This window comes from Procambarus clarkii, chromosome 11, assembly GCF_040958095.1.
Source record: "Procambarus clarkii isolate CNS0578487 chromosome 11, FALCON_Pclarkii_2.0, whole genome shotgun sequence".
NCBI lineage: Eukaryota > Metazoa > Arthropoda > Malacostraca > Decapoda > Cambaridae > Procambarus > Procambarus clarkii.
The window spans coordinates 28,828,881-28,900,969 of NC_091160.1; the positions used below are offsets into that span (position 1 = coordinate 28,828,881).

The window sequence follows — 72,089 nt, forward strand, 5'->3', positions numbered from 1 at the left end:
TGGAGCCGCATCCCCCTAAATGTGTGACGCTGAGCCCCTCTCCAAGAGCAAGAGGCGTACAGGGTGATTTCCTGATCAAAGAACAACCACTCAACGATTTTCGGTTGGTTGTCCGGGAGGGACACCCTCGACCGACCACAACATAACATTAGTTAGTAACAGTTGATTGACAGTTGAGAGACGGGCCGAAAGATCAAAGCTCAACCTCCGCAAGCACCACTAGGTAAATACAACTAGGTGAGCACACACACACGCGCGTGCCTCATACGCTTAGCCATACTGGCTTAGCCCTTTTAAAGTGCATGAAGTTGTTCCATAAATATTTTATCTTCTTTTTAAAGTAAAGGCAAAGACAGTTTTTATAATTTATGTTGGATGGTGATCACTGAACTTGAAAATCAGGTATATTAATATAGCATGCATGCAACTATGAGAAATTAACAAAGTGGTTCGTTAATTATATTTCCCCATTTCGAGCTACAAGAAAGTAAAATGATTAATAATTTATCGATCAACGATGTCTACAGGTGGATGACGCAGATGACATCAAAGAAGCAACATCTAGATGAAATATTTAGCAATATTTATGTCAAAGAAGCTAAGCTTTACCAAACATCGAACTACATAGGATATCATTTAACCCAGCTTAATGATGAGATGATGAGTCTAGAGGAGCTAGAATATGAGCAGGTTGATATAACTATGCCCAATGAATACAGGGTTAGTGTGTTATACTGCTGAAAAGACTTGCTAGAGAGTCTGAGTCTTGTAAGTCCAGAGAATGTGTCAGCTTACAGGAGTCATGAATCTACAGGAGTTTCTGTATTTAGTGTGTGGCCTTTTTCTCCTACGAGTCGGTACGGAAGAGACTAATTCTGACTCCGGTTAGCAGGCGTAGATCTTTCTTACACTGACGATTTTTCCATATTTGTTTAATTTTTATTTTTATATTCGTCTACTCATATCGCCAAGGTTTTCCCAGAGCCAGTGTAAACTTGGCTCTAGAATACGGAATTGGATTACGGCCTGAGCAGACGAGTATTCAACCAATTAATATAATACTGGAAAACACTCTGAATGTCTCACTAGAAGTGAACCACTTTAGGCAAGTAAATTGGGATTCTGGAACTAATAACTATGAGTGTATTAGAGGAATTCCCTTCTAGTGCGAACTGAGAGAGCACTGACGGCAAGCAGAAGGGAACCAAACCTAACTGAGTTTAAATTGCAGAAAATGGAACTAATTTAATACAGACTGCATGAAGGTGATGACTGGAGTACTAAGAGGATAATAATAAATCACCTTTAGTTCAAATAGTTCACCATTAAATCACCATTAATTCACCATTAGTTTACCATTAGCATTGTTTTTCTACTCAGTCCCTCGTTCCCAGCTCCATTCCCTTCACGTATCCCTTTGCAAGTTCTATACACATACTGTAAAAGCGTTTTCTCCTCATAGATGACTTCCCTTTTGCAAGATTTAAAAAGTGAAAATATAATGTGTCTGCCAAAACCAACGTTAATGTCTCCAGGCGAGTCTGAAGCAACTTTAAGTAATTAAACCATTACCTGCAAATGATTCTTATATGAGATTCAAGGGGTATTAACTGCTAATAAGTATCAATAGAGGTACCAAGCCTCAAAGTCCATTTAACGAATTATCGGTAAGCCCACATTTCCGAAGATGAGAATTCAAGTCTTATTACACGTGTTGATGACTGTCAAGACTGCGAGAGGAGAGATCGAGGAAATTAGTAGATTAATTAAAACCAAAAACGGAATGTAACTTTGTTAATATATTTAAGTACTCGCTTTGTTTCAGATTTTAATTACACCATGCTTCTATAACACTCGTAATCCTAATTACTATAAATTACTAATTTCAATGGTTTGAATTCATTTAGTCTGTTTGATAGACGTAAATCTTTTATATACAGACTGCCTCAGATCTCATAATACTTATGGTGCAATCAACAATGTTGAGTGATATAGTTCAGTGTTGGTATTGATACATATATCGATATAGTTCAATGTTGAGTTCAGTATTGGACTGCTTTCTTGACTGCCTAGGTTCGAGTCCTTGAGGGTTGAGAGTTATAATCAGGCTAAAGTAACAAATCTAAAGTTTATATATATATATATATATATATATATATATATATATATATATATATATATATATATATATATATATATATATATGTATATATATATATATATATATATATATATATATATATATATATATATATATGTATATATATATATATATATATATATATATATATATATATATATATATATATATATATATATATATATATATATATATATATATATATATATAGAGGGTTTGTGAGGGTACCACCTCTGGTGCCAATGTGGGGACCCATAGCCTCGGAGAAGAAAATAAAAAGTATTCAGAGGAGACCTTGTGGTTTCTCACTGAACACTAATATTATCTTCTCCTACCACCCCCATTCTTTTGTATATATATATATATATATATATATATATATATATATTATATATATATATATATATATATATATATATATATATATATATATATATAAATATATATATATAATATATATATATAATATATATAAATATATTTTCTCTAATTTCTTTCTTATGAAATGATAAAGGCTACCCATTTCATTATGTATGAGGTCAATTTTTTTTATTGGAGTTAAAATTAACGTAGATATAGATATATGACCGAACATAACCAACCCTACCTAACCTAACCTAACCTATCTTCATAGGTTAGGTTAGGTTAGGTAGCGGAAAAAATTAGGTTAGGTTAGGTTAGGTAAGTTAGGTTGTCGAAAAAACATTAATTCATGAAAACTTGGCTTATTAGGCAAATCGGGCCTTGCATAGTAGGCTGATAAGTGCGTTCTGGCTACTAGGTACGACATATATATATATATATATATATATATATATATATATATATATATATATATATATATATATATATATATATATATATATATACAATAGAGACAAACTATGTCTGTATGAAGATAAACAAACTATATGACAAGCATTTTCAAGCTCCAAGTGTGAGGGGATTCTACAATACTCTAATCTTTATTTTTATTGCCAGTCTAGAGATAACTATGATAATGACTCGGGATTCAAACTGCTTTTCAAGAAATATTAATTATTTAATAGTGTGCTAGAATGTGGATATTAGCAAATCCCTTTTAAGGAAGTTTTTATGTATGCATTACATTCATGGATAATAGATACATTTTTTTCAACATATTTCCTATCTATTACCTGGTGTGTGTGTGTGTGTGTGTGTACTCACCTAGATGTGCTCGCAGGGTTGAGCTAGCCTCCTAGCCCAGCCTTCAGAAGATTCTTAGATTAATGCAGTGACTCATTTCTCAAACTTTTTTCATATTTACATTTGAAGCTTTGAATCGAATTAGCCTCAACGGTTTCTACGTCTAATCTGTTTCACTTATTAACAGTTCTAACATTGATAAAACCTTTGTCAGACGTCTCTAATTTGATAATTAGTCTCTGATTTTCATCTGTAACCTGGAAACTTGAAACAAAAAGTTGTTCTGCAGTTCTGCTGTTCCTACCTTTAAACAATGTTTCTTTGTCTACTTTGTCAGTTCCCCTTAGGATCGTATATGTTATCATGTTCCTCTATCCTTTCCTCTGGTGTGATACGGTCAATTACTTTCAGTCTTTCCTCATATCTTAATCTCCTCAATTCAGAAACAAGTCTCGTTACATATCTTTGGACCTTTTCTAGTTTATCCTTGTCGTTTTTCAGACAGGCTTTCGATGCTGGGGATACATATACAAGATTAGGTCTCACCTTCACTGTATATATGGCCCGGAAAGCCCCATTGTCCAAGTTTCTGAGTGATTCATGGATATTGGTCAGTATGCCATGTGCAGCGTAAACTTCCTTTTTGGAGGCTTACGTCCCAAAAGCCCCAACCCCCTCAAGGCAGAACACGTTTGTTCTCAGTTTGATCAAGTCTATTGTCATGGTCCTTTGCAGTCATTCTCCTCCTAATATGAGTATAGAACAGTTCTGGCCGGGACTTAACCTTGAATGCAATGTATATCAGTTTCGTATTACCTGTTCTCTACTCTTCAAGTTTCAGTGAGCTCATTTCTGGCCTCTCTGTATGCATTATGAATTTCTTCTGTTCAGTGTTAACTATATTTCGGCCATACTCTTTTGTTTCACTTTGCTCCCAGATACTGTTGGACCGTGGGGTAATGCTCGGGAGTGTACTCACCTATTTGTACTCACCTATTTGTGCTCTGGATCTTTGGTCCCGCATGTTAACTGTCAATTAACTGGTGTACATGTTCCTGAGCCGACTGGGGTCTATCATATCTAAACTTGAAACTGTGTATGGAGTCAGCCTCCACCACTTCACTTCCTAATGCATTCCATTTGTCAACAACTCTGACACTGAAAAAGTTCTATCTAATATCTATGTGGCTCATTTGGGCACTAAATTTCAACCAGTGTCCCTTTGTGTGTGTGTGCCTCTTTTGTTAAATAGCCTGTCTTTATCTACACTATCAATTCCTTTGAGAATCTTGTATATGGTGACCATGTCTACTTGTTCTAATAATCTTCATTGTAAACATTTCCCCCGTTTCTACCTTGTCAATCCCTCTAAATATTGTATACGTCTCTATCATATTCCCCCATCTTCCTCCTTTCTAACGTTGTCAGGCTTAGATCCTTCAGTCTGTCTTCGTACCTCATCCCTTGCAGCTCTGGGACGAGTCTCGTTGCTGACTTCTGCACCTTTTCGAGTTTCCTTATGATTTTGTAAGAAGGAGGTTGCAGGATGGGTCCGCATACTGTAAAACTAGTCTCACATAGGCGGTATAAAGTGATATAAAAGCCTTTTTATTCAAGTTCCTGAAGGATGTTCTAACTTTTGCCAGGGTAGAGTAAGCGGCGGACGTTATTCTGTTTATATGATCCTCTGCAGTTAGGTTTAGTGTTATGTCTTCTCCCAGATCTTTTCCTCTAGTTGTTATCGGGAGGTAGTTTCCCTTCATAGTAGATTGGCCTTTTGGTCTCCTGGCTCCTAATTCTGCTTCCATCACCTTGCACTAGTTAGTGTTGAACTCTAGCAGCCATTTCTCGGACCTGCTCTGCAACCTGTTCAAGTCATTCTGGAGAATGTTGCAGTTCTCATCTGTCTCAACCCTCATTAGTTTTGCATCATCTGTAAACATGGACATAAAGGACTCAACCCCGGTTCCAATAGCAACAGGTGGACCCATTGTGCGATAAACACCATCAATACATTCGACATAACAAACAAAATCACTGAGAAGGGTGTCGACGAAATACATGCAGACATTGTTATGCAAGCCCCTTGGGAATCTCCGCCAGCAGACTTTAAGATTACGGTTATTGAAGGAAAAAAGAACCAGACAAATCCTCATCTGCTCCGTCACTTTGCACAGATGCATATAGAAGCAAACTTGGCATCCGACAGCTTCACTTACTTCACGGATGGGTCAGTAGACCAGCAGGGACAAGAAACCGGAGCTGCAGTTAAAGCCAGAAACTCTGTAAATAGTTGGAGGCTCTCAAATGAGTGTTCGACTTTACAAACAGAGATGCTAGCTATTCAAAAGGCTTTGGAACATGCTCTTTCTGCACACTGACTACATGTTATCATACATACAGATTCGAGAACCGCCATTGAAACCTTGTAACAAGAACACATATGTGATAACATACATCTGATCACAAATGTCATATCATTAATGCAAACACTCAAACGACAAGGCCGACGAGTACTTATCAACTGGGTGCCAAGTCATGTGGGAATAATAGGAAATGACATTGCAGACGAAGCTGCAAAACTTGCAATTAAGAGAAGAAGTGTAGACATTTACATACCATAGAGTCTATCACAGATTAAGAAAGTAATTTGAAACAGAGCAATGCAGAAGATGTACAGTGACCACAACACAGCAGTTGCAACATCAGGATCTGCGGGTAGGTAAAATAATTCAACCAACTACGAACCACTTAGTTTGATGAAAGGGAGCAGTAGAGCAACAGCAGTACACTTACATCGCATCAGGCTTGGATAACCAGGTGCATGGGAAATAGGCTTACAGGTTCCGGAAGATGAGAGGAAATGTCAGCAGTGTGGAGAAATGCCCGACAGACCACTGGAACATTATCTAACACAGTGCACAGTTACAAACCCATTAAGATTTCAACTTAGATTCGACAGAGCAGAAGTTGTTAAACATATATGGCAAAATCTTACTGAAGCGACCATACGAGTCATAAATACTCATACTCTGCCCAAGTAAAACAGAAACAAGCAACACTTAGTGCGCCAGCCAGAAGCTTAGGCCCCCGGCAGGAATATCCCTTAAAAAAAAAATGAACCCCGGTAGTCAAGTCATTTACATAAATGAGGAATAGAATGGGTCCCAGCACAGTAGCTTTTAGGCATCCCGCTTGTTACTCTGCCCCAGTCCGACTCCTCACCCCTCACTGTCACTCTCTGATACCTGTCTGTTAGGTAATTCCTTACTCATGATGGTGTGTGTGTGTGTGTGTGTGTGTGTATACTCACCTATTTGTACTCACCTATTTGTGCTTGCGGGGGTTGAGCTCTGGCTCTTTGGTCCCGCCTCTCAACTGTCAATCAACTGGTGTACAGGTTCCTGAGCCTATTGGGCTCTATCATATCTACACTTGAAACTGTGTATGGAGTCAGCCAACACCACATCACTTCCTAATGCATTCCATTTGTCAACCACTCTGACACAAAAAAATCTTTCTAATATCTCTGTGGCTCATTTGGGCTCTCAATTTCCACCTGTGTCCCCTAGTACGAATACCCCTTGTGTTATATAGTCTGTCGTTATCTACCCTGTCAATTCCTCTGAGAATCTTGTAAGTGGTGATCATGTCCCTCTAACTCTTCTGTCTTCCAGCGACGTGAGGTTTAATTCCTGTAGTCGCTCCTCGTAGCTCATACCTCTCAGCTCGGGTACTAGTCTGGTGGCAAACCTTTGAACCTTTTCCAGTTTTGTCTTATGCTTGATTAGATATGGACTCCATGCTGGGGCTGCATACACCAAGATTGGTTTGACATAGGTGGTGTACAAAGTTCTGAATGATTCCTTACACAAGTGTCTAAAGGCCGTTCTTATGTTAGTCAACCTGGCATATGCTGCTGATGTTAACCTCTAGATATGGGCTTCAAGGGACAGGTCTGGCGTGATATCAATCCCCAATTGTTTCTCTCTCTCTGGCTCTTGAAGAATTTTCTCTCCCAAATGATATCTTGCAACTGGCCTCCTGCTCCCTACACCTATCTTCATTATATTACATTTGCTTTGGTTAAACTCTAACAACCATTTATCGACCATTCATTCAGTTTATCTAGGTCTTCTTGAAGCCTCAAGCATTCCTCCTCTGTCTTAATCCTTCTCATAATTTTGGTATCGTCAGCAAACATTCAGAGGAATGTGTCTATTCCCACAGGGAGATAGTTACGTATATCAGAAACAGGATTTCACCGAGTAGAGAGCCCTGTGGGACTCCACTGGTGACTTCACACTAATCTGTGGTTTCACACCTCACTGTAACTCTTTACTTCCTATTGCTTAGATATTCCCATATCCACTGGAGCACCTTACCAGTTACGCCTGCCTGTCTCTCCAGCTTATGTACCAGCCTCATATAGGGGACTGTGTCAAAGGCTTTCCGACAGTCCAAAAAAAATGCAGGCCTCCAGCCTTCTCTTTCTTATTTAATCTTTGTCACCTGGTCGTAGAATTCTATTAAGCCAGTCAGACAAGATTTACTCTCCCTGAACCCATGTTGGCGATTTGTCAGGAAGTCCCTTCTCTCCAGATGTACTACTAGATTTTTTCTCACGATCTTCTCCATCACCTTGCATGGTATACAAGTTAAGGACACTGGCCTGTAGTTCAGTGTCTGTCACGCTTTTTGTATATTGGGACCACGTTAGTCTTCTTCCATATATATGGAAGGTCTCCCGACTCCAGTGACCTACTATACACTTTGGAGAGTGGCAAGTAGAGTGCCTCTACACACTTTTTCAGTACCCATGGTGAGATCCCGTCTGGACCAACAACCTTTCTCACTACCGAGATCCTTCAGTTGTCTCTTGACCTCACCTCTCGTAATTTCGAACCCTTCCAAGGCCTCCTGGTTTACTGCCCCCTCTAATAACGCAGTGACCTCACCTTGTTCTATTGTGAAGACCTCCTGGAAACTCTTGTTGAGTTCTTCACACACCTCTTTGTCATTCTCTGTATACCTGTCCTCGACTGTTCTAAGTTTCACTACCTGTTCTTACACTGTTGTTTTCCTCCTGATTTGACTGTGGAGTTGCTTTGGTTCGGTCTTGTCTTTGCTTGCTATATAATTTCTGGTTCTCTGGTATCTCTCTCTGCTTTCTGGTGTTCTGTTATTTCGGAAGTTCCTCCACACCCATTTGTTCAGTTCCTTTGCTTACATACATGCCTTATTAAACCATGGATTCTTCTTTTGCTTCTCGGAATTTTCCTTTTGAGCCGGAACAAACCTGCTTACTGTCTCCTGACACTTTTGGGTGACATAGTCCATCATGTCTTGTACAGACTTAGCTCTGAGTCCCATGGTATATCCCTTAGGATACTTCTCATCCTCTCACAATATACCTTTCTGTATTCCAACCTTTTGTTTCCTAGTTTTTTTTTTTTGGGGGGGGGGGGAGAAGTCCTAGCTCTATCAGGTACTCAAAAATCAATACACTATGATCACTCATTCCCAAAGGTGCTTCTAACTTAACTTCCCTAATATCCCACTCATTGAGGGTAAATATCAGATCAAGCATTGCTGGTTTATCTTCTCCTTTCATTCTTGTCGGTCCCTTGGTGTGTTGACTTAGAAAGTTTCTTGTTTCCGCGTCCAGCAGCTTAGCTCTCCATGTATCTGGTCTTCCATATGGATTTCTGTTCTCCCAATCTATCTTCCCGTGGTTAAAGTCCCTCATGATTAGTAATCCAGATCCATTCCTACTAGCGAGAGAAGCTGCTCTCTTTATTATGTTAATGGTGGATATGTTATTTCTATCATATTCCTGTCTGGGTCTTGTGTCATTTGGTGGTGGATTATATATGACTCGACTATAATTTTTTGTCCTCCAGTTGCTATGGTACCTGCTATGTACTCACTGAAACCTTTACAGCCCTGAATAACCATCTCCTCAAAATCTCAGCCTATTCTTACCAGCAGAGCTACACCACCACCGCCTTTTCCTTCTCCCCCTTTCCTCTCAACACAGTAGCCCTGTGGAAACACTGCATTTGTTATGGTTTTCTTTAGCTTTGTGTCTTTGAGTGCTATTATGTTTGGGTTTTCTTCAAGTACCCATTCTCCAAGTTCGTTTGTTTTATTTGTAATCCCGTCTATGTTAGTGTACATTGCCTTCAGACTCACTTTCTTCTGTCCCTTCACATGTTCCCTTCTTGGTGAGCGTTCTGCTGATGGTGGAAGCTGTTCTATGGGCGTGAAGTTTTGTGGGGTGGATAACGGGGTCTCAGAGGATACTGGAGTGAGGGATGGGGGTCAAATGAAGGGGGGATTGAGGGGCAGGGAGGGTATGGGATGAAGGGGTGAGGGAAAACAGTGGGGGAAATGGGGGGAGGGGGACATGGCAGGAGTACAGGTGGGTAAGTAGGATGAGAGTGGGATGAGGGGGCAGGGATAGTTGGCTGAACATTTGAGTGGGGCAGGGAGGGGTTCAGGGTAGGGGGGGCTTTCTAAGCAGAGGAGCGTGGTGGAGTTTCCCTGCCCTCTGGTGTTACAGTTGCTGGTTGTGGGTTCCCCCCTCACTACTGGGGATGTTGTGTTGGGAGCTGTGTTTTCCTTGTTTTCTCCTCTCGTCCTGCACTTCTTCGTTCTGCAGCCATAGCTCTCTTCTCCCTCGTCATGTCCTCTGGTGGAATACTTTTCTAAATTCTCCCGTGTGTTGCAGGTGGCTCTTCCTTGTTAGAATCTTCTCCTTTATTCTCTCGTTTCACACTATTTTTAATACACGGTCTCTGTCCTTGTTCTGTGTTTTTGTTGTTGAGTGTCCATTGTAGTTTCAGATCTTTGGTCCTGCTTCTCAACAGTCACTCAACTGGTTTACAGGTTCTTGAAACTTTTGGGCTCTATCATATCTAAACTATAATCTGTGTATATAGTCAGCCTCCACCACGTCACTGCCTAATGCATTCCATTTATTAACTACTCTGACACACACAATTCTTTCTAATGTTTCATTCACCTGGGCTATAGTGGACTCGAACCCTGGATCCCACGTGTGTTCCACGGAAGTGTGCATTACAATTTATGCACACGTGTGCATAAATTGTCAACTGTCATACACATAAATTGTCAATTTATGTGCATGACAATTTATGCATTTATTCCAGCGATCTAAATGCCTCCTTATATAGGTTTCTGAATGATGGTCTGACTTTTGCTCCAGTAGAGAAGGCTGTTGATGTTAACCTATTGCTACGAGCTTCCGGAGTTAGGTTTGGTGTTATGTCCGCTCCCAGGCCTTTTTCTCAACCATTTACAGGAAGGTAGTTTCCCTACTTCGTGTACTTTCCTTTATGTCTTCTGGCATCTGTTCTCCTTTCCCTCACATTGCACTAGCTGGTGCTGACCTCCAATAGCCATTTCTCAAACCATCTCTAAAGCCTGGTTAAGATATCTTCCAGAATCTTACAACCGTCATCTTTATCAGCTGTACTCGCTGGTCCTGCACCGTCTGCAAACATCGATAAGTAACACAACTCCTGTTTATCAGTCACTTAAATAAATGTGTGTGTTTGTTGGGTTTATTTGCTATCTGTGTTTACTCCTTGTGCGTGGAGGGTAAAGCTATTAGAGCTTAGAGTGAGGGAGGCCTTTTTAACTGGCAATTTTCTCTCTCCTGAGGGAAAGAGAAAGAAAGTGAAAGGGTGAGTGATAGATGTATGAAGAGAGGGGAGAGAGGGAGGGAGGGACCAAAGGAGAAAGGGGAGAGAAGGAGATAGAGTGAAAAGGGGTAAGAGTGATACACAGAGGGAGAAAGAAGGAGGATGGGAGGTAGAAAGAGAGGGAGGGATAGAGAGAGAGAGAGAGATACATAGACAGGCGCATACAGATGAACTTACACACGCTACACCCCCCCTCCCACTGTTGTCAGCAACCTGCCACTCTTCCATCAAGCCACTGCTTTGTCCCCTCCCCCTCCCCCTCCCCCTCCCCCCCCCTCCCCATCACCCCTCCCCATCCCATCCCCTCCCCCTCCCCCTCCCCCTCCCCCTCCCCCTCCCCCCTCCTCCTTCAAACCGGTGCTTCAGCCCTCATACATCGCTGCATATATTATCAACTTTTGTCCACCTGACTGTACGCGCAACGAGCTCCGTATTGTCTACACAGACAATTGAGTAATTACGGGGATTAAATGATCAACTGGGAGAGTATTTATGAGTTGCACAGAGACAGTGTAAGGAACGGTGCGAGAGACAGTGTAAGGAACGGTGCCAGAGACAGTGTAAGGAACGGTGCCAGAGACAGTGTAAGGAACGGTGCCAGAGACAGTGTAAGGAACGGTGCCAGAGACAGTGTAAGGAACGGTGCCAGAGACAGTGTAAGGAACGGTGCGGGAGACAGTATAAGGAACGGTGCCAGAGACAGTATAAGGAACGGTGCCAGAGACAGTGTAAGGAACGGTGCCAGAGACAGTGTAAGGAACGGTGCGAGGGACAGTGTAAGGAACGGTGCGAGGGACAGTGTAAGGAACGGTGCGAGGGACAGTGTAAGGAACGGTGCGAGGGACAGTGTAAGGAACGGTGCCAGAGACAGTGTAAGGAACGGTGCGAGGGACAGTGTAAGGAACGGTGCCAGAGACAGTGTAAGGAACGGTGCGAGGGACAGTGTAAGGAACGGTGCGAGGGACAGTGTAAGGAACGGTGCGAGAGACAGTATAAGGAACGGTGCCAGAGACAGTGTAAGGAACGGTGCGAGGGACAGTGTAAGGAACGGTGCCAGAGACTGTGTAAGGAACGGTGCCAGAGACAGTGTAAAGAACGGTGCGAGGGACAGTGTAAAGAACGGTGCGAGGGACAGTGTAAAGAACGGTGCGAGGGACAGTGTAAGGAACAGTGCCAGAGACTGTGCAAGGAACGGTGCCAGAGACAGTGTAAGGAACGGTGCCAGAGACAGTGTAAAGAACGGTGTGAGGGACAGTGTAAAGAACGGTGCGAGGGACAGTGTAAGGAACAGTGCCAGAGACTGTGTAAGGAACGGTGCCAGAGACAGTGTAAGGAACGGTGCCAGAGACAGTGTAAAGAGCGGTGCCAGAAACAGTGTAAGGAACGGTGCGAGGGACAGTGTAAGGAACGGTGCCAGAGACAGTGTAAGGAACGGTGCCAGAGACAGTGTAAGGAACGGTGCCAGAGACTGTCGAAATAATGATGACAATGACCGAAGAATGAAGTAGACCACTAACCAAAGACGGAGGAATGAAGTAGACCCCTAACCAAGGACCGAGGAATGAAGTAGACCCCTAACCAAGGACCGAGGAATGACGTAGACCACTAACCAAGGACCGAGGAATGACGTAGACCACTAACCAAGGACCAAGGGAAGTAACAGGACACTTCATCTTGCCAATACCACTGACAGATGTGTAGTGCTTGCCTACTTATATTATGTTTAAAGGTGCATGTGCGGCTCGGCTGTACATAAAGCCGCCCTGCCTCTCCCACCCCGCGGAGAACCAGAAAATAAAGTGAACACAGATCACCCACGAGGAGAGGAAATGGGTGATAATGTTGGCTATGCTCAGAGAAGTCACACTAACGTAATGAATCCATGAAAAGAAATCAGGAGGAGCCGTGAAGGAGGATTCGAACTTATGCTCTGCGGTAGTCCCAAGGAAACGCCTTGGCGTGGTAAGATTCTTTGTGCATTGAAGAGAATCCTTGGAGGTGGACTACATCTAGATCACAAAATCAGAGACGGAATTATCAGGGGAAGGGGCCAAGCCAATAAAATTATATAGCACCTGGAAGGGATCAGGATAAGGATTTGGGATGGGACGGGGGGAAGGAATGGTGGGCAAAAACTTGGACGATTGGAGATTGAACGCCGACCTGCATGAAGCGAGACTATCGCTCTATCGTCCAGCCCAAGTGGTTAGACTAAGCAAGTTGTGTGAAAATCTGGTTCGGCTTCAGTAGAAGGCTCATGAACCCTAGAGGATTAAGTTGATTCCCAGCCTGCAATTATTTTACTAGTTCGTGGTGTAGTGGTCATAAACGTAAGCTTGGGAGTACCCAAAACAAAAGTTCGAATCCTCCTCACAGCTCCTACTGACTATCTCATTATATGATATCTCGATGGTACGAGAAATAATGAGAAACCGAATTGGCTCTCTAGTTTGTGATATGCAACATAAATATTTCTTCTGGACTTCTGGATTTCTTCTGAAATATTTCTTATCCGGGGGGAAAACAATGGAAGAAGCCACTGAGAAGCACAACAGTGTTGAAAGAAAAAATGATAAAGTATGGTGAAGATAACAAAGGCTGAGAAAAAGATGTTAAGGGAGGGAGTAGAGACGAGAGAACGTGATACGTGAGGTTCAATCAAGTTAATGTTTTGGTTTATGTCGTCAGGCAAAAGTCACAATTTCACTAAAGTGAAATTATATCTTTTCCTCAAAGCATACATGTCATAACAGATGGGGAGAGTTACAAAGGAGACTCCCCCCGGATCATAAGGATTATTCAAAATAATACTGGAATTTGATAAGAGCGCAAAAACACAAAAAGGAAGGAAGAAAGACACCGACTGGCAGAAAATCAATTGTATTTTGAAAGCAGCCAGACCAAGAAGGAAAAGTTGATCAACATTTTTTTGATAGTATAAATAAAATAAAATTTAACAAGAATTTGAAAGGATTCATTTTCTTTAACTGGGATTAGAACTAAGATAGGGCTTCCCATGTTCTTAAAACGGGAAGCAACAGTGAAGCTGCATTAACGTGAGAGTTTTGGACTTGAAGAACTTGACTTCAACTTGACTTTAACACGATTATTTCCACCTGGAATCTTTATCTTCATTCACAAATTAAACATATCCTCGTCTGCAACACTGCTATCTTTAAAACTGTGTCACAAGCCATATAATATTCACCTCCTCCCACCTACTTTCTGTTGCCTCTATGTCACCCCCGTTCTTACCAACTCCCCATACACCCTAGCACTGTTGCCCCTATGGGTTGATATAAATAGGAGCTGCCTCGTATGGGACAATAGGCCTTCTGCAGTTTCCTTGGTTCGTATGTTCTTCAAATTGTTTTACAATATCAGGTAGCAACTTATTATTGACTTACTCTGCAAAAATCTTGTTAGAACATCCAACGAATTTTTAGATTAATAATGAACTCAAACAGTCAAGAAATATATATTTTGTTTTTGAAACAAAGACAAATGAAAAGGGTTGTTTATAACCCATTTATTATTCAAGAAGTGAGTGAAAGAGAGCAAAATTGCATTAAGGTGATGTAATGGCACAAATCAGTAGAATGCAGCGGTTTTAGAAAATGAAATTCTGGCGGATTGCAATGCCGTTTTCTGTCATTACGTTACTCAGCCATCAGTGACAATCATGCTCATCACATGGCTAACATGAATTAAGGGCTGCAACGAAAGATTTTATGCATATATTTATGACTAGAGTTTGTCATTGGGTCTTATGTAAGCTTTTATATAGTATTTTGGTAAAAAAGAAAAGTTGCTCTGGCTAGAGGTCTGACTACATTTCACTCCACGGCGTTTTAAAGGTCACGTGACTTTATATACCTATAATAGCAAACTTTGGACATCCCGCATCAGGACGTCTGATCGTGGTTGAGCCATAGAACATCAATTGGATCATTGACTTCATGGGGTATTAACACTGTGTGTGCAGCCCGTCCTCATAAACAAAGTCCAAAGTCCATTCTATTCACCCGCCATACATCCCTGTTTATGAAGGAAAAACGGTTTACACACGATTCACAACTGATGACGTCCGAAAACTTCCGGAACAACAATTCATCAGCAGTCATCAACTGATGATTACTTTTCTTCGAACCACAACGCTGTAAATGCTTCACCCACGTACTACAAATACAAAAAAGCGCCAACAGAACCTAAACACCTAACCTAAACAATGTCTAAATATACACAGTATGCTAATAAATAATAATATTAATTTATATTTGAGAAAATTCCTGTTTTGTATGAACAGCATGTTAAAATTGATGAATGCGTCTTTGGGGTCAATCGCTGGATGGAATGGACTTGGTCTAAGGACTGGTTGGTGTGTGTCCTGCTCACATTTGAGTCTTCATCTATTTAGGTCTTCGAAAGCAAAGATTTCAGTACAAACGATATAAAAATCTGGCTTAAAGACCCAGTGATCGACATTCATAATATTGAGTTAGACTTCAGGAAAGTAGATGTATTGTTTCATTCTCCTTTATTTAATAAAAAAAAACGTGAATTTACTATTTGATGTGAATTAATATTTTCAAGCTGGGATGCTTCATATAAACAGAAGTAATATACTTATATTGTATTACTCCCAAAAAAGTACCAAAATAGAATTTTTTATTGAAGTTGGGCAAAAAATAAACATTGTTCAAACATTGTTTATGACTGTTTTGGAAAATAATGATTAAGTTTTCAATTATCTAGCACGCTTATTTATTTTCACTACTTTCCTTTTGTGGTTATAATTTTATTTGTGCACGTATATACTGAGGCAATGAGATTGTGTTAATATTAATATTTTCACGACCGAGTGCATTTAATTAATATTATTATATTCCAGCATATAGTTCATATGCCAATTTTGCAATTATATGTGCTTAATGTTGCATGCACGAGTTAAGTAAACTTATCATACTCTATATTATTTGTCGATATATCAAACTTATTATATTCATATATTCTATTATTGGTTCTATGATAGAAGACTTGACTGAATGTATTGTGATATGTTCATACACATTGTACTTTAACTGGTTTATTTTGTACAGATTCCCTAACACAGATGAGATGTAGCTCATCTGTGTATATATTGAACAAATATGATTATATTTCAAATTGATTCCCCCCATTTAGCGTGTTTGCAACTCCTGCCTTTAGGAATACATTATGAATGAGACGTTGCAATATGTAACAGTAATAAAGGTTCGCTCTACACAATCAGACCAATTTCGAAGCTATTGTCACCCGAAATATGAACAATTATTTTGTAAGTAGTCTGGCAACTAAAACATATTGATAAAATAACACTGAAAATGAATTTTTATTAATTCACAATAGAATTCAAAGTATTGAATGCCCACATTGTTGCATATAACTGATCAGAAAAAAATAGTTCTTGCTTTCAAAAACTCAATTTCACACACACACACACACACACACACACACACACACACACACACACACACACACACACACACTCATACTCACACACACACACACACACACACACACACACTCATACTCACACACACACACACACACACACACACACACACACACACACACACACACACACACACACACACACACACACACACACACACACATGTCCGGAACCCCCCGGACATCCCCCAGATCCTCCCCGTCCCCAGTCATCCCCCAGACACCCCCCAGATCCCCCAGGTCCCCCTGCCTCCAGTCACCCCTCAGACACCCCCCAAATCCCCCCCAGACCCCCAGAGAAAGGGAAAACTCTGGTACAAGAGTTTCCATGAAGAATCTCAAGGTTTGGTACACCAATGCTGATGGGGTATCTAATAAAGCAGAAGAGATAAAAGAAAGAGTGAGTGAAGCAGATCCTGACATAGTTGCAATTGTGGAAACTAAAATTAATGACATGATCTCAGATGCAATCTTTCCGGAAGGGTACCAGGTGATACGAAAAGAGAGGACACAGAGACAGGGAGGGGGAGTGGCACTCCTAATAAAGCGGGAATGGAAGTTTGAAGACCTGGGAAATTGGGTTACCAATGAGTGCACAAGCTTCATACATGGAACTCTGATAGTAGATGGGAGGAAGATTGTGATCTTGGTAATCTACAATCCTCCACCTTATAGTAGAAGACCCAGGCAGCAGTATGATGACAACAACAAGGCATGTATAGATGAACTGCAGAAGGCAGCAACACTAGCCCACAGAATGAGAGCGAAGCTGCTGATCATGGGGGACCTAAATCAAGGAGAGATAAATTGGGAATCAAGGAATCCCCATGGAGGGGACGAAACGTGGGGAGCAAAATTAGTAGATGTTATAGACAGGAATTTCCTAACACAACATGTGAAGGAAGACACAAGGGAAAGAGGAATAGATGCACCGAGCCTATTAGACCTGATTTTCACCCAGAACGTAGTAGATATCGAGAATTTAGAGCATGAAATACCTCTAGGGGCCAGTGACCATTGTGTCCTAGTCTTTGACTACATGATGGAATTCAAACTTATGACCATGGGACAAGAGATCTGGGAAAGGAGAGTTGACTATAGGAAAGGGGACTATAAGAGGATAAGGGACTATCTGGGTGAAGTGCAGTGGGAGGAAGAATTAGAGGAAAAACAGTCCAAGATATGATGGACCTAGTCATACAGAAATGCCAGGAGGCCGAAGAGAGATTTATACCAACAATAAAGGGAAAAAATAAGAAGGAATTTAATAACCCATGGTTTAATAGACAGTGTCAGGAAGCAAAAATGGCCAGCAGGCGGGAGTGGAGGAAGTACAGAAGACAAAGGACAGAGGACAACAGGATCAGATACAACAGAGCTAGGAACGATTACATTAACATAAGACGAACATCGGAAAGGGACTATGAGATCGATATTGCAATCAAAGCGAAAAAAAAACAACCTAAGTTACTACACAGTCATATAAGAAGAAAAATGTCGGTGAACGACCAAGTGACAGGACTAAGGAAGACAGAGGGGGCATATACAGAAAGTGACAAGGAAATCTGCGAGGCACTGAATGCCAGTTTCCATGGAGTGTTCACTACCGAGCCTGAGCAGCTCCCATTGTTGGAAGGGGTTACCCTAGATGAAAGACTATCAGATATAGAGGTGACAGCAGAGGAGGTAATGAAACAGTTGAAAACTCTAGATGCAACTAAAGCAGTTGGACCAGACAAAGTATCACCGTGGATACTAAAAAAAGCAGCGCAGGCCCTCAGCGAGCCTCTGGCAATGATCTTTAATGAGTCACTTACGTCGGGAGAATTGCCCAGTTGCTGGAAGAAGGCAAATGTCGTGCCGATCTTCAAGAAAGGTGATAGGGAGGAGGCACTTAACTATAGACCTGTATCACTCACAAGCATCTGTAAAATACTGGAAAGAATAATTAGGCTACGACTGGTTGCACACCAGGAGAACATTAGGTTTGTGAACAAACATCAACATGGGTTCTGGACAGGGAAATCGTGCCTAACAAACCTTCTGGAATTCTATGATAAAATAACGAGGATAAGACAGGACAGAGATGGTTAGGCAGACTGCATATTTCTGGACTGCCAAAAAGCCTTTGATACAGTACCGCACTTGAGACTGCTGTTCAAGCTCGAGAGGCAGGCGGGGATGGGGGGAAAGGTCCTAGCATGGATAAGGAACTACCTAACAGGAAGGAACCAAAAAGTTATGGTAAGAGGCGAGAAGTCGGACTGGCGAACAGTAACAAGTAGAGTACCACAAGGATCGGTGCTGGGACCAATTCTATTTCTTGTATATGTTAACGACATGTTTACAGGCGTAGAGTCCTACATGTCGATGTTTGCGGATGACGCAAAGTTGATGAGAAGAGTTGTGACAGATGAGGATTGCAAGATCCTCCAAGAGGACCTGAACAGGTTGCAGAGATGGTCAGAGAAATGGCTACTGGAATTCAACACGAACAAATGTAAAGTTATGGAAATGGGACTAGGAGATAGGAGACCAAAGAGACAGTACACAATGAAGGGGAACAACCTACCTGTGACGACGCGCGAGAGAGACCTGGGTGTGGATGTAACACCTAATCTATCTCCTGAGGCACATATAAATAGGATAACGACAGCAGCGTACTCTACACTGGCAAAAGTTAGAACATCATTCAGAAACCTAAGTAAGGAGGCATTTAGGGCGCTTTACCCTGCCTACGTGAGTCCAGTCTTAGAGAATGCCGCCTCATCATGGAGTCCCCATTTGAAGAAGCATATAATGAAACTGGAAAAGGTTCAGAGGTTTGCAACGAGACTCGTCCCAGAGCTACGAGGGATGGGGTATGAGGAGCGCCTGAGGGAACTGTGCCTTACGACACTAGAAAGAAGAAGGGAGAGGGGGGACATGATAGAAACGTATAAAATACTCAGAGGGATTGACAGAGTGGACATAGACGAAATGTTCAAACGGAATAGTAACAGAACGAGGGTACATGGATGGAAGCTTGAAACTCAGACGAGTCACAGATATGTTAGGAAGTTTTCTTTTAGCGTGAGAGTAGTGGGAAAATGGAATGCATTTCAGGAACAGTTTGTGGAAGCAAATACTATTCATAATTTTACATAGAGACCAGGTATTTTAAAACCAGGTATGATAGGGAAATGGGACAGGAGTCATTGCTGTAAACAACCGATGCTCGAAAGGCGGGATCCAAGAGTCAATGCTCGATCCTGCAGACACAACTAGGTGAGTACACACACACACACACACACACACACACACACACACACACACACACACACACACACACACACACACACATATATATATATATATTTATATATATGTCGTACCTAGTAGCCAGAACGCAGTTCTTGGCCTACTAGGCCAAGAACCTCGGAGAAGAAAATAAATAGCCTCGGAGAAGAAAATAAAAAGTATTCAGAGGAGACCTTGTGGTTTCTCACTGAACACTAATAATATCTTCTCCTACCACCCCCATTCTTTTGTATGTACACATATATATTTACTTTATTTGAACTTTGTTACAAAAAAGGAGTTACATATGGGTTACAAAGATAGTTATCATAGGTTGTCGAGTTCCTCCAGCTCCTCAGATGGCGGGCAGGAACCCTGGATGCAGTGCGCATTTCCCCTCTGTATCGCCACACTGAGGCGCTGGAAAAGAAAGCTTGCAGCTCTTGGGTCCCTTGTCGTTTCAATGAGCCTAGAACCCAGTTCCTTCAAAAAACTGGTAGCACTTTTACCCCAGGCGCCGAGTGTCTCAGAAGCAATGGGGATAAAATTGTAGAGGTGAATCAGTTCTCTATACTTACGGGATTTGGCTGCTTCCCTGTGGGTGGCAGCGCCACCTGGTTTTGCAACACTGAGGTTAATGTAGGTGTTAGCCAGGGTTGATACGCACGTGTAGTCCCATACCAACTGCTTGCCATTCTTCCAGGGGTTCACTGTGATACCATCCGGGCGACCAATAAGAGCATCAGAGTTACGGGGCGTTAGGTAACGGGGCTCTCTTTCAGCTGGGCATCCAGCTGTGGTGAGGCTCCTCTTGATGATGTCGTTAACTTCAATGAGCCTCGAGTGCCATCCCCCTGTGCATTGGCAGAGTAGGCCATGGTGGCCGTACCTGTCAGCCACCACCTCGCCGCAAATACACCTATATCTGGTGTGGATTGGGGCAGCAAGGCGGAGGGCCACAGCAATTCGGAGTAATAAATATATATATATATATATATATATATATGTATATATATATATATATATATATATATATATATATATATATATATATATATATATATATATATATATATATATATATATATAAATAGTGGCCCGGATGGGCACATGTATAAGCAAGTAGATGGGGTCGCCATGGGTTCTCCCTTAGGTGTCCTGTTTGCAAACTTCTACATGGGTACCATCGAGCAAAAAGTCTTAGTCGACATGAACTTGAAACCGGCCATATACTGCAGGTATGTTGACGACATTTTTACACAGGTACCTGATGTCAGACATCTGCAGGAGCTGAAGGAGGTTTTTGAGGAGAATTCTGTGTTGCGTTTCACTTACGAGATGGAGAAGGATGGAAAGCTGCCCTTTCCAGATGTAACAGTCATGGAAAGGAGTGGAGGTTTCCACACTACAGTCTACACTAAGGAAACGAACATAGGAATGTGCCTGAATGCCAACAGTGACTGCCCAGACCGATACAAGAGGAGTGTTCATAACGCTTATGTCGACCGTGCTCTCAGCCACAGCTCAGAATGGAAGCAAGTCGGCGAAGAACTCTGTAGGGTAAGGCAGGTCCTAGTCAACAACGGCTTCTCTAATAGTTTCGTGGAAGACATCATAAGAAGGAAAGTGAAACGCTATGCAACCTCTGAAGAGACAACTAACACAACACCTATACCCCCTAATAGACTATTTTACAGGAACTTCTTTTCCACAGCTCATAAAACGGAGGAAAGGGTCCTGAAAGATATTATTAATAGAAACGTTATCCCTACAGACAAAAATCAGAGGATACAACTGACGATTTACTATAAAACCAGAAAAACGGCCAGCCTACTCATGAGAAATTCTCCAGACACAAAGCAGAACGCTTTAAAAGAGACCAACGTCGTCTATGCCTTCAAATGCCCACTTGGGGACTGTAAGCTCCAAAAAACCCAGTAAATAGGCAAGACAACAACATCTCTTTCTAGGCGTTTAACGATGCATAAGCAACAGGGCTCCATTAAGGAACATATAATCTCTTCCCACAACCAAACCATCGCCAGAGAAATCCTAGTAAACAACACAGAAATCATCGATAGATACAGCGATAGCAGACGGCTTGACGTTTGCGAGGCACTGCACATTAAGAAGTCAACACCAGCAATCAACAGCCAATTAATGCACGACTATATTCTACCCACCTCAAGACTCCGCTCCAATATAGAAGCATCAAGAAATATGGACCAATAGGCTTTCTACAATCACTTCCATTTTAATACCCTATTAAATACCACCTCACCCCATCCACCTCACTCAAATGTAGATATAAACAAATCGGAGATATGTAAGTTCTATTCAGATATGTAAGTTCTATTCAGTTGTGTATGTGTAAAGTCTTTGAAAATGTAATAAGTTTTACGAAACGCGCTCAAGTGTCGCGTCAGACTAGAAATAAAAATGAATTTTGGAGAATTGATTTTTGAATTACCTCCAACAGTGAAAAGAAATGTACGAAAAATTGAGAAAATTCGCGTTAGAATTATTAATCTTACTTTTTCGGTCATATTTAATAATATATGTCTACAGGAAAGACTGCTACCAAAATATACTATTATATATATATATATATATATATATATATATATATATATATATATATATATATATATATATATATATATTGTGAGGGTACCACCTCTGGTGCCAATGTGGGGACCCATAGCCTCGGAGAAGAAAATAAAAAGTATTCAGAGGAGACCTTGTAGTTTCTCAATGAACACTAATATTATCTTCTCCTACCACCCCCATTCTTTTGTATGTACACATATATATTTACTTTATTTGAACTTTGTTACAAAAAAGGAGTTATATATATATATATATATATATATATATATATATATATATATATATATATATATATATATATATATATTTGCAGAAAATGCATAGAGAAATGGAAAAGAAAGATGAACGTTTTGGCTGATCTCGGCCTTTGTCAACACCGGACTGAAAGAAATCACAAAGGAAGAGTGGAGGCAGACACTAGATCCTGACCACCATCTTCTGGGAAAAGAATTAACCAGAAAAAGGTATAGATTAGCTTAGAGTGGTCAGAAGAATTTAAACGGTAAGAATAAAAGATTAAAGAAAAAGCCTCATTGAACACACATAAAATATATTAATATAATACTGTTATGAGACAATGTAACTCTCCCTATCATAATTTTTAGTTAAACTGTCGTGCAATATTGTAACTTAAATCTAGGTCATTGTACTAACATTGAGAAAATTTGGACATTGACTGGTTAAGGCATACATGATGGTCTCAAATACTTGTATTATGTTTTTCTCTTCCTTTATCTATTTTTGTTTCTTTTCAGTGACTACTCCACGTTAATCACGCGCTATATCTCTCACTTGAATCATTGACACCTCGAATATTCCTTTTGAATGAATAGGATATCTCAGTCGTTTCATCGAAAACTGCCAAATTGAGTAATTTTGCTTTGGCAACAGGCTAGAAACTAAAATTTACAATCCTGATAATTCAAAGATGTAATGAGCAAATGTCCATTATCACAAAATGGTTTGAGAGGAAATTCAAACAAACTCACGCTGCTTTAGAAAACTGTGTAGCCAATAATACAATCAGAGCTTTCACAAATCCACTTCCCAGTTAGTTGTAAATAATTATCAAAATATGGCAGGAAGCCGAGAAGACTGATGTATCTAAGAAGCAATCGGTCATGTATATAAAAATAAAATAAAACTTTAATATGTAAATTATTTATTACCAAAATCAGGAAGAAAATGTTAAAAAATATTATAAACATAGATGAGATTAATTCCGTATTTCTCCCTATCATTTGCCGGTGTAATTTCAAATTGAATTAAATGGATAATTACTAATAATATGAATGAAAGTCGAGCCAAAATAAGATTCAAAGTAAAATTGTTATATGTGATGTTCAAGGAACAAAAAATCTCTTGTGGTCAGTGGTGCTCTTAGGGTAATTGAAATGTGGTTTTACTGCACCGTAGACTTATTTGCTTGGGTGCCCACGCGTGCCTGTCTCCTGCATGATATGAATCCACACACACTCACACTGACCCCCCCACCCCTACCCCAGCACACACACACACACACACACACACACACACACACACACACACACACACACACACACACACACACACACACACACACACACACACACATACACACACACACACACACACACACACACATAGAGGGGACCTGATAGGTGAGTGGAAGCGGGGCCTGATAGCCGAGTGAACAGCGGTTTGGATTCATAATCCTTGTGTCCGGGTTCGATCCCCGTTGATGGCAGAAACAAAATGGGCAGAGTTTCTTTCACCCTGATTCCCTTTATACCTAGCAGTAAAATACGTATCTGGGAGTTAAACAGCTGTTAAGGGTTGTTTCCTGTGTGTGTGTGAAAAAAAAAAAAAATTAGTTAGTAGTTAGTAACAGTTGATTGATTGACAGTTGAGAGGCGGGCCGAAAGAGTAGAACTCAACCCCCGCGAACATAACTAGGTGAATACATGCACACATAGCGGCCTCGTGGCTGAATGGACAGCACTCGGGCGTTGTAGTCCTAAGCACCAGTGATTCGATTCCCAGCCTAGGCAGAAGAAATGGGCAGAGTTTCTTTCACCCTGATTTATGTGTTCATCTAGTAGTAAATAGGGACCTGGGAGGTAAACAGCTGCTACTGACTGCTTCCTGGGGATGTGCACAGTTTGGTGTGTTAGAGAGAAATATACGTAGAAGACATAATAGAGGAAAAATAGATTGATTAGAAAGACAGAGTCCAAGGACTAATACCTCGATTCTGCAGGCACAAAAAAAGTAAATACAAATAGTAAATACACACACCCTAGTGTCAGCGTAGTGAGCCGATGCAAAATATGATGTCATGTTGTGGTGACAGGAATATATACAGCTTCAAATGTTAATTTTATGAATCCCAATTGGCTCCGGAACATGTTCGCTTGTTTAATAAAGATTGAGAGAGTGGAACCAAAGAGCTGAAGCTCAAATTACACGAATGGAGTTAGGAGAGTACACACAAATTGACTCCACCCATTTTGCACACGAATATAAATCCTTATTACCATTTCATGAGTGAGGTTTGCAATGCCCATGGTTTTGCTAAACTATTTGCAACTACATTTGCAGTTAAACAAAAAGAGTCACATTTCATTGCAACTTCAGAACTGAAAGATTTTAAGATTACAGTGGTAACACTTCCCCGCACCTCGCTAGCGATTTGGTCATGGCTTTAGGTCCTGGGCAGTCAATATTGACAAGACGCCAATCCTTAATCGTTCGCCTCTGCTCACCCAGCAGTAATTGGTTATCTGGTTGTAAATATTGTCAGGTCGTATTCCAGGGGGAAACTAGTGGGTAAGGCTTACGGTCAGCTGTTGGAAGAGGAACCCTCGATCTTCTAGAAGTCTGAAATCTGTTCCTGTCAAGTTCTGTGTTAAGAAAAAACTGTATTCACAACTGGCTAACACATAATTTATCTTGCGATGATTTCTAGGCTTGGCGTCCCCGCGGCCCGGTCCTTGACCTGGCCTCCTGGTCGGGGAAGAGGATCATAATAAAAAAATAGATGGCATAGATAAAGCAGGAGGAAGGAAACGAGGGAGAAGAATTATCAAGAGAAAGTGCTAAGCTATTACGACTATATCGCACTTTATACAAATTTAACATGTGTAATCTACCAAGAAAAACAGGAAATCCAGATAATATTATAAACCAGGTAATAGATATAGTTTAACTTAATATAAAAGTCGGCACAGGTGGCCTTGAAGTGAGATCAATTTTCATAAATTTTGAATAATGTTTTCAGGAACACAGACTGGTGAACACTTCAGATAGATACTGTGTGAAGCAAAGCCTGACGTAAACAAACAGGAGGAAGGGTGAGGATGAACTGGAAGCGTCCGTCCCGGAGTTTAGCCAGAGACGTTAATGTTTAGGGGAATGAGATATGAGAAGCTGCTTGGCGCCAGTGACCGTTGTGTTTGTGTGTTTTACTACTTAGTCGAGCGGAAGGCTGAGAGAAAGATCAATAACAGGCCAAGGGGGGAGACGGACCTTCAGGAGAGAGAAGTAAAGATGGGAGAAACATTCCTCCTGGAAATAAATGAGAGACACGGGCATAAAGGAATAACATGAATTAAAGAAAACATAATGCATAAATGAAATGAGGAGAATAATCCGTGCTTCAACTGACAAAGGAGGCTAAAGACATAAAGAAATTGGAATGGAAAACTACAGACAACTGTATACAAAAGTAAACAATGTTACATTAAGGATTGACAGGAGTAATTTCATGATCGCCAGGAGAGAACAGAGAGGAAAGTTGAAAACGACATTGGTTACAGCAAGAAACATCTCTTGTTACTAATCAGCAACATTATTGGAATTCAGCAGTAAGGGAACAAGTTATTATCCTAAGAAGGAAATATACTAACGCCCTTAAATCAAGCAACTCAGAGTTTTTCATGAACATTAGATTAGATTCCAAAAGGCCTTCAAGAAAGGGCGAGAGTATAAATCTCATTCAAGGAATAAGAAAAGGATGTAAAACAGTTTAAAAGTTATGGAAATAACTGATAATCAAAATTACAAAATAACAGGTAAATAATCACCTGGTGGGATTAGATGTAAGAAAAAGAAGTTGAACTAGACAAAGTTTAGTCTTGTATATTAAATGAAGAAACACATATAAATAACAATAAGGAACTGCCTGAGACTTATAAAAGCATAAACGTAGCATCCATATTTACGAAATAAGACATGAACTGCTTTTTAAACTATACAACTGTGACAATGATATTTGGATCTTTTAAAATACCGGGGAAAATACTCAAAGAAAGTAGTGAAATTTGAATAGAAGACTAACTTTTGTGTGTGTGAAACACACCATGTAATTTTGATGTGAAAGCTATGTTTATAAACTTGTATGGGTGAATTGCCTCTTCAAAGATTGACAAAGATTTCTAGGCGTCTATACAATATAAATAGCTGATAAACAACTTGGATAAGCAGTCTGAAGTAATTGGGTAATACATGTATGAATTGAAGATTATCTTACAAATAAGTAACAGAGTATTTTAATGAAAGGGAGTCAAAATCAAGAGTGATAAAAGAAGTTCTGTATGGCTAGGAACTTGAGAATTAAGTTGTTGTTAAGTTGGCTTCGTTGTTGTTCAAGTGATTTTCCGGAGGTGGATGGACCGAACATATATAGCTCACGCTAAACTCGAACGGAGAATTATGACCGAAGTGTACTGTTTAATGCTTAAATAAATCAATGACACATGGAGAAAATGTTTGTGCCATGCCTACTAATGACTAATCCCCAGTATTGTAAAGCAATGAGATTTAAAAGGTGGGTGAGGAGAACAACATTCCAAGGGACGATTTCAGAGGACAAAAGTATTAAAAGTCCATAGCACCGGATGTAATTCCAGAAACACACTTTAAGACATTAGCTCTGGATGCAAGTCTAGCAAACAAATTGATGGTTTTCAAGAAGCTTTCAAGAATCTTTCGAATATTCAGCATTTGATTGTCAGTTGAGAGGCGGGACAAAACAGCCGAATCTCAACCCCAGCAGCTCTATTAGACGAGAAATAGGCTCAGGTTACCACGATCAATATTATATGCAGATCCGGCATGGAACTGACATCTAGTAAGAAGCACAAAATAAAATTTGAAACTTTAAAGGATTTGCCATTTGGTTGCAGGTACCAGATAAAAAAGGAGGTACTGTACTGTAAGAGGTACCGGTTGGCCCCCGGGGGTTCTCTCCACCTTTGCCCTTCTCGTCTTCCCCTGTTTTCCCCTCTTATCCTTCCGTGTCTCTATTCACCTTTCTCCCCAGTCTCATGCCTCTGAATGTTAGGCAATTTGGTATTTGCCTAACATGCAAATAAATCCGTAAAATATTTTTGAAATATTTATTACACCATATCATTCCTTTTGGAACAGCTTCCGGTAAAGAATGAGTACGTGAGGAATACATTAGGTTAAATACTCATATGAAAGGGTCGAATGAGTATGGATATTTTCCATTCAACATCTAGACAGACAAGAAACGCTAAATCATAGTGTCTTTTTACTTTATTTCAACGTTTCGTCAACAAAGTGACATCACAATTTTACACTTGGCATAGAAACACAGGTTTACTAAAAATACGTAGTATAGCCATACGTATTAAGGTGTGTGAGGTTCGCCTTACTGCATCATACTCGTTCTTGGGAATGAACAGTCAACATTTGGGGAAAAGGAGAGCCTTCAAACAGTTGGGTGCTCGATGTTATATTAATTTTGAGTGATAACTTCTTGGACCAGCTCGTCTCTCCAATATGTTTCCATCATCACACTGATGAATATATCGTCGACCAGTGACATAAATTCCTGGGTGAACGAGACCCATCAATGCACTCATGTTGCATGTAGAGTTGTGTACCATTTAGAAGGATGAGTTGAGTCCTAGTATGTACCGAAGACATGCCGATGACATATTCGCATATGTTGACGACGAAACACATTGGAGAGACTTGATAGCAAGCTTCAATAAGTCTCAGGCCAACGGTTCACTGTATAGAAAAGAGAAGGAGGCATAATGGCATTCCTTGAAATATTAGTAGATGGTACTTGTGGTATATTCATCACAGACGTCTTTCGTAAACTAACTGGTGCGGGTAGATGTACGAGCGGTTGGATTGAACGCTCTGGCTATATAAGGAAAGTTTCAGTGCATACGTAGGGCGAGCAATTCGTAACTTCTCTTGTTGGCAGCTTCCCTTCCGTGAACCGGAACGCATAACTGTGATAAACTATTACAATAATACAGACTTCCACGGAATCTGTAGTATTAAGAAGCTGTATGTCATCACTCACCTCAGAATAATCGGCCCCAAAAGAAAGACATTGTAGTGTGTTGTTAGAAATTCTTTTACCCAGGCTTATAACAGGGATGAAAAGACGATATGGAATATAAATGGTAGAAATTATAAGCCATGCAATGTACCACTCGAATTCATCTTATCATATACTCTAAAAACCCTCGTTCACGTTCCCATAATATGAAACATAACATTTCCACTTCTCACAAAGTGAAGTGCACAAATGTAATGTATGAATACAAGCGGAGTTATGGAGACATATGCTGCAGTGGCCACACTTCTCAGACTATTTTCAATAATCTCAAACGTCATTTGCAGGAAGAATAAATTAAGCAACATCGCTTTCTACTCCACCTGTCCTCCTACAAAGAACGTCTCTTTTTCGCTCGTATGCGTTACAGAAAGGCAACAATTGTCGTACTAGACAATTGGAAGCGGTTGGCGAAAGTGACGTACTGTCCCGTTTTCTCTCCTCTGGTACGTTAGGAGAGGGCACTTAAAATTGACCGTTTTCATGACGTATGGAAACCCTAGGAGGACGGGCTGTTCTACTCCACTACCCATCCTGAATCGTGAGAACATCATCATAAAGGACACCACAATCATCACACGCACCAGTAACACAAGGACTCCACGAACTCTTGAAGCCATTCACGAACTCGTCACAGTAATTAACACTGATACGATTGTAGTATCGATCATCCCATGTGTTTGGTGGGACCTCTTTAACCCGCAAGGAAGGTATCCGGCGCCTTAGAATACCATCGAATGACTCTAAAACACCACTCAACTGACCCGATTCTTCATCGTTCTCTTCGATTAAGGATAACTCATTCCCACGAATGAATATAACAGAATGAGGTGAACCCACTCTTACTAATTTATGTTTTTTAATTTAATTTTAGTGTACCTGTGTTCTCTGATCCTTGTGTACATTCATGAAGATGTCACGTTGTTGTCGAATGTCGAATTCAATGTACCAAGTGATTTAATATTTCTCCATCTTCAAGAATCTAGATGGTAGAAGGTATTTATTTGGAATGCAAAATTATTCATATGATAATTACTCCCATTTCATATCTGTTAAATTAGCTCAACTTTTCTAAGCAAAATTCTCGTTCCTGATTATTCGATATTTTCTCTTCTCCAATACTTCATCAATGACACCTTCACTTGCCGCTACTCACTTAAGAAACGTTTCTCAAGTGCCACTCCAACCTTCACCAGAGATGGATCGCCTTCGTCTCCTACAAATCTTCAAACAAATTTTATCTCCAGCACATTGCATTTTTATATTTCTTCAGCACATAAAAAATATTTTCAACACATCTTAATATATCCGCTTACATATAGATAAAATTATAAATGAAATGCTGTCATTCATATTAATATATTCCTACGACACATCTGTTTAATCATTAAGACGTATCTAAATAATTTCCCAATATATCTAATATATTTCTTAACGAGACCAGAAAACAATAATTCAATAATCTTTACGATCTTTAAGAGAACATGTAACAATAACAACAATTCAACTTTTGAAAGACCGGAGTACCATTGAACAAAGCTATATCAGGGATATGAACCTTTGGAATATTTTAGGAAGCTAAACTTTATAATGAATTCCTAAATATTCCTGAATAGTGAAGACACTTGCCTGTGAGCCAAGCACGGTTTCTGTTTGGTACGGTCTGTGCTTGGGTTGAGGCTCACCTGTATCAGCTCCGTAAATGATCTGTACTAGTCTATACGTGACTTGTACTGGACCTCTATGACGCAAGTGATCTACTCCGGCTGGCTCCCTATGTGACTTGTACTCAGTCTGTACGTGAACTGTACCCAGTCTGCACGTGAACTGTATCTAGTCTGCACGTGAACTGTACCCAGTCTGCACGTATATTGTACCCAGTCTACAGGTAAACTGTACCCAGTCTGCACGTAAACTGTACCAAGTCTGCACGTAAACTGTACCCAGTCTGCATGTATACTGTACCCAGTCTACAGGTAAACTGTACCCAGTCTGCACGTAAACTGTACCCAGTCTGCACGTATACTGTACCCAGTCTACAGGTAAACTGTACCCAGTCTACAGGTAAACTGTACCCAGTCTGCACGTATACTGTACCCAGTCTGCACCTAAACTGTACTCAGTCTGCACGTAAACTGTACCCAGTGTGCACGTAAACTGCATCCAGCCTGCACGTGAACTGTGCCCGGCCTATATCTGACCAGTACATAACGAGCGCCTGAGCAATACATGACCTGTGTCTGACCTGTAAATGACACACACCAGACCTGTACCGGATGTGTACCTGACTTGCAAGAGGTTGATGGCTTCTTGTTGTCAAGCTTCGCGTCATGGTTTCTTAGATTAAGGACCTGCCCGAAACGCTGCGCGTACTGGTGGCTTTACAAGACTGTAATTACCATATTATGTATCCTCACATTCCCAATGTATATTCTTGTATATGCATAAATAAATAAATAAATAAATAAATAAATAAATAAATAAATAAATAAATGGTGACTAAACAGGACAATGAACGAAATTAAAACAGCAGATGAGTGTTTTGTGAAGATTTCAGCCACTTAATTAATGTGCCTTTACTGGACAGTTGCCTCATCCTAGTAGACAACTGTTCCAAACATATGCCACGAATAGACTTCAGGAGGCTTCTTAGAGCAAGGTAATTTTGTGGAGAAAACGGTGAGCCAGAAACACTATGCCCCTCTGGAAGGGTATGTGAGGACAAATAGTTGGAACATGAGGACGATGAGTTGGGGGTGAGGGAAGGAAATGTAACAGTGTCCGAACACTTTGGTTATCGAGGGATCGAGCGCCGACGCTGAAAGATACATTTCCCATCGTTGTACCGACGAGTCTCAGTGAATGAACTTGCCAGACTTTTAGACAGGTTTTAGGATTATGAAGCACGAGAGGGGTTATTATGGCCACCACACTTGCTTTCTGACCAACCAGTATTCATTAGTTGTCAACATAGAGAAGCCATCATTATATATTCACACAAAGAAGCAGGGCTCGTTGTATACTACTAGTGTAGTTAACCTGCTCATCAGCGAGGGATTAAAATCTACCATTAGGGTATTAACTTCCATAAGTTATTACCCCACTCTTACTAACACGGTTCTAGTGTACCATTTTGAAAATGAATTGGCCAGGTCTTTTATGTATTTGCCGATTACAAAGACGTTTGCTTGGTGGGGGCGCGTGAGAGGAGGGCATTGTGAAGGAAACTGTCTCGTGTCAAGTAATCCTTCCCCGCAGGCACGACCGCCACAGAGCGAGATACAAGCCTTCTGAGCTGATACGGAACTGTGGAGACTACGGGCTGTTTCGTGCCTACGGGCTATTTCCGGCACGTTTACTACCTTCGTGGAGAAATAGGGTTCTGAATGGCTTGATCTTGCACAGAATTCTCAGTACAGTTCAGGCCTGTCATTACAGGTGCAACGAATGTACATAATAATCACTTTTAGGAGTTTTAACTCAAAAAAATGTATTTGTTGTTCTCCCCTTTCCTGCCTTGTTCCTGACCTATAACTGACCTGTGCATGACCTGTTCTAATAGATATTTGCCTTGTTCCAGATAGAAAGATTATTTAAACAAATCCATAAGTGCGTGACGAGGGTTCGAACCTACGTCCGAGAGGATCCCAGACGCTGCCTTAATCGACTGAGCTACGACATGGTAAAAGGTTTATTTTACCATGTCGTAGCTCAGTCGAATAAGGCAGCGTTTGGGATCCTCTCGGACGTAGGTTCGAACCCTCGTCACGGCCTTTGTGGATTCCTTCATTTGATGCATCACACTATTGTGATTTCTGTGTGTAAGAAAGATTCTATATTTTCAGTCAATTGGATCAGGCCCATTCTTTCCCTTGTGGATTTCTTCATTTGATCCATCACACTATTGTGATTTCTGTGTATAAGAAAGATTCTTTATTTTCAGTCAATTGGATCAGGCCCATTCTTTGCCTCTCGGTAGGTGGAAATTACATTTGACGAGATAGCAGTGAGAAGCTGTTGAGCAAATATATAGAAGCGTTAGACATGATCAATAATAACGCAGGTGTCCGCCAGTCCTGTGCTGTGCTCTGCGAAGGTTGAGAGTAGGCAGTGAGGGGAGGTCGAGGGCGATGGGTGTAAACATAAGCCTCGTTAAGTATTGCGTTAATAATGCAACACTATACTCGTGTATTGGCAAGAACACTTTATATATCTGACGGATGTGGTTCGTCTTTCTGTGGAACGAGTGACAGTTTTCGAAGACTGTTGGAGTTGACTGTGTTAGATATGAAACAGTTAAAGGATAGTTTCATAGGCATAAATAATGAGAAGAGATCGATATCAAGGAAATGGACAACATAGATATTAAAAAAGAGTCTCACATGAAATTGGTAACAAGAAATTGCACAAAAGTTTTGAGAGGAACAAAACCTTATGGGGGCTGAGAGGGAAATAAACATATCATACTAATATTGTACAACACAATTCAAACGATTTGTACATACAAATAGCATCAGAATTAGAACTAAAATAGGTGACCATAATGCATTTATCTGCACAGAATCAATAGATATTATTGTGTCAATTGAAACATGGATGACTGTAGAAAACAGGGAACCGTTCTCTGAAAATGAACTAAAATAATACAAATTACCTCACAGTGATAGCCAAGTTAGACGAGCGAGATAAGCAATATATATCAGCAACAATTTTAAATTTATTGTCAAAGAGAGAATCAAAACTGAGCCATACAGAAGCTGTTTATATAAAATTAAATACAATTAATGGTAGACTGTTATTAGAAGTTATATATAGATGAGTGGAAACCCATCCTCACAAATAGAAGTACTTAAAGTAGCTATTTGGTCGAAAGTTCCAAAATATAGATGAACCATCAGAAAGTTGACTTTAGTATTTTAACCACAACTGTGTAACTACAACATATATATAACACCTAATCTAACCTCTCGTAGCAATCCTAGGCCGAATGCACGCTAATATGAGACCTGTGTGTGCTATACTAGGCCTATGAATATTTCGATTTTAATTCGTAAGTAAAAAAAAAAAAAATCAGGACTCTACGAAATTATTAGTATAAAAAGCTGTGTACTGGTGGTCCATCACTCCACATTGGTACTTTCGACCAAATTGTCACTATAAGTACTGTCATTTCCGGAGGATGGTCAGGAGGGGGCGGGAAGTGCACACCATTGTAGAAATGGATTTTATCCACATCCCGAATAATGCTAATTGTTATTACAACTCTCTTGCCAATGGCTCATTAATTTGTTAAATTTCACTTTTATCCTTAAACTTTCAGCGGTTTAGTACCCATATAAATGCGCTTCAATATCCACCACCCCAACCCTAAAATACGTTGATCACTTAAACGATGCAATGTACAATAAATTTACATTTCCTCATTTGCTTCAGTAATACCAGCACTATTCTAGCGATATCTTTAGTGCTTCAGTAATACCAGCACTATTCCAGCGATATCTTTAGTGCTTCAGTAATACCAGCACTATTCCAGCGATATCTTTAGTGCTTCAGTAATACCAGCACTATTCCAGCGATATCTTTAGTGCTTCAGTAATACCAGCACCATTCCAGCGATATTTTTAGTGCTTCAGTAATACCAGCACTATTCCAGCGATATCTTTAGTGCTTCAGTAATACCAGCACTATTCCAGCGATATCTTTAGTGCTTCAGTAATACCAGCACTATTCCAGCGATATCTTTAGTGCTTCAGTAATACCAGCACCATTCCAGCGATATTTTTAGTGCTTCAGTAATACCAGCACTATTCCAGCGATATCTTTAGTGCTTCAGTAATACCAGCACTATTCCAGCGATATCTTTAGTGCTTCAGTAATACCAGCACCATTCCAGCGATATTTTTAGTGCTTCAGTAATACCAGCACTATTCCAGCGATATCTTTAGGGCTTCAGTAATACCAGCACTATTCTAGCGATATCTTTAGTGCTTCAGTAATACCAGCACTATTCTAGCGATATCTTTAGGGCTTCAGTAATACCAGCACTATTCCAGCGATATCTTTAGTGCTTCAGTAACCCCATTACTGAAGCAGAGATACCACTAGTAGCTGGGAAACATCAGCACTGTTCGGCATCTCCTCGTGTCAACTAGTCCCTCTGCCACGTGGTCACTTCTCCAGTGCTCCGGGAATAGTGGCGATTGAGTTCAAGTGATATGAAACCACAGCTCGTCCACTTCCTTCATTGTTTCGGTGCTTCTCCAACATCAACGTATGCCACAAGAAGAGTCCTCGGTGTAACTTCTGCCTAACTAGTGCGACAAAAGCACAGTTCTTGGTATAACTTCTGCCTAACTAGCCTGACACAAGAAGAGTCCTCCAGTATAACTCCTAACCTAATATGACACTACCCTTTCAGTATAACTCCTTTCCTAACTAGTATGATACGGCACAAGCCTTGATACAATAGAACAAACTCAACTAAATCTTCCACAAGTCATGATGGCTGTCGTCTTACTGTGGATATCTCTCTCTATTACACATCAACAGCCCCTCGGTAACTCCTCCAGACTTCTCCAGGCTCGCATCAACAACTTTAAAACACTTCAGAACTCTCCTGTTCCAAGAATTCCTCGCCATTTCTTCAGCATTTATGTGGCCACATATCAAATTTAATGCGATTTTCTTATTCATATAAGCAGACAATAAACTTACTGAATATAGACAATGTGAGTTAGCTGCATAACAACGAGACAGCTCCGTAACTCTGAGTGAAAATAGAGCTTTTAGATTATGTAGAGAGATTGATGTTCAGAAGAATGTCAAGGGCACGACCAGCATAAGGTGGAGAGTGGAATAACTGCCTTGATTCCATTTAATATTCAGTCTTAAAAAGAAACATTTGGATAAAATGATGGATAACCTGATGCACTGCACATTCTTGGGTCACCAATAATACCTGCCTGCTTGAATAATACATAGCATTTTTACGTCAAAATCTCCAACGGCCTAAACATGATGTACTATAAATCATATCGGCTCACAAATGTTCACATTGTCTATGTGTGGGTCGTCAGTTAGCTTAGCTTAGTTTAGGGCAGTTTAATACATCATTTTCTGTCCGTTGTGACAATTCGAGAAGACCGGGCTCTGACCAAAATACCTTGACACTCTACCACTCAGAAGGAAGAGTATTGGAGAAACGGACTGGTGAATAATGAATAGAACTTCAGTTAAAAAAAACACAAGAAAATGAGGGAGGGTTGGAACCTGTACTTGACAAACAGAAGAAAGCAGCAATAAGTGGAAATGTCTGGTGGGAAGACGTATGTGAAGCAGAGTGCCCCTTGGATACGTCGGGTCAATAGTGTGTGTGTGTGACAAACATTAAGACTCCGTGTGGCTGGGTTGAATCTTTCATGTCGGTAATGGCAGGTCATGCCACCGTGATATGAGGGACAGAAACGAAGGAGAACTGTAAAAAAATAAGGGAATAAGTGGACTGACACACACACACACACACACACACACACACACACACACACACACACACACACACACACACACACACTCACACACACACACACCACACACACACACACACATTGGGCCACTGGACGGACAAGGTCAACCTTGACCAATTCAGGTTAATGAGCGTGGAAACCGACGAATTGAAGTTGCAGCGTCGTACTTACTGAGTTGGAAATTGCTTCTAGAATAAAAAGGAGGGGAGGGTTAAGGGACACGGATTTACGAAATAAAACATTCCAACTATGACGTCAGTGGTATATTAAAGGGTGGAGGACGCTCGGACCACACAAGATAAATCTCTTACATTGAATCTTTTGGGTCAATATAAACGGCTGCACTTTCTCAACATTAGCATAACCTATTCTAGTGTGGAGTCCACACGATAAGCACACTCGCAAGATCGACGTCACTGTATGCTTGCTCTAGTCTGGAACCAGAATGATTTTAAACACAAAATATAAGATCAACATTTGCGCTGGCTGAACAAGCATTAAACTCACGCTATGTAGAACACAAGAAAATCATATGAGAATACCTCATTAGTATTGTATTAACGGCACAATTAAGATCAACATAAGTGCATGTAGTCTACAATAAAACGACCATCACGTTAAGTGCATATGTAAGTGTAACATCCAAGTGTGTTGTTCCAGCACGGACCCAAACACAGCTAATTCTATATATTAGATCAGCACCAAAGAATGTTGCTGAAGCGTAGCTGCTCCGTGATGTTACTCACTTCATAATTTGCGTTCCATTACAAAATGTAAAAAAAAAAGTTTAATCAAACGGGACATGATTACGATATACTAGATAATATTAGCATTTGCATTGGCCGTGACATGATAAATATGCAAGATAATTAATTATATTGGCACTGACACTGATAAGAAAATAAAAAATATTTCATTGTATTGATAAATACATGATTACGATCTACAAGATAATGTATTGAATTGGCTGGTATATGATTACCACATGCAAGATAATTGCATTGACAGAGACATAATTACGACTTAAAAGATAATTTACTTCATTAACAAGGTTGACAAACAAGAAATAAAATGAAAAAGAAATAAATAAGAATAAAACTCTTCACAGGAAGGGATGTAAAGTTGGCGGGAATTACCATACAAGGAGCAAGTTTGAGGCAACATATAATTAAAAATTAATTAGCTCGACCAAAGTTTAGTGTTAGATATTTTCACTTTAATTTAGCATCTTTGACCGGTTTTAAGAAACGAATTAATTTAGCGGCTGCTGGTGAAGGATTAGTGGGGAGATGCCACAGGGATCTGTTACATTGATCTGTCATATATTGCTTTTTGGCGCATCTATGAGGATCATTGTTGGGGTACAGTAAGCTCCTCCGAGGCCCCGTATCTGCTACGGGGCCTCGTAGCCTGGTGGATAGCGCGCAGGACTCGTAATTCTGCGGCGCGGGTTCGATTCCCGCACGAGGCAGAAACAAATGGGCAAAGTTTCTTTCACCCTATGCCCCTGTTACCTAGCAGTAAAATAGGTACCTGGGTGTTAGTCAGCTGTCACGGGCTGCTTCCTGGGGGTGGAGGCCTGGTCGAGGACCGGGCCGCGGGGACACTAAAGCCCCGAAATCATCTCAAGATAACCTCAAGATATAACCTCCTCATTTTCATTGTGTTTTTCTTAGCCTCGAAATAGTCATATATGAACATTAAGTGTTCAAATCCACAGGTGCCGTGATGAAGGTTCGAACCTATGCGCTAGGTGTTGCCAGATGCACGCTCTAGTGGACTGCACCACGACATGTTAAAATTTGTGGATTTGTTCATCGATATATCACGTTAATGGGATTTCTCTGTGCACTTTAAATGTTGCTAGAGTGCTTCTTTCAAAATTAACTTGCTAATCTCGGCTGCATATAAGGCCCCCACGGCCTCACACGCCTGAGGTCCAGGGTTCGAGACTCCTACAGCCCAGGTGAATGGAATGAAATACCTTCGTGCTGGTCTCGAAACATTAGCATATGAGAAATCCGGCAGCCAAGTAACACATGCAAATAGAGATATTCTCAATCCAACATGGAAGAGAAAATAGTATACTAAAGTCATCTGGAGGTAATGTATGTTCTCTCTGTAACACATTTGATCAAAGTCGTTGTTCTACGTTCTCCTAATTGTTATTAATTATAAGTGGCTAAATGTATCTGACAAAATATTTTATTGGCTGGGCGAGTGGGGAGTGAGATGAAATATTAGAACATTAGGATGGGAGGCCGGGTGTCGTGTGTGCACTCAATCAACTCTTAATATTGACGAAAACAAAATACATAATAATTAGGAGGATCCTCCTGATTCTTTTTTTTTGTCCACATAATTAATTATAGGAATTCTGAACGTGTCAGGTTCCTGTCATGAAATTGATGATGACCAAATTACGAGTAATATAGAGGGAAGATTATATCACATGAGATAAATATTTAAAAATTTACTGAAAGGTATTAGAAAAGGACAAACAATAGTATAATGTTATCACATAATTATAACTTATCAGTGCGTCCAGCTGCTAAATTAACCTAATTTGGATATACACAAATTTAATAGTGATTGTATCATATAAGAAGCAATAACACTCGCACGGACATAGAAACTCTGTAACGAATAGTGATATGAATGCCTCGCCTTAGTCAATAATCACTATGTAATGAATGGGGAAAGAAATTTCAAGTTTCACCACAGCCCTGAGATGCCTAATCACAGACAAATAACCCTTTAAATTGGAGTAATGTTCTGAAATTAATTTATCCCTTTATTACATCAGAGAGAGCGTGCAGGGAACCTTTTGGAGAGATACATAATAATTTACACGTGGAAAATATTAGAGGGGCTGGTCCCAAACCTGCTCAACAGAAATAACACCACATAAGGCCAGAAGGCATGGCAGGACTTGCAGAACACCCCCGTTGAAGAGCAGAAAGTGCAATAGGTACTCTGAGAGAGAACTCTATTAACATCAGAGGCTCGAGACTGTTCAACACGCTTCCATTACACATAAGGCACATAACTGCCAGACCCCTCACAGAGTTCAAGAGAGAGAACTCGATAGGCACCTCCAAAGAATACCTGATCAACCAGGCTATGACTTATACGCCAGGCTGCAAGAAGCCGCGATCAACAGCCTGATTTACCAGTCCAGCAACGAGGAGGCCCGGTCAACGACCGGGCCGTGGAGACGCTAAGTCCCGAAAAGACCTCAAATTAACCTCAAGGTAATCAGTTTTAATTAACAGAGTAATTACAGAAAAACCTTGTGCCAAAATAGATTAAATTATCACTGGTGAGAATGCTAACTCCTGAAAAACTGAATGATCTCAGCTTAAGCTTTTTGGGTCCAACTGCTATTTTTGTGCGTTTGACCAAATATTTTAAATAACTACTAACATTATCGACGGATGAGTCGTACAAGTGCACGAGCAACTCAAACTGGTAATGGACAATTCTGTGCCGGATCCTGAGCACATATACTATGAGAGAGAATGTCCATCAGTCAAAACTTAGTCCTTCACTTGGGTGAATGTGAAATACATTCCACATACCATTCACAGGATGAATGGTATGTGGAACGGGATGGACATAGGTTGGGCGAGGTCGGCCTAAGTTAAATACATAAAGACATATAACCATTTGTGGAGTCACCCTACTCCCCTCCCCTCCCCTCCCCTCCCCTCCCCTCCTATGTGATGATCTCGGAAACAAGCATTAAATATTTGGTGTGGTTTCCCTAGAGTTCTTAGTGATCATAATAATATATTTTCTTATACAGTTGTTTCAGTGCTTTTTAATAATATATTATCTTCTGAAAGAGGAGATTGGGGTAACCGGGATGAGCCCCGGGGGCAGCCGGAACCCCTACTGAGTATATATAAGTGGAACAGACTGTCTGTTCGATGTTGGAGGGGAGGATAGGGAGATGGGGGAGAAGAGGTGAGGAGAAGAGGAGGAAATGGGGAAGAGGGAGAGGGAGAGAGCGGGATGGGGAGAGTAAGAAAAGAGAGGAAGAGAGAAAGGGAGAGGTAGACGGAAGGGAGGGCACGTGACGAGAGGGGACGTACAGTCTCAATACACAACGGTCTCAGATTTCATCAGCGCAACGTGGCGGTATCAACCCGTCCTCCTAATAGAGCGTCGCATTTTGACGTATACTTCACATAAGGCCACAAAATCGACGAAAATCGTTCCCAAATTTGTGCGCATTCGCAAAATTGGCATACTGCCCTGTTTTCTATTTTAGATCCTCTGGTATGTTAGGATAAGGGCACATTAGTAAAATAGTTTCGTAACGTTGGAAAATCATAGGAGAATGGGTTGTGCTCTGCAACAAGCATCATTTAGCAGGTACTGTTGGGCCCCGGGGCGAAGTGGTAATACACTCGCCTGGCGTTTCGCCAGCGCTTTGACCTGGGTTCGTATCCTGGTCGGGGAGGATTTACTTGGCGTCAATCCTTGACTGTAGCCTCTGGTCACCAAGCAGTGAATGGTTATCTGGTTTGTTAAACGATTTGGCGGGTCGTATTCCAGGGACTCTTAGGATTAATGACCTGCCCGAAACACTATGAGTGCTAGTGGCTGAACTAAGATGCAAGAACTCAGGTATATATAAATATAATAATGACAAAAAACGGTTGAAGCTGTTTATTGTTTACTGGGATTATCCTTTCAAACTAAGTACGATCACTTTTCGTTATTTACCACTGGGATTCTGGCATGAATGATGTCAACCGTTGCAAGCAGTCTTTGTGTACTTACAAGCGATCCGAACAGACATGCTGAAGACTCGAAAACAACTAGAATTGGTTGTTTTCCAATTTTTCAAGAAAACAAATAGAACTAGAACATAATTCAATAGGGGGATCAGGAACAATGAGGGAGCATTTGACAAGCCGCCAGCTTTCTGTCCTCGTCGAGGCCACTAAGAGCGTTAAAAGCCCTCAGATAAATTCACTCCAATATATTTATTTCTCCGGTAAACAGGACTACTATATGTTCGCCTTTAGGACTCTCCTGTTTCAGGTGACATCAAAGCTGCTCTGTATCTGGTTCGGACCATCTTAGGTCGTTTCAATCAGGCGAATCCTCATAAGAACCTGAAACACTGTAAGGGAGCAACCAGCAGTTTGTGACGTCACTGCAGCCAGTGGCAAACCTTGCCCAACCGCTTGGGCGGGTTTTCTGAAACTTGACGTCATTGGTTGTGGTCACCTCCGACCACGTGACCAGAAGAGCATTACTTTGACTTTCATAATTTCTGAACTACGCATGGATCTTGTTGATCCAAAATACTAATTAATACATAATTATCCCCTGATAACTCGTAATAAAAAATAATGAACCCACCTTTAAGTACAAGGTCCTTTTATTAATTACAAGGCAGTCCTGTATACCAGTACTGGACAAGTATGACTCCCAAAGCAAATAGGGTGTCAAGGTGGACTGGTCGATTGCAACAGTTTTTTAAAACCTGTATTGTCCCCTTTGACAAGAGAGGGGGAAATGACTTTCTCTTCACAAAACAGCATTTCCATGTTAGGTGTGTTTTGGAGGAGCGGAAGTCATTGTGGGACTGAAATATGCCAACTGTTGGTAACGAGACGCTGAGTGGATTCAACTGAGCATTATAAAATCACTTAAACCGCCGAGACCCAACTTTTGTATTGCTGGACATGGGAATGTCCCCCCCAAAAAAGGAGAGTGTCTTGTTCCCTTTTGTATACGAGCGGGAGAACCCGGGACCCCTTGATACCAAGGCGGACATCCCGAAACTAGTCCATATTACACGGCTAAATTAGGATCAACTATATTCCGAAGTGACCCTCACATCCACCCGTGTCTCACCACCGCCTCCACCTCCCCAGTGTTCGGTGACCATCTACATGCTGGAGTTGACACACAAGCGGGCAAAAATGACGATCCGCAAACTAATTCACTGAGTCGTTGTTACTGGAGCGGCAAGAATGATATTTTTTGGTTTAATATTTTTACCAAATTGCCCCACTAAAAATCACTAATTCGAAGATCAACCTGGTTCTCCCACGCAGAGTCGGATGGCCAAACTAGGTTTTACCTTCCCTTCACGAAATAGAGCTGACAGACCTGACGTGGACAACGCCTTCCTTCAGTAACTTTTTTCGCTGCAACCGTCCTCCGAGAAAGGCCGGAAATTTTTAGTCTGAATTTCACGACTTCCTGCTTTCACATTCTCCTCGAATAAACCTCCAAATTTTTTTTCCCGTTGCCATGCCCTCCTTTCCCTTATCCTCGTCTCGCTTATACCTTTCCCTCGTGCTCTCTCCCGTTTCCTCTAATCTATCCCATCAGTTCCCTTTCACCGTTTATCTCTGTTTTGATATTTTATTTAAACTTCATTTTTGTTTGACGTTACTCTCATAATCCTAATAATAATAATATACCTATTAAGATTAGAGAGTAATAATCTATATAATAATGATTATAGAATAATAAAATATAATAAGATTATAGTGTGATAATATTAGAGAGAGTAATAATCTCTCATTAATCTTATAATCATTTCATAATCATAATATATTTTCACCCGTCTTATTGCTCCTTCTTATTTCGTCTATCGGGTTTCTCCCTCTCGTCTCACTTTTCTTTTCAGTCTCAGCATTTTATTTACACTTTACTGACCATCCCAAATGTCCCCTTCCTCCCAATCCTGGTCTTGTTGCCACTAATCACACAGATTATTTATATTTTTTTTTATGCAGCTCGCAGCCATTCCTGCTTCATTCTTTCTGTTAAACCCATTTTACCTAAATTTGTGGTTTTTATCTTATCCTTATCTCCCTCCTCAGTAGCTTCGTAATTCTTTCATATCTCTCTCTCTCTCTCTCTCTCTCTCTCTCTCTCTCTCTCTCTCTCTCTCTCTCTCTCTCTCTCTCTCTCTCTCTCTCTCTCTCTCTCTCTCTCTCTCTCTCTCTCTCTCTCTCTCTCTCTCTCTCTCTCTCTCTCTCTCTCTCTCTCTCTCTCTCTCTCTCTCTCTCTCTCTCTCTCTCTCTCTCTCTCTCTCTCTCTCTCTCTCATTTCTCATATGTTACAATTCCGCTCACCCTGCCATACCTAATTCGTAATATATTATGCCGCCTTCATCTCCTTAAATTCATTCCATTGCATTTCACGTCTTTATCCTGGCCGCCTTCTGTCCAATTGCATGGCTTACCTTCTCTGTGATTAATTCTATGTCTGTTTACTATTCCACTTCACATCCCACACATCATTCTGTCTTCACTCTCTGATTTCTGTTCATTTCAATCTTTTCTATCTTATTCAGTAATCTCCCTTTCCTCTGATCTTTCCAATCTACTCTCTCTTTCTCCTTTCCATCCTCCTTGTCAACCACTTGGGGTGGACGGTATAGCGACGGTCTCGTTTCATGCAGGTCGGTGTTCAATCCCCGATCGTCCAAGTAGTTGGGCACCATTCCTTCCCCACCCCGTACCATCTCAAATCCTTATCCTGACCCCTTCCAAGTGCGACATTGTCGTAATAATGGGTTGGACGCTTTCTCCTGATAATTCCCCCTCCCTCCTTTCCTTCTTCCTGCTTTATCCATGCTATCTTCACTCCATCTCTCACTACTTCTTAATGTTGTCTTCCCTTCAAACAAAAAAAACTTTCACTGGGGGAATATCCGGTGCGTTCGAACTTGCGCGGTCAGCCCGGGCCGCTCCGACAAGCCAGACACTAAGTTCCCAAACTCTGAGAAGTCAGTCAGAGACTCTTGCGCTTTCTTCGATGTTGTCTTCCTAGAAATAATTACCATATTAAAAAATACTTAATTATCTCTAAAAGAACTTTTCTTCTTTGCTTCACCTCATAGATCTTTTTAATTTTCTATTATGAATCAGTATTCACCGTCGTGATATCCGATGAAACATCATCATACCCGTTGCTTATATTGCCTTGTTTTAGATATCATTCCTATACTCGATATTTTTTTTACGCACTCTCATTACAAGTGAAAAATAACAATAATATATATTTACCTTTTAGATGTTAATTTATATACTACATTTACTTTGCCATTCACACACACACACACACACACGCACACACACACACACACACACACACACACACACACACACACACACACACACACACACACACACACACACACACACACACACACACACACACACACACACACACACACACACACACGCACACACACACACACACACACACACACACACACACACACACACACGCACACACACACACACACACACACACACACACACACACACACACACACACACACACACACACATCTATCAAACACCATAACAAACGCAGTGTTTCCACAGGGCTACTATGTAGTGAGGAAAGAGAGAGAAGGTAGAGGAGGAGGTGGTGTAGCTTTGCTACTAAGAGAAGGTTGGAGTTTAAGAGATGAAAATTCAGAACTGTGAAGGTTTCAGTGACTACATATCAGGCACCATAGCAACTGGAGGACAGAAAATTATAGTAGTAGTCATATATAACCCCCCACCGAATTTCAGAAGACCCAGGCAAGAATATGATAGAAACGACTTGGCCACCATCAATATAATAGAGAGAGCAGCTTCTGTGGCTAGCAGGAACGGATCCAGGCTACTAATCATGGGAGACTTCAACCATGGAAAGATAGATTGGGGGAACAGAGACCCACATGGAGGCCCAGACACATGGAGAGCTAAGCTGCTGGATGTGGCAACAAGAAACTTTCTAAGTCAACACGTCAAGGGACCGACAAGAACGAGAGGAGGGGATGAACCAGCCTTGCTTGATCTGATATTTACCCTAAATGAGTCGGATATAAGGGAAGTTAAGTTGGAAGCCCCCATGGGAATGAGTGATCATAGTGTATTGAGATTTGAGTACCTGGTTGAGCTAGGAATTATCACCCCCAAAAAAGAACTGGGAAACAAAGGGCTGACGTACCGAAAGGGAAACTATGAGGAGATGAATAAATTCCTATGGGATATGCATTGGAACACAGAACTCGGAACCAAGTCCATACAAGACATGATGGACTATGTCACCCAAAAATGTCAGGAGGCTGTAAGCAGGTTTGTCCCAGCCCAACAGGAAAAAACAGAGAAGCAAAAGAAGAATCCATGGTTTAATAGGGAATGTATGAAAGCAAAGGAGCTAAACAAAAGGGCATGGAGGAACTTCCGTAATAACAGAACACCAGAAAGTAGAGAGAGATACCAGAGAACCAGGAACGAGTATGTTAGTGTGAGAAGAGCAGCTGAGAAAAGGTATGAAAATGATATAGCTAATAAAGTAAAGACCGAACCAAAGCTACTACACAGTCACATCAGGAGGAAGACGACAGTGAAGGAACAGGTGATGAAACTTAGGGTGGGCGAGGACAGGTACACAGAGAATGACTAAGAGGTGTGTGAAGAACTCAACAAAAGGTTCCAGGAGGTCTTTACAATAGAACAGGGAGAAGTCACGGCGCTAGGAGAGGTGGCAGCAAACCAGGTGACCTTGGAAAGGTTCGAAATTACAAGAGATGAGGTCAAGAAGCACCTATTGGAGCTGGATGTGAGAAAAGCTGTTGGGTCGGATGGAATCTCACCATGGATATTGAAAGAGTGTGCAGGAGCACTTTGCTTTCCACTCTCTATAGTGAATAGTAGGTCACTGGAAACGGGAGACCTACCAGAAGTATGGAAGACTGCTAATGTAGTACCAATATTTAAAAAGGGTGACAGACAAGAGGCACTGAACTACAGGCCAGTGTCCTTAACTTGTATACCATGCAAAGTGATGGAGAAGATTGTGAGAAAAAACCTAGTAACACATCTGGAGAGAAGAGACTTCGTGACAACCCATCAACATGGGTTCAGGGAGGGTAAATCTTGCCTTACAGGCTTGATAGAATTCTATGATCAGGTGACAAAGATTAAGCAAGAAAGAGAAGGATGGGCGGACTGCATTTTTTGGACTGTTGGAAAGCCTTTGACACAGTACCCCATAAAAGGTTGATGCATAAGCTGGAGAAACAGGCAGGAGTAACTGGTAGGGCGCTCCAGTGGATAAGGGAGTACCTAAGCAATAGGAAGCAGAGAGTTATAGTGAGGGGTGAGACCTCAGAATGGCGTGAAGTCACCAGTGGAGTCCCACAGGGCTCTGTGCTTGGACCTATCCTGTTTCTGATATACGTAAATGATCTCCCAGAGGGTATAGACTCATTCGTCTCAATGTTTGCTGAAAAGCCAAAATTATGAGAAGGATTAAGACAGAGGAGGATAGCTTGAGGCTTCAAGAAGACCTGGACAAGCTGCAGGAATGGTCGAACAAATGGATGTTAGAGTTTAACCCAAGCAAATGTAATGTAATGAAGATAGGGGTAGGAAGCAGGAGACCAGATACAAGGTATCACTTGGGAGATGAGATACTTCAAGAGTCAGAGAGAGAGAAAGACCTGGGGGTTGATATCACGCCAGACCTGTCCCCTGAAGCTCATATCAAGAGGATAACATCAGCAGCATATGCCAGGTTGGCTAACATAAGAACGGCCTTTAGAAACTTGTGTAAGGAATCTTTCAGAACATTATATACCACATATGTCAGACCAATCCTGGAGTATGCGGCTCCAGCATGGAGTCCATATCTAGTCAAGCATAAGACTAAACTGGAAAAGGTTCAAAGGTTTGCCACCAGACTAGTACCCGAGCTGAGAGGTATGAGCTACGAGAAGAGACTACGGGAATTGAACCTCACTTCGTTGGAAGACAGAAGAGTTAGGGGGGACATGATCACCACATTCAAGATTCTCAAGGGAATCGACAGGGTTGATAAAGACAGGCTATTTAACACAAGGGGCACACGCACTAGGGGACACAGGTGGAAACTGAGTGCCCAAATGAGCCACAGAGATATTAGAAAGAACTTCTTTAGTGTCAGAGTGGTTGACAAATGGAATGCATTAGGAAGCAATGTGGTGGAGGCTGACTCCATACACAGTTTCAAGTGTAGATATGATAGAGCCCAATAGGCTCAGGAACCTGTACATCTGTTGATTGACGGTTGAGAGGCGGGACCAAAGAGCCAGAGCTCAACCCCCGCAAGCACAACTAGGTGAGTACACAAAAAATATATTTCCTGTCAATTATCCCACTAGATGAAATGTACTGATGTACTTCTTGGTGTGTTTTAAATGTAATTGTTTTATTAATTTGTGGATTGTTCTCTTTATTACTCTATAGTATGCCATGTAGTATGCCATCCGGGTAGATGGGACTCGATAGCCTGGGAAGGCAGCCCATCTAGGGGAAGGAAAACCCTGATTTTAAACCTCCGCTGCCTTGCGGCCATACCCTTTTTGGGAAAGGCTTCAGGAGTCAACCTCGAGGAAAAATCCGGAGTTGGAGCCCCTAAGGCAGTTCGTTGTTGACGTCGACCTCGTTCTGGCAGCTCCTGCGACGTTGCTGGAACCATGTGTATTGGCATTTGCCTTTCCATTGGATAATTTCAGCAACGTGGAGAGGGGGGACCTGCTGCATGGGTAACAGCTTCTCCTCCATATCTACCTACCCAGGCTTTGCCCGCTGTCAGGGCGCAACTCCATAGTCTTAGACTGAAGGATGCCTACCATACTGCCCAGTATAGTATGCCATGTCTTCCTTATTAACCCTTAACTGTATTACCTGTTCACAGTTATACATTTTCTATGTAGTGAAAAGATTTGCATTGTTAGGTTAGCATTTGACGATGCTATATTGTCTTTCGACTTGATGCCCATTTTATAACTACTTGTTAGTAGCTTTTAACTTCAACAACTCGCTTAGTTTAACATTATTATTCCAACACGTCTTCTTGAGGTTATCTTGAGATGACTTCGGGGCTTAGCGTCCTCGCGGCCCGGTCCTTAATCAGGCCTCCTTTTTGTTACACACCTCCCAGGAAGCAGCCCGTAGCAGCTGTCTAACTCCCAGGTACCTATTTACTGCTAGGTAACAGGGGCATCAGGGTGAAAATAAAACTTTTTCCCATTTGTCTCCACCTCCACCGGGGATCGAACCAGGAACCTCAGGACAACGAATCCGAAGCGCTGTCCACCCAGCTGTCAGGCACACGTCTTTAACAGACGTGTGGGATATCTCTGGAGATATCTCTTATTTCTCTGGATTAAGGCTAGACATATAATAATGAGTTTGGGTGCATATAAATAGGAACTGCCTTGCAGGTGCGCATCGGCTTTCTGTATGTTTCTTAACTCATATGTTCTCATTTATCTTCAGAACATAAGAATTAAGGAAGCAGGAGACGGTCTGCTGGCCCATACGAGGCAGCACCCTATATATCCACCCAAACACATTCATATATATGTCTAGCCAACGTTTAAAATAAGCCATCGGTCTTACGTCTAGTATGCTACACGGCAATATACTAAATATATCAACAACCATGTTTTCATCCCAGTATTTACCCAGGTCTTTCCAAAATCTTGAGGTTTTCAACGAGACATTCATGTCTCGCTTAGTCGGGCTGGCTTAGCTCTTTCTTCTGATAATTACCTTATCTAGTCAGGACTCTTTTTGCGTCTTAATTCCCGTTTTCTATATCTTCCTCATTCTGCTTTTATTCTGGTCCCCCTTACAGACCACACTGCTCGCCTGGCCAGTGTTGGAAAGTTTCCTTGGTAATTTGGCGTCATTCTGTTTTCCTGCTTCTGCTGCTTAGGAAAAAATCTCCTCCTCTTGCCAAGTTTCTTTTAATGATGCTCGACTGTATCTCGTTTGCCCAAAGTCCCCCACACGTCTCGCCGAGCGGCCCTTCGCCAGCTGCCACCAGCCGGCTCCTCTGTGTCGGTCGCTTTAATCACTCCCTCTTATCGTAGTCTTCCCTTTACACACATATATTTGTTTAATTAATGTGGAGCCATTATTTCGCCAGCATAAATCGCCAGCCATCTTTCCTATACCATGCATTATATTTGCAGGGAAAATGTAACGACAGTTTCAGCGTGTAATTGTTGCTCTATACTTCTGTTGGGCCGCTTATGTTCTCTCTTATGGTAATTTTATTTTCTTCTAATCTCTGCATAATCATGCCGGCCTAGTGTTTTCTCTTCACAACTGCTTATCATGGTTTTTGGTGTTGTTATTTTTTGTAAATTCACATAATTTTTGTGTTTTATAAATTTTTGTCATATCTAAGAGACAAAACGATGAAGTTAGTACGTAAGGTGGAGGACCACTCAGCCCTCCGACCCGGGGGCTTATGGGCCATACGGTCAAACTTGGACTGTATATAGTATGGCTTCAGTAGGAGCCTCCAGGCGTCCTGGGATTTTAATAAAAATCCGATTTTATGATTTTTTTTACATGTTTTGGTGGTTCAGTGGTAGAGTATTCAACTGGCAATACCTTAGTCGAAGGTTCGCACCCGCCTCACAGCCCTGGTGGATTTTCTCTCAGAGAATATTGTTATTAATTTTGAAAAATTTCAAATTGTAATCAAATTTCGATTGGTGATGGTTGTTGATAATTATCTGTTTCTATCAGCATTTAAATACACAATTGTGCTTCAGAGACAATTATAATTTACCTCATTTTTTAAAACAATGAACAAATGGTATGTATCAGGAAGTCCAGCGCCGGAGGTAAAATTTATACACGGATTCTAATGTAGATTTAACGGAGCTCATTAGACTCTTCAACTTTTAAACAGCCAGTTCAGGTGTGTAAGGCGGGAAGCTAATAGCTCTGGCTCAACCGTTGAAACATTTGGACTGACAGGAAGAGCGATGGTCACGCTTCATGCAGGTCGGCGTTCAATCCTCGATCGTCTAGGTGGTTTGGTTGGGCATCAATCCTTCCCTCCCGTCCCATCCCAAATCCTTATCTTGACCCCTTCCTAGTGCTATATAGGCGTAATAGTTTGGCGCTTTCCCTTGATATTTCCATTCCATTCAACCCTTGAAAATACTGCTAGGCTAGTCTGGCAGTCAACTGGTCACGTGACATCCAGCATGTGACTTACTGTTATTTTCTCACAACAAATTATAAAAAGTTTCTGAAACTGTTAGTCTCTTTTCTATCTCTTTCATTCAAACACATGTACATGTACAAATGCACATGTATCTAATATATTTGGTACATGTGCATTTGTGCAGCTACCCTAGACTATATGAAGTGTGTCACAAAGCTAGATACGTGGTGCTAAAAAATCTCCATCACGCAGGATGGTTAGTCATACAGAGGCATGTGATTAGTAGTCTGCACTAGCAGACTGGGTATATTATGAGGATATCATCATCAACACAAGAGTGAATAAGGCAGCAGTGATACTAAAAGTCCCCATCTCGCAGGATGGTTAGTCATACAGGACCAAATGGTCAGTAGCCTGCACTGGCAAATTTTGGGTGTAATTTGAGGATATCTTCAAGAACACGAGAGTGAATAAAGTAATCGCATAGCTCTAGGTACCTTATGCCAATGGGTCTGAATGGTCTAATAACTGGGCATTCGGTGACGTAATGTGGGAGATCATGTCTCAGTTCCTGCTCACAGAGATTGCACCAGGAGTGCTCAGGATTGGGAGATCTGTCACCTGTAGCCACCTGCCTCAGGTAATGGTAACCCAACAATTGCAATACACACTAGGCGTATGTTAGTTGGGGGTGGGGGAAGGCGACTGTGGTGAGGGTTAGGGAGGTGAATGTGTATGAGGTAAAGGGGGTGAAGGTATTATTATTATTATACGCTTTTCTGTGTCGATGACGTTTGCTCAATGATTTACAAAACTCACATGTTCAGGGCCATGAGGTTAGCCCCATCATGGAAATAAAATATTTATTAAAACTATAATTATTGTGCTATTATTATGGGATTTGTTTTAAAATGCGCGCCAACGTTTTCCCATTCTTTGTATTCCCCCACGAGTCATCACCCCGCCGTGTGGGTAGCCACCCAAGCGGGAGTCTGTGTCTTAGTGACCATACTCGTGACCACAGCACTGTGCCTGTGTCTAAACGTGTGCAGTTTCCTGTTTACCTCAGTTTTTTCTGCCATTATAAAGACTGAAAATTTACTGTGGAGGAGGTGAAGGTGTTATGAGGAAGGGAAGGTGAAGGAGTAGTGAGGTAAAGAAAGTGGAGGTGTATTAAGGCAAGGAAACTGACGGGGTAGTGAGGTAAGTGAGATGAAGGAATAGTGAGGGAAAGAAGGTTTCTGCTCGTACTCAGGTTAGGAAAGTGACGGTGTAATGAGATAAGGGAGGTAAAGATAGTGAAGGTGTGGTGAGGGAGGAAACGTAGAAGGCTTACTTCACACTTCATATTCCTTAGCAAATAACATAGACAGCGATGCATCAGTGCTAACTTTTCTTTAACTTTGCTCAACTAAGTTAACAGCTTTTGGTAACTGTAGATAACATGTGGTGTCTCCTACCATAACTTTCTTTTTTGGTGACCAGTTAGGCATCCATAATGTTTCTCTTGGTTCTTGTGTGTTGTGAAGATCATTACTGGTGTGACAAGCAGTCTGGGTGTTAATAAAATATGCAGAAATCATATAAACTTTCTGATATTAGGATTTAAGAATGTTTCACTTATGTAAAAATGCCACAATTATTACAAGGTATCGTGCAGTTCCCTGTTTATGTAGTCCTGTTGATGATCATTTTACATTTCCAAGACCATTAATTATCTTTTCTGTTTTATACCTTCTATCAGTATTTTATATTTACATAGAATAATTTGCTGTTATATTTCTTTGTTCATGCCAATGGCCAATGTTGTTCTCCGTTGTTCACTTCCTGTATTCCCTAACCTATACTTAAATAACGGAACGTGTGTCTGTGTGTTCTAGGTTGGAGGTCAGATACCAGGGGGTTACCCCAACCGAACTTTGCAGGGTGACTTGTCTTTGTTAGGGGATGGTCACAGGCGATGTGGGGTCAAGCAACCGGCCTCTCCTCTGCATGAAAGGCAAATGAACTAATTTCCAAACTCGTTAAATAAGAGATTCCACTTTTGCTAAGATATATCTAAAATATTCTTTGCAACAAGATGATAAGGGAGGGAATATCAGGAGAAGTGCCAAACCATTACGACTATATAGCACTTGGAAGGGATCAGGATAAGGATTTGGGATGGGACGAGGGGAAAGGAATGGTGCCCAACCACTTGGACAGTCGGGGATTGAACGCCGACCTGCATGAAGCGATACCGTCGCTTCATGCAGGTTGGCGTCCAGCCTAAGGGTAAGGATTTTTCTTACTGTGATGAATTGTAAGGATGGTGGTTGAAGGGAATGAAAGTTAGTGAAGAGTAAGGGAGGTGGGAAAGAATTGGGAAGATGATGATGGGTAGAGATAGTGTTGATGAAGAGGGAAGATGGTGGAGAGATGGTATGTGGTGCTGTAGAGAAATGGTGGTTCAAGGTAGGGAATTGCTGAAGTAGGCAGGGAAGGTGGTGGATGAGAGGGAGGGTGGTGGGGGGTAGGGAAGGTGGTGGAAGGTAGGGAAGGTGATGGAGGGCAGGGAAGGTGGTGGAGGGAAGGGAAGGAGGTGGAGGGAACGGAAGATGGTGAAGGGTAGGAAAGGTGGTAGTGATGATGGATGTAGACTGGGGGTACGCGGCAGTGCCTGGGGAATAAAGATGGTTACAGTGATGAAGACTGTGTAGTTAAAATTGTTACAGTGATAATTGTTATATGTAGGTAACAAACAGTGAGGAAGATAGTGAGCTGTAAAGATGGTTCCAGTGAGGAAGATAATGTATAGTGAAGATGGTTCCAGTGAGGAAGATAATGTATAGTGAAGATGGTTCCAGTGAGGAAGATAATGTATAGTGAAGATGGTTCCAGTGAGGAAGATAATGTATAGTGAAGATGGTTCCAGTGAGGAAGATAATGTATAGTGAAGATGGTTCCAGTGAGGAAGATAATGTATAGTGAAGATGGTTCCAGTGAGGAAGATAATGTATAGTGAAGATGGTTCCAGTGAGGAAGATAATGTATAGTGAAGATGGTTCCAGTGAGGAAGATAATGTATAGTGAAGATGGTTCCAGTGAGGAAGATAATGTATAGTGAAGATGGTTCCAGTGAGGAAGATAATGTATAGTGAAGATGGTTCCAGTGAGGAAGATAATGTATAGTGAAGATGGTTCCAGTGAGGAAGATAATGTATAGTGAAGATGGTTCCAGTGAGGAAGATAATGTATAGTGAAGATGGTTCCAGTGAGGAAGATAATGTATAGTGAAGATGGTTCCAGTGAGGAAGATAATGTATAGTGAAGATGGTTCCAGTGAGGAAGATAATGTATAGTGAAGATGGTTCCAGTGAGGAAGATAATGTATAGTGAAGATGGTTCCAGTGAGGAAGATAATGTATAGTGAAGATGGTTCCAGTGAGGAAGATAATGTATAGTGAAGATGGTTCCAGTGAGGAAGATAATGTATAGTGAAGATGGTTCCAGTGAGGAAGATAATGTATAGTGAAGATGGTTCCAGTGAGGAAGATAATGTATAGTGAAGATGGTTCCAGTGAGGAAGATAATGTATAGTGAAGATGGTTCCAGTGAGGAAGATAATGTATAGTGAAGATGGTTCCAGTGAGGAAGATAATGTATAGTGAAGATGGTTCCAGTGAGGAAGATAATGTATAGTGAAGATGGTTCCAGTGAGGAAGATAATGTATAGTGAAGATGGTTCCAGTGAGGAAGATAATGTATAGTGAAGATGGTTCCAGTGAGGAAGATAATGTATAGTGAAGATGGTTCCAGTGAGGAAGATAATGTATAGTGAAGATGGTTCCAGTGAGGAAGATAATGTATAGTGAAGATGGCTACAATTTATGAAAATTGCGTGATGAGAAGATTTTTGTAATTTTTACCCCAAAGGGCGAGTCTGTTGGACATCAGTACTCATCGTGAGAGTGAATATGCCGCTATTGCATCATGTACAACACCTTCATTAGGAAGAAAATACGCTGGATTGTTCATCCTGACACTTGTACCCAGACGCAGCTGGGGCTTGCTTAACAGTATCGAGGGAACAGTTTATCAAACATGGAGATTAGCAAATCCACAAAGGCCGTGAAGAGGGTTCGAACCTATGACCTGGCTGGGCCCTTGTGGATTTGTTCATATGATTCATCACACTAATGTGATTTATGTGTGTGTAAGGAGATCAACTATTACCATCCAATAAAATTAAGTTAACTGCGAGTGCAAAGTTTGAGAATCTCATAGGAATAGTATTTAAATTGTACAAATAGTGCTTTCGTAACTCGAGCAATCTGGCGTTTATTATTTTACTCATATTTGTAAGGCCTCTTAGGGGGGCACAGTCTCTCTGGCAGTGGTCAAGTCTGTTTTAATTACTCTCACCACAGGTTCTGCAGTTCTATGGTAATTCTGCTGCTCAGGTGTTGTTTCCATCCCTAACCTCCATGGGTATTTGTTCCCAAGACCAATTTTCGCTATTTTTTATTCTCTCCCGCGGCCACTTCCCCTTCGTCCATAATGATTTGGATTGCCAGCTGCCATCACATTGTACCAGCGTACAGATTCACTGATGTTCTTCTATCCTTCTCTCTCTCCAATTGACTTCACACGGTGTTGGTGCCAGATGATACCTACGACTTGTAGAAGGGTCGTGCGTATGAAATATTCAATATGGACCCCGTCAGCGCCCTCATCAGCCAGCACATCTGCTCTCTCATTTCCATAAATTCCAATGTGGGAGGAAATCCACTTGATCACCCTTCCTTGGTTGGTTTGTACTTACACGGATATCTAGATTTTGGCGATTATCGCTTAGTTTTCTGTATTTTTTTATCTCTCTCTCGCTAAGGCTTCGTAAGGCATGTTTTGAATTGGTGCAGTTCACAGCAAATTTAGTGTTCCTTTCAAGGAGTCGTAATGCTATAGCCATGGTAGTTTGCTTTCCTTGCGTTGAGGAGACATGATTTTTAATACGTACTTTTTCATTTCTTTTTTGATAGTGTGACGGTAACGCGTTGGTGTTCGGCTGTTCAAAAGCTAGGGGTATGGCCTCGTCACATATAGAAAAAAAAATAGAAATTCTGGAACTTCGTCTGTGGTAAGGTAAGGAGAAGACACACAAAACACAAGTAAATTTTAGCAATGAAATTTTAATTACGTTAAAGAAAGCAAAACATGAATAAAATGGACATACAAATTCGTATAATAAAATCAATCAATCAAAGTAATAAGAATAATCAAATGGCAAAATGAAAAGTTACGTTAAGACAAGTGAACAAATAACAAGTGTATGGCAAACAAAGTAAATAGGTGCCGGAATATTGGCTTCAAGCTATCACTTCTCTTAGTACACGTAAGCCTGGGGCTTAGTCTACCAACGAGACGTGTTAACTTGTCGAAAGCACGGGATATTCTGAAGACTGAGGTCGTGGCGGCCCCAGACATCAAGTAGTATGGTGGGTAGAGTGCAGTTGCAGCTGGACCTGCAGCCAATCAGCGATGAGCCGGCGACAAGACAGGTAGTTTGGCGGTTTGAGGTGGAGCAGGTGTTCCTGGCTGCATACGTTTTGCGCTCTGGCAAACCTTGCTGGTGTTGTCGTTGTTGGATTTTTCTTCCATACTTGTTTTATATAGATGTTTATATCGACGTCTTTTGGAGGGAAGAGCAGGCTCAATCTCTTGAAGGAGATTATCGTCACAATAGACATTACTTCTATTTACAGTGTATAAAGCTCTAGTGCTGCTATTAGTAGGATTAGATGAACCATCGGTGTAGATTTGATCTAATTCATTTCCGGCTTCTTTATAAATTTCCTCGAGATACTTGTGCCTCATTTCTCGTGGTATATTGATCTTATTCGTTGTCATCTCGTTTATAATAATCTTACATGGTCCGTTCTCCAAGGAGGGTGACGACCCTTAGAGACACCAGCCAAGGGTTGGCTCAAGCCCGTGAAGTTCTTCCAAGTACCAGACGAATACCTGGAAGAACCAGACGAATACCTGGAAGAACCAGACGAATACCTGGAAGAACCAGACGGCTACCTGGAAGAACCATACGACTACCTGGAAGAACCATACGGCTACCTGGAAGAACCAGACGAATACCAGACGAATACCTGGAAGAACCAGACGGCTACCTGGAAGAACCAGACAGCTACCTGGAAGAACCATACGGCTACCTGGAAGAACCAGACGAATACCTGGAAGAACCAGACAGCTACCTGGAAGAACCATACGAATACCTGGAAGAACCAGACACCTACCTGGAAGAACCAGACAGCTACCTGGAAGAACCAGACAACTACCTGGAAGAACCAGACAGCTACCTGGAAGAACCAGACGAATATCTGCATGAACCAGATGGATTAGGCATTTTTTTGCTTCTCATATCTCAACTTTTTCTTACTAATATCAATGTAGTAGGGGGTCTCGGGATTTGGGTGGACTCCAAGAAGGACCAAAAGTCTTCACTTTATTTTGGCTTAAGAGCTTAAACTATAAAGATGTGGCCTCCGTTACTAGAGCAAATCCGGGTATCAGGTCGAAACGAAAATATGTAATATTTAAGGGTCAAGCAACAATCGATTATATTTAGATTGCTTTTTTGTATATGAACTATTTGCAAAATCTCCTTTTTGCCATGAGAGATAATTCGAAAGCTCAGCCTAGTTCCGCCCGACTATCACAATGAAAAATCCAATTGAAAGAGCTCGGTATTTGTGTTTTTCTCTAAACTTTGAACTTATCACCATTTACAATGATTTGTGATCCAAGGACTTGTTTTGCTTAAATAAAACTGAGTTGTGGAATACTCTTTAGTAGTGTATTTCCAAATAAAATAAGTAAAATCAAAATAATGTTTTGTCAAGCTCAGATTATCACCAACATGTATAACTACTCCACAGTGCGTACTATTTCGACACCTAATTGTCAATCAAATTATCTATTACTAAACTGAGTGTTGAAATTTTTCATACAGGTCGATCAAGTTGATGACGATCGAAGTGGCACCAAGACTAGATCGCATCTTATTCTCCACCTTGATGTCCTAAAGGTGTAAAGACATATCTCCAGTGCCTCAGATGTGCATCGATATTTGTAGTTAACAGTCAAGTTAAGCGTTGCATTAACACGTTAGCAAAGGTTGAGACAACACTATCAACACGTAAAGGAGATTGACCTGCATGAGCAAGCTGGGTCTTATGAGTTTTGGACATCTTACATATATATAGAGAGAACAGATCTGATGATCAGACACAAGCATACGAAAATTGAGTTTATGGGTTTTGGAAATCCACTATGTAGAGCACAGGTTAAAGGTTAATGCTAAAATCATTCTAAACCTGTTTGGAAATACACAGATAAATTATATTATCGTGATATATATCAATGAGAACACCCACAGGAGCTGTGACGAGGATTCGAACCTATGCGCTGGGTATCTCCCATGAATATATTCTTGTTTGGGAATATCAAACTGCTTCAATAATTTCCTTACACTCTTGCAAAAGTTGTGACCCTCTCTCCCTGCATCACCTGTTGAGTCACAGTGGCGGATGTCAGGAACACTCGCAAGGTTGACCGCTGTTTACCAAGACAATACTGCCACTCCCTATTCTTCATATCATAAATATTATCTGTGATTTACATCCTTCCCCACTTCCTTGACGACCTTATATAACCACTTCCCCTCTCATAGTCATCGTTTTAATTCCCTCTCATATTTCTCGTTTAATGCTCTCTCATATTCCTTGTTTAATTCCCTCTCATATTTCTCGTTTAATTTCCTCTCATATTGCTCGTTTAATTCCCTCTCATATTGCTCGTTTAATTGCCTCTCATATTGCTCGTTTAATTCCCTCTCATATTCCTTGCTTAATTCCCTCTCATATCGCTCGTTTAATTCCCTCTAATATTCCTCGTTTACTTCCCTCTCATATTCCTCGTTTTTTTCTCTTCCCGCATATGCACCAGATCTTTATATTTCTTTAGGTCCTACAAAGCCTTTTCAAGGCGAAACCTTATATGGCTCCTGTTTCACGTAGTAGAAGATAGGAAGAAGGAAGGAAGGAATTATCAGGGGAAAAGCTGCAAGACATAACGACTATATAGCACTTGGAAGGAGTCAGGATATGGATTTGGGATGGGACGGGAAGGGGGGAGGGAGAAATGGTGCCCAACCACTTAGACGGTCGGGGGATTGAACACCGACCTGCATGAAGCGAGACCGTCGCTCTACCGTCCAGCCGAAGTGTTTGGACAGATGATAGAAAGAGTGTAAGGATTATGCAGGTTCCCCTAGATCCTCAACTGACCGTCCTATAGAGGCAGCCCCCGAAACATTTATCTAACTACCTGGTTTCTATTTACTGCTAGATGAAAAGGCACATCAGGTGAAAGGATACGTTGGGTTAAAACGTCCTGCCGCTGGTGTTAAACCCCGGGATCTATCAGCGCTGACCGAACTATAGTGTTGTGAGCAGCTTATTCAGCAGTCATCTATAATACTGTCTCATTGAAGACCAGATATAAGGAGAATCTCATTGAAGACCAGATATAAGGAGAATCTCATTGAAGACCAGATATAAGGAGAATCTCATTGAAGACCAGATATAAGGAGAATCTCATTGAAGACCAGATATAAGGAGAATCTCATTGAAGACCAGATATAAGGAGAATCTCATTGAAGACCAGATATAAGGAGAATCTCATTGAAGACCAGATATAAGGAGAATCTCATTGAAGACCAGATATAAGGAGAATCTCATTGAAGACCAGATATAAGGAGAATCTCATTGAAGACCAGATATAAGGAGAAAGATCCCATTGGAAGGTTAAGACTTTCCACCCGTCCCAGGAGGGAAAAAGATCTCCTAGCTACACAGACTTTATAATAATCACTGCTTCTCTTGGCTTTCAAAGTTCCGACATTCGGTGTGTTGTTTGCCTCTCAGCTGCTAATTACCAAACTTTCTTCAGTAAAGGATAACCTCACCAGTGAGAGTTTCTCCTCGTGGAGATGCAGGGAATCTGAGAATTTCCGGCCAAAGATGTAGTAAATAATGAAAAGAATGAATGAAATGAGGGATGGATGAGAGAAAAATTAAAATTGTCGTAAAAATATGAGAGAAAAACTAGATAGTAGGGGAATGATGTGAAGTGCCAGATATACAAATAATAATGATTGAAAAATGAGATGAGTGAAAAGCATATAAACTTTATATGCCATACGGTTTACTAGTAATAACATAATTCTTAACTCTATGAGTTAAAAAAAAATCGGAATTTCTAGTTATTGTTTCTTCTTCAATGACGTATAAAAAAAACGGGTCATTGTCAGTAGTTCCCTTTACCCTAGCACGCCTATATAACACTGGGAAGCCTAGCACGCCTATATAACACTGGGAAGCCTAGTACGCCTATATAATACTGGGAAGCCTAGCACGCCTATATAACACTGGGAAGCCTAGCACGCCTATATAACACTGGGAAGCCTAGCACGCCTATATAACACTGGGAAGCCTAGTACGCCTATATAATACTGGGAAGCCTAGCACGCCTATATAATACTGGGAAGCCTAGCACGCCTATATAATACTGGGAAGCGTAGCACGACTATATAACACTGGGAAGCCTAGCACGCCTATATAACACTGGGAAGCCTAGCACGACTATATAACACTGGGAAGCCTAGCACGCCTATATAACACTAGGAAGCCTAGCACGCCTATATAACACTAGGAAGCCTAGCACGCGTTTTAACACTGAGAAGCCTAGCTCGCCTATAAAACACTGGGAAGCCTAGCATGCCTATTAATACTGGGAAGCCTAGCACGCCTATATAACACTGGGAAGCCTAGCACGCCTATATAACACTGGGAAGCCTAGCACGCCTCTATAACACTGGGAAGCCTAGCACGCCTATATAACACTAGGAAGCCTAGCACGCCTATATAACACTGGGAAGCCTAGCACGCCTATATAACACTAGGAAGCCTAGCACGCCTATATAACACTGGGAAGCCTAGCACGCCTATATAACACTGGGAAGCCTAGCACGCCTCTATAACACTGGGAAGCCTAGCACGCCTATATAACACTGGGAAGCCTAGCACGCCTATATAACACTAGGAAGCCTAGCACGCGTTTTAACACTGAGAAGCCTAGCTCGCCTATATAACACTGGGAAGCCTAGCACGCCTATATAACACTGGGAAGCCTAGCACGCCTATTTAATTCTGGGAGCGTAGCACGACTATATAACACTGGGAAGCCTAGCACGCCTATATAATTCTGGGAGCGTAGCACGACTATATAACACTGGGAAGCCTAGCACGCCTATATAATACTGGGAGCGTAGCACGACTATATAACACTGGGAAGCCTAGCACGACTATATAACACTGGGAAGCCTAGCACGCCTATTAACACTGGGAAGCCTAGCACGGCTATGTAACACTGGGAAGGAATACAAGGAGACGACCTGAAGCATGAGTACGAAGTGAGGAAACAGTGGCAGAACACTTGGACCATTGAGAATCGAACGTTGATCATGCAAGATCCTGTACCAACTAGTCCAAGTTAATGGCCAACATATATACTAATTACTACATATATAGTGCAGCAACGGTGCTTGAAAACAGACATAATCCTCGATTGTTGGTGATAACAAACTGCCTCAACTAATATTCCTATTTATATGCAATTTGAAGTCGATCAAAACAGGAGGATGCCCTTTTTACCTGTTTGAAGCAAACAATCAACTGTGATGTAAATTAACGAAAACTTTTGCTACCCGTGTTATTTTATGCCAGCGTGTAATTTCACTCTTGATTCGAGGATGTCCATCGGGGCATCCTGATGGCCCGATGAACGATGGTTTTAACAGCTTATTATCGGTCTATTGCTACTTCTCTTGCTGCCGACGTGTTTATTGATGAATATAAACAAAGAGGTATAACTCGCTTCCAAGTGTAATGCACCAAGTTTACTTTAGTCCTCGAGTGTGTTCAGCACTCCTGTATAATCTTTGCTGGTTGGTCAGTAAAATGTTTTTGTCGCCTTAATAACGTTGATAGGTTTTCGGTCCAATACCAAACCACATGACAGGTGAAAATCATACAATTCTCAGTTGAAGAGTAATTTCATGTGATTCAATATGTGATGCGATGGGATGTGATGCTATATAATACGATGTGTGATGATTTAATGTTATGTGATGTGATATGATGCGATGTGATTAAAAAATAAAGTAGGTAATGTAAGGTTAAGTTACATAACACAGTTATTTGTTTTAACTAAAGCGATTACTAAAACTTGCAAAAAGAGAAGAAACTGAGTGTATATGGATGTAAATTTTCAAGCCACAGTGAATTGTTTTATTCATTTGAATCTAAATTTTCGCTGGCAAATTGCATTAATGTATAAGTAAATACATTTAACGGAAGGTTCTTTGAAAATGTTGGTAAAAAAATAATTAATAATTTGTTGCTTATATAATATATGTTCAAAGACGTATTTTACATGCACGATGCCAGCTTCTTTCTTTATTCCTTCACTTGGAAGATTTATACATATATATAAATAAGCATGTTATTTCTCCTTATAACACAAAGCTTATACAGATATTTATATTGGTGTCTATCTTGAGGTTATCTTGAGATGATTTCGGGGCTTTAGTGTCCCCGCGGCCCGGTCCTCGACCAGGCCTCCACCCCCAGGAAGCAGCCCGTGACAGCTGACTAACTCCCAGGTACCTATTTACTGCTTGGTAACAGGGGCATTCAGGGTGAAAGAAACTTTGCCCATTTGTTTCTGCCTCGTGCGGGAATCGAACCCGCGCCACAGAATTACGAGTCCTGCGCGCTATCCACCAGGCTACGAGGCCCCCAAATCCCCATGCTCCCACTTAAGTAGGTGTAGTTCCTATTGCGAAAACCAACAATTCCTAGTCTGAAATATTGTTTAGTTTTGCATAGTTTTTCAACAGGTTTTCAGCTGATCATTACACACAACATTTGTTACAAAATTTTGTCAAGGTAACAGTAGTAAAATTAATGCTATGTTTCTGTGGCATGTTTGCTGGTCATATATATATATTGTTTTGATCTGAGAGAGACAGAAAGAGAGGGAGGGAAGGAAGGGAGGGAAATTTACAGAACAGGAAGGAGAAAGAGAGAATGGGGGAGAGAGTAAGAGATAGAGAGAAAAACAGACACCTGTTCCCCATATAGCATATCTATGAAATATGTCATCTGTATGAGGATGAAGTAGGAATATTTCGGCTTAGCCTCACCCAACGTTCCAGGATGGGAGTATGGGAGTGTCACAGGTCAGGCGGGCATGGCACAAATGCCACAATTTAAGAAATGTCGACATCTATAGCGAGTCTCCCTATACCGAGTCGAGCTTTTCATGAAGTCAAATCTGAAATCAATGACGTGTTTTCCGTAGAGTTGAGCACTTTTTCAGTACTTTGTATTATATGGATAAACTTTTCTGAGAAGAAAGGGAAAAGGAAGAGGGAGGAGGGAAGGAGAGGAGGGAGGACATAGAGGATGGAAGAGTGGAAAAGGGCGAGGACAGGGGAGAGAGAGAAGAGAAAAGAGGGAGAGGTGGGAGACTGGGAGAAAGGTTGGAGACTAAGGAGAGGTTGATAGGGAAGATATTGCAGGATAAAGATAGAAGTGAGGGAAATGGTAGGTGAGATGAGTGACCTGGGAGCAGCGGAGTAAACTTTCCAGTCCTGGTGAGGTGGTTATGGTCCTGTGTACACCAGGAGGTGAGGCTCCTGTTGACACAGCTTCCAACCCTGGTTGGGTCATAGAGTTCCTAAGTGATTTATGGCTTGGGAATATTCAAGTTTTTTTCCAATATCCAGTTTCTCTTAAATTTCTACACACACACACACACACACACACACACACACACACACACACACACACACACACACACTGATGCTCATATCAAGAGGATAACAGCAGCAGCATATGCCAGGTTGGCTAACATAAGAACGGCCTTTAGAAACTTGTAAGGAATCTTTCAGAACATTATATACCACATATGTCAGACCAATCCTGGAGTATGCGGCACCAGCATGGAGTCCATATCTAGTCAAGCACAAGACTAAAATGGAAAAGGTTCAAAGGTTTGCCACCAGACTAGTACCCAAGCTGAGAGGTATGAGCTACGAGGAGAGACTACGGGAATTAAACCTCACTTCGTTGGAAGACAGAAGAGTTAGGGGGGACATGATCACCACATTCAAGATCCTCAAGGGAATTGACAGGGTTGATAAAGACAGGCTGTTTAACACAAGGGGCACACGCACTAGGGGACACAGGTGGAAACTGAGTGCCCAAATGAGCCACAGAGATATTAGAAAGAACTTTTTTAGTGTCAGAGTGGTTGACAAATGGAATGCATTGGGAAGTGATGTGGTGGAGGCTGACTCCATACACAGTTTCAAGTGTAGATATGATAGAGCCCAATAGGCTCAGGAACCTGTACACCTGTTGATTGACAGTTGAGAGGCGGGACCAAAGAGCCAGAGCTCAACCTCCGCAAGCACAACTAGGTGAGTACAACTAGGTGAGTATATATATATATATATATATATATATATATATATATATATATATATATATATATATATATATATATATATATATATATATATATATATATATATATATATATATATATATATATATATATATATGACAATGTCAGACCACGGAGGAAAAATGAAACAGGAAATTTCCTTAAGTACTTTCGTATATTAAATACATCTTCAGAAGGTCCTTCTGAAGATGTATTCCTGTTTCATTTTTCCTCCGTGGTCTGACATTGTCACATTCTTAATCACGTGTTTATTTTCGTGATATACATATATATATATATATATATATATATATATATATATATATATATATATATATGTCGTACCTAGTAGCCAGAACTCACTTCTGAGCCTACTGTGCAAGGCCCGATTTGCCTAATAAGCCAAGTTTTCATGAATTAATTGCTTTTCGACTACCTAACCTACCTAACCTAACCTAACCTAACTTTTTCGGCTACCTAACCTAACCTAACCTATAGAGATAGGTTAGGTTAGGTTAGGTAGGGTTGGTTAGGTTCTGTCATATATCTACGTTAATTTTAACTCCAATAAAAAAAAATTGACCTCTTACATAATGAAATGGGTTGCTTTATCATTTCATAAGAAAAAAATTAGAGAAAATATATTAATTCATGAAAACTTGGCTTATTAGGCAAATCGGGCCTTGCATTGTAGGCTGAAAAGTGAGTTCTGGCTACTAGGTACGACATATATATATATATATATATATATATATATATATATATATGTCGTACCTAGTAGCCAGAACTCACTTCTCAGCCTACTATTCAAGGCCCGATTTGCCTAATAAGCCAAGTTTTCCTGAATTAATATATTTACTATAATTTTTTTCTTATGAAATGATAAAGCAACCCTTTTCTCTATGTATGAGGTCAATTTTTTTTTATTGGAGTTAAAATTAACGTAGATATATGACCGAACCTAACCAACCCTACCTAACCTAACCTAACCTATATTTATAGGTAAGGTTAGGTTAGGTAGCCAAAAAATGCTAGGTTAGGTTAGGTTAGGTAGGTTAGGTAGACGAAAAAACATTAATTCATGAAAACTTGGCTTATTAGGCAAATCGGGCCTTGAATAGTAGGCTGAGAAGTGCGTTCTGGCTATTAGGTACGACATATATATATATATATATATATATATATATATATATGTCGTACCTAATAGCCAGAACGCACTTCTCAGCCTACTATGCAAGGCCCGATTTGCCTAATAAGCCAAGTTTTCATGAATTAATTGTTTTTCGACTACCTAACCTACCTAACCAAACCTAACTTTTTCGGCTAACTAACCTAACCTAACCTATAAAGATAGGTTAGGTTAGGTTAGGTAGGGTTGGTTAGGTTCGGTCATATATCTACGTTAATTTTAACTCCAATAAAAAAAAATTGACCTCATAAATAATGAAATGGATAGCTTTATCATTTCACAAGGAAAACATTAGAGAAAATATATTATTTTGAGAATGGTCCAGGACGGACCGAAACGTCGTCGTCCCTTCAACTTCTAGTGTGTGGTCTGGTCAACATATCAATTGTGACACTAGCTCTACACATATGTCAGTTGCTTAAATTAGAAACTGTATTTGTGGTCAATTTCAAACCCACTGATGATGTGATGATTATTGAATTTTGTAATTAGCTCATCAAGATTGCAACATAATTAAATGAATTGTGGGGTTCAGTCCCTGAGCCCATTATGTGCCTCTGTAACCCTTTCCACTACCACCCACAAGATGGGTATGTGGTGCATAATAAATGAACTAAACTCTATCCGGTGACTGGCAGCACTGCCTGGCTCTGCAGCACTGAAGTCAACATAGGTGTTGGCTAAAGGGGAAAAGCAAGTGTAGTCCCACACCAGCTGTCTACCATTCTTCTAGGAGTTCACCGTGATCCCGTCTGACCGACCGACAGGCTCATCAGAGTTACGAGCCATTAGATAACGGGGGCTCTCTCTTTGCTGGACAACTGTCTGTGGTAAGGCTTCTCTTAATAATGTCATTAATCTCGCCGTGTCTTGCATGCCTTCCTCCTGTGCTTTGGTAGAGAAGGCCATGCCGTCCGTATCTGTCGGCCTCTGCCTCACCGCAAATACACGGTGAGGATTAGGGCAGCGAGGCGGAGAGCCACAGCAATTCGGAGGGCCTGCGGTGTGAGACGGGTGCCGGTTGTTGACATTGGGGTTGCTAATAGGAAGTCACCCGCATTCTTTCTAATGTCTCTGTGGTTCATTTGGGTACTAATTTTCCACTCATGTCCCCTTGTTCGTGATCAACCAATGCTAAATAATTTGTCTTTGTCTACCCTATCAGTTCCTCCCTGAGAATTTTGTAGGTGGTTATCATGTCTCCCCTTACTCTTCTGTCTTTCAGGGATGTGAGGTTTAGCTCTCGTAGCCTTTCCTCGTAGCTCTTACCTCTCACTTCTGGGACTAGACTGGTGGCATATCACTGAATCTTCTTTAACATTGTCTTGTGTTTAACTAGGTATGGACGCCAGCCTTAAGCTGCATATTCCAGGATTGGTCTAACATAAGTGATATACAGAGTTTCGAACGATTCCTTACACAAGTTTCTAAATGCAGTTGTTTTGTTGGCTAATCTAGCATATACCGATGATGATATTCTTTTAATGAAGGCTTCTGGGGACAGGTTCTGTATGATATCAAGCCGCAGATCAATTTGACTCTTTATTTGACTCTAGCAGCATTTCACTTCCCAGATTGTACCTTGTGTTCAGCCTTTTGCTCCTTTTTCATTTTATTACTTTATACTTTCATGAGTTAAACTTTAGTAGCCATTTTCTAGACCATTCCTCCAGTTTGTTTGTTTGTGTGTGTGGGTGAGAGTGTGTGTGTGTGTGTGTGTGTGTGCACTCACTTATTTGTACTCACCTATTTGTGCTTGCGGGGGTTAAGCTTTGGCTCTTTGGTCCCGCCTCTCAACTGTCAATCAACTGGTGTACAGATTCCTGAGCCTACTGGGCTCTATCATATCTACATTTGAAACTGTGTACGGAGTCAGCCTCCACCACATCACTTCCTAGTGCATTCCATCCGTTAACTACTCTGATACTGAAAAAGTTCCTTCTAACGTCACTGTGGCTCAAGTGGGTACTCAGTTTCCACCTGTGTCCCCTTGTTCGCTTCCCACCAGTGTTGAATAGTTTATCCTTGTTTACCCGGTCGATTCCTCTGAGGATTTTGTAGGTTGTGATCATGTCTCCCCCTACTCTTCTGTCTTCCAGTGTCGTAAGGTGCATTTCCCGCAGCCTTTCCTCGTAACTCATGCCTCTTAGTTCTTTGACTAGTCTAGTTGCATACCTTTGGACTTTTTCCATCTTCGTCTTGTGCTTGACAAGATACGGGCTCCATGCTGGGGCCGCATACTCCAGGATTGGTCTTACATATGTGGTGTACAATATTCTGAATGATTCCTTACACAGGTTCCTGAACGCTGTTCTGATGTTAGCCAGCCTCGCATATGCCGCAGACGTTATTCTTTTTATGTTGGCTTCAGGAGACAGGTTTGGTGTGATATCAATTCCTAGATCTTTCTCTCTGTCCGTTTCATTAAGTAGTTCATCTCCTATTCTGATTCCTGTGTCTGGCCTCCTGTTTCCACTGCCTAGTTTCATTACTTTGCATTTACTCGGGTTGAACTTCAATAGCCATTTGTTGGACCATTCACTCAGTCTGTCTAGGTCATCTTGTAGCCTCCTACTATCATCCTCTGTTTCAATCCTCCTCATAATTTTTGCATCATCGGCAAACATTGAGAGAAACGATTCTATACCCTCTGGGAGATCATTTACATATATCAGAAACAGTATAGGTCCAAGGACTGACCCCTGCGGGACTCCACTCGTAACGTCTATCCAATCTGAGACCTCACCTCTCACACTGACTCGTTGTCTCCTGTTGCTTAGGTACTCCTGTATCCAACGGAGTACCTTCCCTTTCACTTCAGCCTGCATCTCCAGCTCTTTCGCTAGCCTCTTGTGTGGCACTGTATCAAAGGCTTTCTGACAATCCAAAAATATGCAGTCTGCCCACCCATCTCTTTCTTGCCTTATTTTTGTTGCCTGGTCGTAGAATTCTAGTAACCCTGTGAGGCAGGACTTGCCATCCCTGAACCCATGTTGATGCTGTGTTACAAAGTTCTTTCGTTCCAGGTTTTCCACTAGCTTTCTTCGCACAATCTTCTCCATCAGCTTGCATGGTATGCAGGTTAGGGACACTATCCTGTAGTTCAGTGCCTCCTTTCTCTCCCCTTTCTTATATATCGGGACTACGTTAGCTGCTTTCCAAATTTCTGGCAGTTCCTCTGTTGCCATTGATTTGTTATACACTATTGAGAGTGGTAGGCAAAGTTCTTCTGCTCCTTCCTTTAGTATCAAAGGGAAGATTCCATCTGGGCCTATAGCCTTTGTCACATCCAACTCTAGTAAACACTTCCTTACTTCCCCGCTGGTAATCTCAAACTCTTCCAGTGGTTCCTGGTTAGCTATTCCCTCTCTTATCTCTGGGATTTCTCCTTGCTCTAAGGTGAAGACCTCTTGGAATTTCTTATTCAGTTCCTCACACACTTCCTTGTCGTTTGTAGTGAATCCTTGTGCCCCTATCCTTAATTTCATAACCTGTTCCTTTTCTGTTGTTTTTCTCCTGATGTGGCTGTGCAGTCTGTGCCTTGCTTGCGATGTCGTTTTTGTATTGTCTTTCTACCTCTCTTCTGTGTGTGTGTGTGCGTGTGTGTGTGTGTGTGTGTGTGTGTTTATGTGTGTGTGTGTGTGTGTGTGTGTGTGTGCGCGCGCGCGCGTGTGTGTGTGTGTGTGTGTGTGTGTGTGTGTGTGTGTGTGTGTGTGTGTGTGTGTGTGTGTGTGTGTGTGTGTGTGTGTGTGTGTGTGTGTTTGCGTGTGTGTGTGTGTTTGCGTGTGTGTTTGCGTGTGTGTGTGTTGCGTGTTGATGCATTTTGTGTGCTTGATGGAACCGACGCGTTTGCCGAATTTTGCGGAGGCGATGCGACCTTCGGTAACAGCCTTCTCGAGGGATACGTAAATCGTATTTTGATGCATCTCAACGTACCAGATTTTCTCGTTTCAGTGTGCCACGGGAGACCACTTTGTCCCGTCAGCGCATCGCTCAAACTCCTTCTCCTCCTAAGAAATATAATCGAGGATATATATATATATATATATATATATATATATATATATATATATATATATATATATATATATATATATATATATATATATATATATAGATATATATATAGATATATATATATATGTATATATATATATATATATATATATATATATATATATATATATATATATATATATATATGTTAAGATGTTTTCTACTGATCAAATTAAAATTTATTTCTAGTGTTTAATGAATTCATGGATCTATTACTGAACATGCGAACACAAATATATATATATATATATATATATATATATATATATATATATATATATATATATATATATATATATATATATATATATATTGTGACGGTAACGCGTTGGTGTTCGGCTGTTTAAGGCTAGGGGTATGGCCTCGTCACATAGTTATAAAAAAAAAATAGAAAAACTGGAACTTCGTCTGTGGTAAGGTAAGGAGAAGAAACACAAAACACAAGTAAACTTTAACAATGAAATTTTAATTACGTTAAATAAATCAAAACATGAAAATAATGCACAAACAAATTCTTATAATAAAATCAATCAAAATAATAAGAATAATTAGATGACACAATGAAAAGTTACGTTAAGGCAAAATAACAAGAAGTGCAATACAAAAGTTAAGTGGGAGGTGCTGGAATATTGGCTTAAAGCCACCACCTCTCTCAGTACACGCTAACGTCTAGCTGGGAGGAGTGCTGGCTACGAAAGCACTGAACATTCTGAGGACTGATGTTGGGGCGACCCCAGACATCAGGTAGTATGGGGGGCGAGTGCAGGTGCAGCCAGACCGGCGACCAATCAGCGGAGCCGTAGCGATCAACGGGTAGTTTGGTGGTTGGAGTTCGAACAGGTGGCTGGCTGCATACGTTTTTGCTCACCCTGGCAAGCCTTGCTGGTGTTGTTGTCGTTGTTGGACATTTCTTCCATAGTCTTTTTATATAATTGTGAAGACGTAATTATGGAGGGAAGAGCAGGCTCAATCTCTTGAAGGAGATTATCGTCACAACTCTCCCCCGAAGCCTGCGGTTCTGGAAGAAGTACGTCGTTATGTGGTGGAGTAATGGATGGAGTTGCTTCTACTTCATAAACTCTGGAGATATCATGGGCTAAGATGTTGTCAGACTCTTGGTATAGCGTGTCTCCAGGTTGAATTTCTGCAGTTAGCAAGCCCATAGTAGAAGACGTTGAGATGAGAAGTGGGCGTGCTGCGGGAGGTATAGGGTGGTGTGGTCCGTATTGATGGTGGACCGAGCACTTTTCAGGTGTGGAGTGAAGTGCTGAAGCTTCAGGATGAGGAGGAGTAGCTCCTTGCCAATTGTTCCATCGTTCCTTGTAGCAGTAGTCGCTGACAGGTGTATTCTTCTCGCCTCGTTGCTGCATCACGACACCACCATCGTCGGTACCATTGGCGTCGACATGGAGGATGTAGGGCTTATCTGACGAGGTGAGAGTGGAATTAGAAGAGGGCATAGGAGCACGAGTATTATCCTGAAAGCATTTGGGAAGATCATTAAGGATTTTGGAATTAGAAAGCGCCGACTCCTTGTCAGTGCTTTCGGGAGAAGAAGCCGGGATGGTCTCACTGTGGATGTAGGGTTCTGTGAAGGTAGAACAATTAATCAAGACAGTGGGAGGAGTACCATTATATTGCTTCAGGAGGTTGACGTGGCACAGCTGGGTCTTCCGCCGCCTATCTGGAGTCTCTATGACGTATGTGTTGTTGCTTCTGCACTCTTTGACGCAGTAGGGTCCTGAAAATTTGTTTTGTAAAGGTGAACCTGGGATAGGAAAATAGGCAAGGACGAAGTCTCCCGGCTTGAATTTTCTTACTTTGCTGGTCTGGTCGTAATGAGTCTTCATTCTCACCTGGGCTTTCAATAGATTATCATGGGCAAAGCGGTGGACTCTCTCTAGAATGTGTTGAAGGTTTTGAAGAAACTGGGGCACATTCTGATGCTCACTGAAGGTGGCATCTCTGAGAGAGTCTTTGAAAGCCTTAAGGGGAGTACGGCACTTACGGCCGTAGAGCATCTCATAAGGAGATACTCCTAGGGACTCATTGGGGAGACTTCTGAAAATACACATTATTAGGTCAATCTGCTTATCCCAATCCTTTGAGGTTTCACTACAAAACTTTTTCAAGAGTGCTTTGATGGTCTGATGACTACGTTCAAGAGAACCCTGTGAAGCAGGATGATAGGGGCTGGACAATACCTGTTTGATGTTGAACTCCTCCAGTGTCCTTTTGAAGAGATCACTGGTGAAGTTGGTGCCACAGTCACTTTGAATCTCCCTGGGAAATCCGTATTGAGTGAAGATCTTCAATAGATGTTTGATAACCGTAGCAGCCGTGATGTTCTTCACTGGAACTGCTATGGGAAATCTGGTGGTAGGACACAGGATGGTTAGGATGTAGGCGTTACCTGAACTGGTCCGAGGTAAAGGACCAACACAGTCTATTATGAGTCTGTGGAAAGGTTCCGCAGGCACCTGTATGGGAATCAGTGGTGCTCTGGGAATGGAGACGTTCGGTTTGCCTGCCATCTGACATGTATGACACTGTTTTACGTACTGTTTGACGTTGTTTACCATACCTGGCCAGTAGTAGTCTTGACGAATCCCATGGTAAGTCTTGTTGAAGCCGTAGTGGGAGAATGCTCCGTGGGCCAGGTGTAGAATAGTGGGCCGCAGGCTGGTGGGAATCACAAGTTGTTCGATGTTGGCCCAATCGTCCTCCTCCTTCAGTTTACTGGGTCTATATCTGCGGTAGAGCAAGTCGTTCTCTAGGAAGAACCCAGGAATACTGTCGGGTTGAGTCTCAGCCTGGAAAAACAATGGTGTTAAAGTAAGATCTTCCCTCTGCAACTTACGGAACTCCAACTTGGTCAGATGCGGGGGTAGTTTCTGAGGGTCTTGAGGGACAGCGG

The 72,089-nt window shown here is 41.2% G+C and overlaps 1 protein-coding gene across 1 annotated transcript; it reads right to left on the minus strand.

Annotated features, from left to right (window-relative positions):
• Positions 1-11,474: 11,474 nt before the first annotated feature.
• LOC123758512 (mucin-2-like) lies at positions 11,475-56,190 on the minus strand. Its single transcript, XM_069322992.1, has 2 exons — positions 56,034-56,190; positions 11,475-12,505 (listed from the first exon to the last, which is right to left on the minus strand). Exons 1-2 carry the CDS (start codon positions 56,188-56,190, stop codon positions 11,475-11,477), a joined length of 1,188 nt encoding a protein of 395 aa, XP_069179093.1.
• Between the last annotated feature and the right edge of the window lie 15,899 nt (positions 56,191-72,089).

Coding starts and splice junctions, on each gene's coding strand:
- LOC123758512 (XM_069322992.1), bottom strand. CDS start 56,190: ATGACAACGAATAAGATCAATATACCACGAGAAATGAGGCACAAGTAT. Junction 12,506..56,033: donor TTTATACACTGTAAATAGAA/GTAATGTCTATT, acceptor TTATTTCGACAG/TCTCTGGCACCGTTCCTTAC.